Source organism: Pleurodeles waltl, chromosome 2_2 (assembly GCF_031143425.1).
Source record: "Pleurodeles waltl isolate 20211129_DDA chromosome 2_2, aPleWal1.hap1.20221129, whole genome shotgun sequence".
Taxonomy (NCBI): domain Eukaryota; kingdom Metazoa; phylum Chordata; class Amphibia; order Caudata; family Salamandridae; genus Pleurodeles; species Pleurodeles waltl.
Genome location: NC_090439.1, coordinates 842,788,100 through 842,860,188, shown reverse-complemented (window position 1 = coordinate 842,860,188; position 72,089 = coordinate 842,788,100).

Sequence of the window (72,089 nt, the reverse complement as noted above, 5' to 3'; positions counted from 1 at the left end):
TGTGGGGCTCTGACCAGGTTCTGTTACCCAGAATCCTTGGCAAACCTCAAAATTGGGCTAATAAAATACATTTTCCTCACATTTCGGTGACAGAAAGTTCTGGAATCTGAGAGGAGCCACAAATTTCCTTCCACCCAGCGCTCCCCCAAGTCTCCCGATAAAAATGGTACCTCACTTGTGTCGGTAGGCCTAGCGCCCGCGACAGGATATGCCCCAAAACACAACGTGGACACATCACAGAAAACAGAGCTGTTTTTTGCAAAGTGCCTACCTGTAGATTTTGGCCTCTAGCTCAGCCGGCACCTAGGGAAACCTACCAAACCTGTGCATTTTTGAAAACTAGAGACCTAGGGGAATCCAAGATGGGGTGACTTGTGGGGCTCTGACCAGGTTCTGTTACCCAGAATCCTTTGCAAACCTCAAATTTTGGCTAAAAAAACACATTTTCCTCACATTTCGGTGACAGAAAGTTCTGGAATCTGAGAGGAGCCACAAATTTCCTTCCACCCAGCGTTCCCCCAAGTCTCCCGATAAAAATGATACCTCACTTGTGTGGGTAGGCCTAGCGGCCGCGACAAGTGACGCCCCAAAACACAACGTGGACACATCCCATTTTTTGAAAGAAAACAGAGCTGTTTTTTGCAAAGTGCCTACCTGTAGATTTTGGCCTCTAGCTCAGCCGGCACCTAGGGAAACCTACCAAACCTGTGCATTTTTGAAAACTAGAGACCTAGTGGAATCCAAGATGGGGTGACTTGTGGGGCTCTGACCAGGTTCTGTTACCCAGAATCCTTTGCAAACCTCAAAAATTGGCTAAAAAAATAGATTTTCCTCACATTTCTGTGACAGAAAGTTCTGGAATCTGAGAGGAGCCACAAATTTCCTTCCACACAGCGCTCCCCCAAGTCTCCTGATAAAAATGGTACCTCACTTGTGTGGGTAGGCCTAGCGCCCGCTACAGGATATGCCCCAAAACACAACGTGGACACATCACAGAAAACAGAGCTGTTTTTTTGCAAAGTGCCTACCTGTAGATTTTGGCCTCTAGCTCAGCCGGCACCTAGGGAAACCTACCAAACCTGTGCATTTTAGAAAACTAGAGACCTAGGGGAATCCAAGATGGGGTGACTTGTGGGGCTCTTACCAGGTTCTGTTACCCAGAATCCTTTGCAAACCTCAAATGTTGTCTAAAAAAACAAATTTTCCTCACATTTCGGTGACAGAAAGTTCTGGAATCTGAGAGGAGCCACAAATTTCCTTCCACCCAGCGTTCCCCCAAGTCTTCCGATAAAAATGATACCTCACTTGTGTGGGTAGGCCTAGCGGCCGCGACAACTCACACCCCAAAACACAACGTGGACACATCCCATTTTTTGAAAGAAAACAGAGCTGTTTTTTCCAAAGTGCCTACCTGTAGATTTTGGCCTCTAGCTCAGCCGGCACCTAGGGAAACCTACCAAACCTGTGCATTTTTGAAAACTAGAGACCTAGTGGAATCCAAGATGGGGTGACTTGTGGGGCTCTGACCAGGTTCTGTTACCCAGAATCCTTGGCAAATCTCAAAATTTGGCTAAAAGAACGCATTTTCCTCACATTTCGGTGACAGAAATTCCTGGAATCTGAGAGGAGCCACAAATTTCCTTCCACCCAGCGTTCCCCCAAGTCTCCCGATAAAAATGATACCTCACTTGTGTGGGTAGGCCTAGCGGCCACGACAGGTGGCACCCCAAAACACAACGTGGATACATCCCATTTTTTTAAAGAAAACAGAGCTGTTTTTTGCAAAGTGCCTACCTGTAGATTTTGGCCTCTAGCTCAGCCGGCACCTAGGGAAACCTTCCAAACCTGTGCATTTTTGAAAACTAGAGACCTCTTGGAATCCAAGATGGGGTGACTTGTGGAGCTCTGACCAGGTTCTGTTACCCAGAATCCTTTGCAAACCTCAAAATTTGGCTAAAAAACACATTTTCCTCACTTTTCGGTGACAGAAAGTTCTGGAATCTGAGAGGAGCCACAAATTTCCTTCCACCCAGCGCTCCCCCGAGTCTCCCAATAAAAATGGTACCTTACTTGTGTGGGTAGGCCTAGCGCCCGCGACAGGATATGCCCCAAAACACAACGTGGACACATCACAGAAAACACAGCTCTTTTTTGCAAAGTGCCTACCTGTAGATTTTGGCCTCTAGCTCAGCCGGCACCTAGGGAAACCTACCAAACCTGTGCATTTTTTAAAACTAGAGATCTAGGGGAATCCAAGATGGGGTGACTTGTGGGGCTCTGACCAGGTTCTGTTACCCAGAATCCTTTGCAAACCTCAAAATTTGGCTAAAAAAACACATTTTCCTCACATTTCGGTGACAGAAAGTTCTGGAATCTGAGAGGAGCCACAAATTTCCTTCCAACAGCGCTCCCCCAAGTCTCCCGATAAAAATGGTACCTCACTTGTGTGGGTAGGCCTAGCGCCCGCGACAGGATACGCCCCAAAACACAACGTGGACACATCCAATTTTTTGAAAGAAAACATGGGTGTTTTTTGCAAAGTGCCTACCTGTAGATTTTGGCCTCTAGCTCAGCCGGCACCTAGGGAAACCTACCAAACCTGTGCATTTTTTAAAACTAGAGACCTAGGGGAATCCAAGATGGGGTGACTTGTGGGGCTCTTACCATGTTCTGTTACCCAGAATCCTTTGCAAACCTCAAATTTTGGCTAAAAAAACACATTTTCCTCACATTTCGGTGACAGAAAGTTCTGGAATATGAGAGGAGCCACAAATTTCCTTCCACCCAGCGTTCCCCCAAGTCTCCCGATAAAAATGATACCTCACTTGTGTGGGTAGGCCTAGCGGCCGCGACAAGTAACGCCCCAAAACACAACGTGGACACATCCCATTTTTTGAAAGAAAACAGAGCTGTTTTTTGCAAAGTGCCTACCTGTAGATTTTGGCCTCTAGCTCAGTCGGCACCTAGGGAAACCTACCAAACCTGTGCATTTTTTAAAACTAGAGACCTAGGGGAATCCAAGATGGGGTGACTTGTGGGGTTCTTACCAGGTTCTGTTACCCAGAATCCTTTGCAAACCTCAAATTTTGGCTAAAAAAACACATTTTCCTTACATTTCGGTGACAGAAAGTTCTGGAATATGAGAGGAGCCACAAATTTCCTTCCACCCAGCGTTCCCCCAAGTCTCCCGATAAAAATGATACCTCACTTGTGTGGGTAGGCCTAGCGGCCGCGACAAGTGACGCCCCAAAACACAACGTGGACACATCCCATTTTTTGAAAGAAAACAGAGCTGTTTTTTGCAAAGTGCCTACCTGTAGATTTTGGCCTCTAGCTCAGCCGGCACCTAGGGAAACCTACCAAACCTGTGCATTTTTGAAAACTAGAGACCTAGTGGAATCCAAGATGGGGTGACTTGTGGGGCTCTGACCAGGTTCTGTTACCCAGAATCCTTTGCAAACCTCAAAAATTGGCTAAAAAAATAGATTTTCCTCACATTTCTGTGACAGAAAGTTCTGGAATCTGAGAGGAGCCACAAATTTCCTTCCACACAGCGCTCCCCCAAGTCTCCTGATAAAAATGGTACCTCACTTGTGTGGGTAGGCCTAGCGCCCGCTACAGGATATGCCCCAAAACACAACGTGGACACATCACAGAAAACAGAGCTGTTTTTTTGCAAAGTGCCTACCTGTAGATTTTGGCCTCTAGCTCAGCCGGCACCTAGGGAAACCTACCAAACCTGTGCATTTTAGAAAACTAGAGACCTAGGGGAATCCAAGATGGGGTGACTTGTGGGGCTCTTACCAGGTTCTGTTACCCAGAATCCTTTGCAAACCTCAAATGTTGTCTAAAAAAACAAATTTTCCTCACATTTCGGTGACAGAAAGTTCTGGAATCTGAGAGGAGCCACAAATTTCCTTCCACCCAGCGTTCCCCCAAGTCTTCCGATAAAAATGATACCTCACTTGTGTGGGTAGGCCTAGCGGCCGCGACAACTCACACCCCAAAACACAACGTGGACACATCCCATTTTTTGAAAGAAAACAGAGCTGTTTTTTCCAAAGTGCCTACCTGTAGATTTTGGCCTCTAGCTCAGCCGGCACCTAGGGAAACCTACCAAACCTGTGCATTTTTGAAAACTAGAGACCTAGTGGAATCCAAGATGGGGTGACTTGTGGGGCTCTGACCAGGTTCTGTTACCCAGAATCCTTGGCAAATCTCAAAATTTGGCTAAAAGAACGCATTTTCCTCACATTTCGGTGACAGAAATTCCTGGAATCTGAGAGGAGCCACAAATTTCCTTCCACCCAGCGTTCCCCCAAGTCTCCCGATAAAAATGATACCTCACTTGTGTGGGTAGGCCTAGCGGCCACGACAGGTGGCACCCCAAAACACAACGTGGATACATCCCATTTTTTTAAAGAAAACAGAGCTGTTTTTTGCAAAGTGCCTACCTGTAGATTTTGGCCTCTAGCTCAGCCGGCACCTAGGGAAACCTTCCAAACCTGTGCATTTTTGAAAACTAGAGACCTCTTGGAATCCAAGATGGGGTGACTTGTGGAGCTCTGACCAGGTTCTGTTACCCAGAATCCTTTGCAAACCTCAAAATTTGGCTAAAAAACACATTTTCCTCACTTTTCGGTGACAGAAAGTTCTGGAATCTGAGAGGAGCCACAAATTTCCTTCCACCCAGCGCTCCCCCGAGTCTCCCAATAAAAATGGTACCTTACTTGTGTGGGTAGGCCTAGCGCCCGCGACAGGATATGCCCCAAAACACAACGTGGACACATCACAGAAAACACAGCTCTTTTTTGCAAAGTGCCTACCTGTAGATTTTGGCCTCTAGCTCAGCCGGCACCTAGGGAAACCTACCAAACCTGTGCATTTTTTAAAACTAGAGATCTAGGGGAATCCAAGATGGGGTGACTTGTGGGGCTCTGACCAGGTTCTGTTACCCAGAATCCTTTGCAAACCTCAAAATTTGGCTAAAAAAACACATTTTCCTCACATTTCGGTGACAGAAAGTTCTGGAATCTGAGAGGAGCCACAAATTTCCTTCCAACAGCGCTCCCCCAAGTCTCCCGATAAAAATGGTACCTCACTTGTGTGGGTAGGCCTAGCGCCCGCGACAGGATACGCCCCAAAACACAACGTGGACACATCCAATTTTTTGAAAGAAAACATGGGTGTTTTTTGCAAAGTGCCTACCTGTAGATTTTGGCCTCTAGCTCAGCCGGCACCTAGGGAAACCTACCAAACCTGTGCATTTTTTAAAACTAGAGACCTAGGGGAATCCAAGATGGGGTGACTTGTGGGGCTCTTACCATGTTCTGTTACCCAGAATCCTTTGCAAACCTCAAATTTTGGCTAAAAAAACACATTTTCCTCACATTTCGGTGACAGAAAGTTCTGGAATATGAGAGGAGCCACAAATTTCCTTCCACCCAGCGTTCCCCCAAGTCTCCCGATAAAAATGATACCTCACTTGTGTGGGTAGGCCTAGCGGCCGCGACAAGTAACGCCCCAAAACACAACGTGGACACATCCCATTTTTTGAAAGAAAACAGAGCTGTTTTTTGCAAAGTGCCTACCTGTAGATTTTGGCCTCTAGCTCAGTCGGCACCTAGGGAAACCTACCAAACCTGTGCATTTTTTAAAACTAGAGACCTAGGGGAATCCAAGATGGGGTGACTTGTGGGGTTCTTACCAGGTTCTGTTACCCAGAATCCTTTGCAAACCTCAAATTTTGGCTAAAAAAACACATTTTCCTTACATTTCGGTGACAGAAAGTCCTGGAATCTGAGAGGAGCCACAAATTTCCTTCCACCCAGCGTTCCCCCAAGTCTCCCGATAAAAATGGTACCTCACTTGTGTGGGTAGGCCTAGCGGCCGCGACAAGTCACGCCCCAAAACACAACGTGGACACATCCCATTTTTTGAAAGAAAACAGAGCTGTTTTTTGCAAAGTGCCTACCTGTAGATTTTGGCCTCTAGCTCAGCCGGCACCTAGGGAAACCTACCAAACCTGTGCATTTTTAAAAACTAGAGACCTAGGGGAATCCAAGATGGGGTGACTTGTGGGGCTCTTACCAGGTTCTGTTACCCAGAATCCTTTGCAAACCTCACATTTTGGCTAAAACAACGCATTTTCCTCACATTTCGGTGACAGAAAGTCCTGGAATCTGAGAGGAGCCACAAATTTCCTTCCACCCAGCATTCCCCCAAGTCTCCCGATAAAAATGGTACCTCACTTGTGTGGGTAGGCCTAGCGGCCACGACAGGTGACACCCCAAAACACAACGTGGATACATCCCATTTTTTTAAAGAAAACAGAGCTGTTTTTTTGCAAAGTGCCTACCTGTAGATTTTGGCCTCTAGCTCAGCCGGCACCTAGGGAAACCTACCAAACCTGTGCATTTCTGAAAACTAGAGACCTAGTGGAATCCAAGATGGGGTGACTTGTGGGGCTCTGACCAGGTTCTGTTACCCAGAATCCTTTGCAAACCTCAAAAATTGGCTAAAAAAATAAATTTTCCTCACATTTCTGTGACAGAAAGTTCTGGAATCTGAGAGGAGCCACAAATTTCCTTCCACACAGCGCTCCCCCAAGTCTCCTGTTAAAAATGGTACCTCACTTGTGTGGGTAGGCCTAGCGCCCGCTACAGGATATGCCCCAAAACACAACGTGGACACATCACAGAAAACAGAGCTGTTTTTTGCAAAGTGCCTACATGTAGATTTTGGCCTCTAGCTCAGCCGGCACCTAGGGAAACCTACCAAACCTGTGCATTTTAGAAAACTAGAGACCTAGGGGAATCCAAGATGGGGTGACTTGTGGGGCTCTTACCAGGTTCTGTTACCCAGAATCCTTTGCAAACCTCAAATGTTGTCTAAAAAAACAAATTTTCCTCACATTTCGGTGACAGTAAGTTCTGGAATCTGAGAGGAGCCACAAATTTCCTTCCACCCAGCGTTCCCCCAAGTCTCCCGATAAAAATGATACCTCACTTGTGTGGGTAGGCCTAGCGGCCGCGACAAGTCACACCCCAAAACACAACGTGGACACATCCCATTTTTTGAAAGAAAACAGAGCTGTTTTTTCCAAAGTGCCTACCTGTAGATTTTGGCCTCTAGCTCAGCCGGCACCTAGGGAAACGTACCAAACCTGTGCATTTTTGAAAACTAGAGACCTAGTGGAATCCAAGATGGGGTGACTTGTGGGACTCTGACCAGGTTCTGTTACCCAGAATCCTTTGCAAACCTCAAAATTTGGCTAAAAGAACGCATTTTCCTCACATTTCGGTGACAGAAAGTCCTGGAATCTGAGAGGAGCCACAAATTTCCTTCCACCCAGCGTTCCCCCAAGTCTCCCGATAAAAATGATACCTCACTTGTGTGGGTAGGCCTAGCGGCCACGACAGGTGACACCCCAAAACACAACGTGGATACATCCCATTTTTTTAAAGAAAACAGAGCTGTTTTTTGCAAAGTGCCTACCTGTAGATTTTGGCCTCTAGCTCAGCCGGCACCTAGGGAAACCTTCCAAACCTGTGCATTTTTGAAAACTAGAGACCTCTTGGAATCCAAGATGGGGTGACTTGTGGGGCTCTGACCAGGTTCTGTTACCCAGAATCCTTTGCAAACCTCAAACTTTGGCTAAAAAAACACATTTTCCTCACTTTTCGGTGACAGAAAGTTCTGGAATCTGAGAGGAGCCACAAATTTCCTTCCACCCAGCGCTCCCCCGAGTCTCCCGATAAAAATGGTACCTTACTTGTGTGGGTAGGCCTAGCGCCCGCGACAGGATATGCCCCAAAACACAACGTGGACACATCACAGAAAACAGAGCTCTTTTTTGCAAAGTGCCTACCTGTAGATTTTGGCCTCTAGCTCAGCCGGCACCTAGGGAAACCTACCAAACCTGTGCATTTTTTAAAACTAGAGATCTAGGGGAATCCAAGATGGGGTGACTTGTGGGGCTCTGACCAGGTTCTGTTACCCAGAATCCTTTGCAAACCTCAAAATTGGCTAAAAAAACACATTTTCCTCACATTTCGGTGACAGAAAGTTCTGGAATCTGAGAGGAGCCACAAATTTCCTTCCAACAGCGCTCCCCCAAGTCTCCCGATAAAAATGGTAACTCACTTGTGTGGGTAGGCCTAGCGCCCGCGACAGGATACGCCCCAAAACACAACGTGGACACATCCAATTTTTTGAAAGAAAACATGGGTGTTTTTTGCAAAGTGCCTACCTGTAGATTTTGGCCTCTAGCTCAGCCGGCACCTAGGGAAACCTACCAAACCTGTGCATTTTTTAAAACTAGAGACCTAGCGGAATCCAAGATGGGGTGACTTGTGGGGCTCTTACCATGTTCTGTTACCCAGAATCCTTTGCAAACCTCAAATTTTGGCTAAAAAAACACATTTTCCTCACATTTCGGTGACAGAAAGTTCTGGAATATGAGAGGAGCCACAAATTTCCTTCCACCCAGCGTTCCCCCAAGTCTCCCGATAAAAATGATACCTCACTTGTGTGGGTAGGCCTAACGGCCGCGACAAATAACGCCCCAAAACACAACGTGGACACATCCCATTTTTTGAAAGAAAACAGAGCTGTTTTTTGCAAAGTGCCTACCTGTAGATTTTGGCCTCTAGCTCAGTCGGCACCTAGGGAAACCTACCAAACCTGTGCATTTTTTAAAACTAGAGACCTAGGGGAATCCAAGATGGGGTGACTTGTGGGGTTCTTACCAGGTTCTGTTACCCAGAATCCTTTGCAAACCTCAAATTTTGGCTAAAAAAACACATTTTCCTTACATTTCGGTGACAGAAAGTCCTGGAATCTGAGAGGAGCCACAAATTTCCTTCCACCCAGCGTTCCCCCAAGTCTCCCGATAAAAATGGTACCTCACTTGTGTGGGTAGGCCTAGCAGCCGCGACAAGTCACGCCCCAAAACACAACGTGGACACATCCCATTTTTTGAAAGAAAACAGAGCTGTTTTTTGCAAAGTGCCTACCTGTAGATTTTGGCCTCTAGCTCAGTCGGCACCTGGGGAAACCTACCAAACCTGTGCATTTTTTAAAACTAGAGACCTAGGGGAATCCAAGATGGGGTGACTTGTGGGGCTCTGACCAGGTTCTGTTACCCAGAATCCTTTGCAAACCTCAAATTTTGGCTAAAAAAACACATTTTCCTCACAATTCGGTGACAGAAAGTTCTGGAATCTGAGAGGAGCCACAAATTTCCTTCCACCCAGCGTTCCCCCAAGTCTCCCGATAAAAATGATACCTCACTTGTGTGGGTAGGCCTAGCGGCCGCGACAAGTGACGCCCCAAAACACAACGTGGACACATCCCATTTTTTGAAAGAAAACAGAGCTGTTTTTTGCAAAGTGCCTACCTGTAGATTTTGGCCTCTAGCTCAGCCGGCACCTAGGGAAACCTACCAAACCTGTGCATTTTTTTAAACTAGAGACCTAGGGGAATCCAAGATGGGGTGACTTGTGGGGCTCTTACCAGGTTCTGTTACCCAGAATCCTTTGCAAACCTCACATTTTGGCTAAAACAACGCATTTTCCTCACATTTCGGTGACAGAAAGTCCTGGAATCTGAGAGGAGCCACAAATTTCCTTCCACCCAGCATTCCCCCAAGTCTCCCGATAAAAATGGTACCTCACTTGTGTGGGTAGGCCTACCGGCCACGACAGGTGACACCCCAAAACACAACGTGGATACATCCCATTTTTTGAAAGAAAACAGAGCTGTTTTTTTGCAAAGTGCCTACCTGTAGATTTTGGCCTCTAGCTCAGCCGGCACCTAGGGAAACCTACCAAACCTGTGCATTTTTGAAAACTAGAGACCTAGTGGAATCCAAGATGGGGTGACTTGTGGGGCTCTGACCAGGTTCTGTTACCCAGAATCCTTTGCAAACCTCAAAAATTGCCTAAAAAAATAGATTTTCCTCACATTTCTGTGACAGAAAGTTCTGGAATCTGAGAGGAGCCACAAATTTCCTTCCACACAGCGCTCCCCCAAGTCTCCTGATAAAAATGGTACCTCACTTGTGTGGGTAGGCCTAGCGCCCGCTACAGGATATGCCCCAAAACACAACGTGGACACATCACAGAAAACAGAGCTGTTTTTTTGCAAAGTGCCTACCTGTAGATTTTGGCCTCTAGCTCAGCCGGCACCTAGGGAAACCTACCAAACCTGTGCATTTTAGAAAACTAGAGACCTAGGGGAATCCAAGATTGGGTGACTTGTGGGGCTCTGACCAGGTTCTCTTACCCAGAATCCTTTGCAAACCTCAAATTTTGGCTAAAAAAACACATTTTCCTCACATTTCGGTGACAGAAAGTTCTGGAATATGAGAGGAGCCACAAATTTCCTTCCACCCAGCGTTCCCCCAAGTCTCCCGATAAAAATGATACCTCACTTGTGTGGGTAGGCCTAGCGGCCGCGACAAGTGACGCCCCAAAACACAACGTGGACACATCCCATTTTTTGAAAGAAAACAGAGCTGTTTTTTGCAAAGTGCCTACCTGTAGATTTTGGCCTCTAGCTCAGCCGGCACCTAGGGAAACCTACCAAACCTGTGCATTTTTTTAAACTAGAGACCTAGGGGAATCCAAGATGGGGTGACTTGTGGGGCTCTTACCAGGTTCTGTTACCCAGAATCCTTTGCAAACCTCACATTTTGGCTAAAACAACGCATTTTCCTCACATTTCGGTGACAGAAAGTCCTGGAATCTGAGAGGAGCCACAAATTTCCTTCCACCCAGCATTCCCCCAACTCTCCCGATAAAAATGGTACCTCACTTGTGTGGGTAGGCCTAGCGGCCACGACAGGTGACACCCCAAAACACAACGTGGATACATCCCATTTTTTTAAAGAAAACAGAGCTGTTTTTTTGCAAAGTGCCTACCTGTAGATTTTGGCCTCTAGCTCAGCCGGCACCTAGGGAAACCTACCAAACCTGTGCATTTTTGAAAACTAGAGACCTAGTGGAATCCAAGATGGGGTGACTTGTGGGGCTCTGACCAGGTTCTGTTACCCAGAATCCTTTGCAAACCTCAAAAATTGGCTAAAAAAATAGATTTTCCTCACATTTCTGTGACAGAAAGTTCTGGAATCTGAGAGGAGCCACAAATTTCCTTCCACACAGCGCTCCCCCAAGTCTCCTGATAAAAATGGTACCTCACTTGTGTGGGTAGGCCTAGCGCCCGCTACAGGATATGCCCCAAAACACAACGTGGACACATCACAGAAAACAGAGCTGTTTTTTTGCAAAGTGCCTACCTGTAGATTTTGGCCTCTAGCTCAGCCGGCACCTAGGGAAACCTACCAAACCTGTGCATTTTAGAAAACTAGAGACCTAGGGGAATCCAAGATGGTGTGACTTGTGGGGCTCTGACCAGGTTCTGTTACCCAGAATCCTTGGCAAACCTCAAAATTGGGCTAATAAAATACATTTTCCTCACATTTCGGTGACAGAAAGTTCTGGAATCTGAGCGGAGCCACAAATTTCCTTCCACCCAGCGCTCCCCCAAGTCTCCCGATAAAAATGGTACCTCACTTGTGTCGGTAGGCCTAGCGCCCGCGACAGGATATGCCCCAAAACACAACGTGGACACATCACAGAAAACAGAGCTGTTTTTTGCAAAGTGCCTACCTGTAGATTTTGGCCTCTAGCTCAGCCGGCACCTAGGGAAACCTACCAAACCTGTGCATTTTTGAAAACTAGAGACCTAGGGGAATCCAAGATGGGGTGACTTGTGGGGCTCTGACCAGGTTCTGTTACCCAGAATCCTTTGCAAACCTCAAATTTTGGCTAAAAAAACACATTTTCCTCACATTTCGGTGACAGAAAGTTCTGGAATCTGAGAGGAGCCACAAATTTCCTTCCACCCAGCGTTCCCCCAAGTCTCCCGATAAAAATGATACCTCACTTGTGTGGGTAGGCCTAGCGGCCGCGACAAGTGACGCCCCAAAACACAACGTGGACACATCCCATTTTTTGAAAGAAAACAGAGCTGTTTTTTGCAAAGTGCCTACCTGTAGATTTTGGCCTCTAGCTCAGCCGGCACCTAGGGAAACCTACCAAACCTGTGCATTTTTGAAAACTAGAGACCTAGTGGAATCCAAGATGGGGTGACTTGTGGGGCTCTGACCAGGTTCTGTTACCCAGAATCCTTTGCAAACCTCAAAAATTGGCTAAAAAAATAGATTTTCCTCACATTTCTGTGACAGAAAGTTCTGGAATCTGAGAGGAGCCACAAATTTCCTTCCACACAGCGCTCCCCCAAGTCTCCTGATAAAAATGGTACCTCACTTGTGTGGGTAGGCCTAGCGCCCGCTACAGGATATGCCCCAAAACACAACGTGGACACATCACAGAAAACAGAGCTGTTTTTTTGCAAAGTGCCTACCTGTAGATTTTGGCCTCTAGCTCAGCCGGCACCTAGGGAAACCTACCAAACCTGTGCATTTTAGAAAACTAGAGACCTAGGGGAATCCAAGATGGGGTGACTTGTGGGGCTCTTACCAGGTTCTGTTACCCAGAATCCTTTGCAAACCTCAAATGTTGTCTAAAAAAACAAATTTTCCTCACATTTCGGTGACAGAAAGTTCTGGAATCTGAGAGGAGCCACAAATTTCCTTCCACCCAGCGTTCCCCCAAGTCTTCCGATAAAAATGATACCTCACTTGTGTGGGTAGGCCTAGCGGCCGCGACAAGTCACACCCCAAAACACAACGTGGACACATCCCATTTTTTGAAAGAAAACAGAGCTGTTTTTTCCAAAGTGCCTACCTGTAGATTTTGGCCTCTAGCTCAGCCGGCACCTAGGGAAACCTACCAAACCTGTGCATTTTTGAAAACTAGAGACCTAGTGGAATCCAAGATGGGGTGACTTGTGGGGCTCTGACCAGGTTCTGTTACCCAGAATCCTTGGCAAATCTAAAAATTTGGCTAAAAGAACGCATTTTCCTCACATTTCGGTGACAGAAAGTCCTGGAATCTGAGAGGAGCCACAAATTTCCTTCCACCCAGCGTTCCCCCAAGTCTCCCGATAAAAATGATACCTCACTTGTGTGGGTAGGCCTAGCGGCCACGACAGGTGACACCCCAAAACACAACGTGGATACATCCCATTTTTTTAAAGAAAACAGAGCTGTTTTTTGCAAAGTGCCTACCTGTAGATTTTGGCCTCTAGCTCAGCCGGCACCTAGGGAAACCTTCCAAACCTGTGCATTTTTGAAAACTAGAGACCTCTTGGAATCCAAGATGGGGTGACTTGTGGAGCTCTGACCAGGTTCTGTTACCCAGAATCCTTTGCAAACCTCAAAATTTGGCTAAAAAACACATTTTCCTCACTTTTCGGTGACAGAAAGTTCTGGAATCTGAGAGGAGCCACAAATTTCCTTCCACCCAGCGCTCCCCCGAGTCTCCCGATAAAAATGGTACCTTACTTGTGTGGGTAGGCCTAGCGCCCGCGACAGGATATGCCCCAAAACACAACGTGGACACATCACAGAAAACAGAGCTCTTTTTTGCAAAGTGCCTACCTGTAGATTTTGGCCTCTAGCTCAGCCGGCACCTAGGGAAACCTACCAAACCTGTGCATTTTTTAAAACTAGAGATCTAGGGGAATCCAAGATGGGGTGACTTGTGGGGCTCTGACCAGGTTCTGTTACCCAGAATCCTTTGCAAACCTCAAAATTTGGCTAAAAAAACACATTTTCCTCACATTTCGGTGACAGAAAGTTCTGGAATCTGAGAGGAGCCACAAATTTCCTTCCAACAGCGCTCCCCCAAGTCTCCCGATAAAAATGGTACCTCACTTGTGTGGGTAGGCCTAGCGCCCGCGACAGGATACGCCCCAAAACACAACGTGGACACATCCAATTTTTTGAAAGAAAACATGGGTGTTTTTTGCAAAGTGCCTACCTGTAGATTTTGGCCTCTAGCTCAGCCGGCACCTAGGGAAACCTACCAAACCTGTGCATTTTTTAAAACTAGAGACCTAGCGGAATCCAAGATGGGGTGACTTGTGGGGCTCTTACCATGTTCTGTTACCCAGAATCCTTTGCAAACCTCAAATTTTGGCTAAAAAAACACATTTTCCTCACATTTCGGTGACAGAAAGTTCTGGAATATGAGAGGAGCCACAAATTTCCTTCCACCCAGCGTTCCCCCAAGTCTCCCGATAAAAATGATACCTCACTTGTGTGGGTAGGCCTAACGGCCGCGACAAATAACGCCCCAAAACACAACGTGGACACATCCCATTTTTTGAAAGAAAACAGAGCTGTTTTTTGCAAAGTGCCTACCTGTAGATTTTGGCCTCTAGCTCAGTCGGCACCTAGGGAAACCTACCAAACCTGTGCATTTTTTAAAACTAGAGACCTAGGGGAATCCAAGATGGGGTGACTTGTGGGGTTCTTACCAGGTTCTGTTACCCAGAATCCTTTGCAAACCTCAAATTTTGGCTAAAAAAACACATTTTCCTTACATTTCGGTGACAGAAAGTCCTGGAATCTGAGAGGAGCCACAAATTTCCTTCCACCCAGCGTTCCCCCAAGTCTCCCGATAAAAATGGTACCTCACTTGTGTGGGTAGGCCTAGCAGCCGCGACAAGTCACGCCCCAAAACACAACGTGGACACATCCCATTTTTTGAAAGAAAACAGAGCTGTTTTTTGCAAAGTGCCTACCTGTAGATTTTGGCCTCTAGCTCAGTCGGCACCTGGGGAAACCTACCAAACCTGTGCATTTTTTAAAACTAGAGACCTAGGGGAATCCAAGATGGGGTGACTTGTGGGGCTCTGACCAGGTTCTGTTACCCAGAATCCTTTGCAAACCTCAAATTTTGGCTAAAAAAACACATTTTCCTCACAATTCGGTGACAGAAAGTTCTGGAATCTGAGAGGAGCCACAAATTTCCTTCCACCCAGCGTTCCCCCAAGTCTCCCGATAAAAATGATACCTCACTTGTGTGGGTAGGCCTAGCGGCCGCGACAAGTGACGCCCCAAAACACAACGTGGACACATCCCATTTTTTGAAAGAAAACAGAGCTGTTTTTTGCAAAGTGCCTACCTGTAGATTTTGGCCTCTAGCTCAGCCGGCACCTAGGGAAACCTACCAAACCTGTGCATTTTTTTAAACTAGAGACCTAGGGGAATCCAAGATGGGGTGACTTGTGGGGCTCTTACCAGGTTCTGTTACCCAGAATCCTTTGCAAACCTCACATTTTGGCTAAAACAACGCATTTTCCTCACATTTCGGTGACAGAAAGTCCTGGAATCTGAGAGGAGCCACAAATTTCCTTCCACCCAGCATTCCCCCAAGTCTCCCGATAAAAATGGTACCTCACTTGTGTGGGTAGGCCTACCGGCCACGACAGGTGACACCCCAAAACACAACGTGGATACATCCCATTTTTTTAAAGAAAACAGAGCTGTTTTTTTGCAAAGTGCCTACCTGTAGATTTTGGCCTCTAGCTCAGCCGGCACCTAGGGAAACCTACCAAACCTGTGCATTTTTGAAAACTAGAGACCTAGTGGAATCCAAGATGGGGTGACTTGTGGGGCTCTGACCAGGTTCTGTTACCCAGAATCCTTTGCAAACCTCAAAAATTGCCTAAAAAAATAGATTTTCCTCACATTTCTGTGACAGAAAGTTCTGGAATCTGAGAGGAGCCACAAATTTCCTTCCACACAGCGCTCCCCCAAGTCTCCTGATAAAAATGGTACCTCACTTGTGTGGGTAGGCCTAGCGCCCGCTACAGGATATGCCCCAAAACACAACGTGGACACATCACAGAAAACAGAGCTGTTTTTTTGCAAAGTGCCTACCTGTAGATTTTGGCCTCTAGCTCAGCCGGCACCTAGGGAAACCTACCAAAGCTGTGCATTTTTGAAAACTAGAGACCTAGGGGAATCCAAGATGGGGTGACTTGTGGGGCTCTGACCAGGTTCTGTTACCCAGAATCCTTTGCAAACCTCAAATTTTGGCTAAAAAAACACATTTTCCTCACATTTCGGTGACAGAAAGTTCTGGAATCTGAGAGGAGCCACAAATTTCCTTCCACCCAGCGTTCCCCCAAGTCTCCCGATAAAAATGATACCTCACTTGTGTGGGTAGGCCTAGCGGCCACGACAGGTGACACCCCAAAACACAACGTGGATACATCCCATTTTTTGAAAGAAAACAGAGCTGTTTTTTTGCAAAGTGCCTACCTGTAGATTTTGGCCTCTAGCTCAGCCGGCACCTAGGGAAACCTACCAAACCTGTGCATTTTTGAAAACTAGAGACCTAGTGGAATCCAAGATGGGGTGACTTGTGGGGCTCTGGCCAGGTTCTGTTACCCAGAATCCTTTGCAAACCTCAAAATTTGGCTAAAAAAACACATTTTCCTCACTTTTCGGTGACAGAAAGTTCTGGAATCTGAGAGGAGCCACAAATTTCCTTCCACACAGCGCTCCCCCGAGTCTCCCGATAAAAATGGTACCTCACTTGTGTGGGTAGGCCTAGCGCCCGCGACAGGATATGCCCCAAAACACAACGTGGACACATCACAGAAAACAGAGCTGTTTTTTGCAAAGTGCCTACCTGTAGATTTTGGCCTCTAGCTCAGCCGGCACCTAGGGAAACCTACCAAACCTGTGCATTTTTTAAAACTAGAGACCTAGGGGAATCCAAGATGGGGTGACTTGTGGGGCTCTTACCAGGTTCTGTTACCCAGAATCCTTTGCAAACCTCAAACTTTGGCTAAAAAAACACATTTTCCTCACTTTTCGGTGACAGAAAGTTCTGGAATCTGAGAGGAGCCACAAATTACCTTCCACCCAGCGCTCCCCCGAGTCTCCCGATAAAAATGGTACCTCACTTGTGTGGGTGGGCCTAGCGCGCGCGACAGGATATGCCCCAAAACACAACGTGAACACATCACAGAAAACAGAGCTGTTTTTTGCAAAGTGCCTACCTGTAGGTTTTGGCCTCTAGCTCAGCCGGCACCTAGGGAAACCTACCAAACCTGTGCATTTTTTAAAACTAGAGAACTAGGGGAATCCAAGATGGGGTGACTTGTGGGGCTCTGACCAGGTTCTGTTACACAGAATCCTTTTCAAACCTCAAAATTTGGCTAAAAAAACACATTTTCCTCACATTTCGGTGACAGAAAGTTCTGGAATCTGAGAGGAGCCACAGATTTCCTTACACCCAGCGTTCCCCCAAGTCTCCCGATAAAAATGATACCTCACTTGTGTGGGTAGCCCTAGGGGCCGCGACAGTTGACGCCCCAAAAAACAACGTGGATACATCCCATTTTTTTTAAAGAAAACAGAGCTGTTTTTTGCAAAGGGCCTACCTGTAGATTTTGGCCTCTAGCTCAGCCGGCACCTAGGGAAACGTACCAAACCAGTGCATTTTTTAAAACTAGAGACCTAGGGGAATCCAAGATGGGGTGACTTGTGGGGCTCTGGCCAGGTTCTGTTACCCAGAATCCTTTGCAAACCTCAAAATTTGGCTAAAAAAACACATTTTCCTCACATTTCGGTGACATAAAGTTCTGGAATCTGAGAGGAGCCACAAATTTCCTTCCACCCAGCGCTCCCCCAAGTCTCCCGATAAAAATGGTACCTCACTTGTGTGGGTAGGCCTAGCACCCGCGACAGGATACGCCCCAAAACACAACGTGGACACATCACAGAAAACAGAGGTGTTTTTTGCAAAGTGCCTACCTGTAGATTTTGGCCTCTAACTCAGCCGGCACCTAGGGAAACCTACCAAACCTGTGCATTTTTTAAAACTAGAGATCTAGGGGAATCCAAGATGGTGTGACTTGTGGGGCTCTGACCAGGTTCTGTTACCCAGAATCCTTTGCAAACCTCAAAAATTGGCTAAAAAAATAAATTTTCCTCACATTTCTGTGACAGAAAGTTCTGGAATCTGAGAGGAGCCACAAATTTCCTTCCACACAGCGCTCCCCCAAGTCTGATAAAAATGGTACCTCACTTGTGTGGGTAGGCCTAGCGCCCGCGACAGGATATGCCCCAAAACACAACGTGGACACATCACAGAAAACAGAGCTGTTTTTTGCAAAGTGCCTACCTGTAGATTTTGGCCTCTAGCTCAGCCGGCACCTAGGGAAACCTACCAAACCTGTGCATTTTAGAAAACTAGAGACCTAGGGGAATCCAAGATGGGGTGACTTGTGGGGCTCTGACCAGGTTCTGTTACCCAGAATCCTTTGCAAACCTCAAATGTTGTCTAAAAAAACAAATTTTCCTCACATTTCGGTGACAGAAAGTTCTGGAATCTGAGAGGAGCCACAAATTTCCTTCCACCCAGCGTTCCCCCAAGTCTCCCGATAAAAATGATACCTCACTTGTGTGGGTAGGCCTAGCGGCCGCGACAAGTCACACCCCAAAACACAACGTGGACACATCCCATTTTTTGAAAGAAAACAGAGCTGTTTTTTCCAAAGTGCCTACCTGTAGATTTTGGCCTCTAGCTCAGCCGGCACCTAGGGAAACCTACCAAACCTGTGCATTTTTGAAAACTAGAGACCTAGTGGAATCCAAGATGGGGTGACTTGTGGGGCTCTGACCAGGTTCTGTTACCCAGAATCCTTTGCAAACCTCAAAATTTGGCTAAAAGAACGCATTTTCCTCACATTTCGGTGACAGAAAGTCCTGGAATCTGAGAGGAGCCACAAATTTCCTTCCACCCAGCGTTCCCCCAAGTCTCCCGATAAAAATGATACCTCACTTGTGTGGGTAGGCCTAGCGGCCACGACAGGTGACACCCCAAAACACAACGTGGATACATCCCATTTTTTTAAAGAAAACAGAGCTGTTTTTTGCAAAGTGCCTACCTGTAGATTTTGGCCTCTAGCTCAGCCGGCACCTAGGGAAACCTTCCAAACCTGTGCATTTTTGAAAACTAGAGACCTCTTGGAATCCAAGATGGAGTGACTTGTGGGGCTCTGACCAGGTTCTGTTACCCAGAATCCTTTGCAAATCTCAAAATTTGGCTAAAAACACACATTTTCCTCACTTTTCGGTGACAGAAAGTTCTGGAATCTGAGAGGAGCCACAAATTTCCTTCCACCCAGCGCTCCCCCAAGTCTCCCGATAAAAATGGTACCTTACTTGTGTGGGTAGGCCTAGCGCCCGCGACAGGATATGCCCCAAAACACAACGTGGACACATCACAGAAAACAGAGCTGTTTTTTGCAAAGTGCCTACCTGTAGATTTTGGCCTCTAGCTCAGCCGGCACCTAGGGAAACCTACCAAACCTGTGCATTTATGAAAACTAGAGATCTAGGGGAATCCAAGATGGGGTGACTTGTGGGGCTCTGACCAGGTTCTGTTACCCAGAATCCTTTGCAAACCTCAAAATTTGGCTAAAAAAACACATTTTCCTCACATTTCGGTGACAGAAAGTTCTGGAATCTGAGAGGAGCCACAAATTTCCTTCCACCCAGCGTTCCCCCAAGTCTCCCGATAAAAATGATACCTCACTTGTGTGGGTAGGCCTAGCGGCCGCGACACAAAGCACCCCAAGACACAACGTGGACACACCCAATTTTTTGAAAGAAAAAATGGGTGTTTTTTGCAAAGTGCCAACCTGTAGATTTTGGCCTCTAGCTCAGCCGGCACCTAGGGAAACCTACCAAACCTGTGCATTTTTTAAAACTAGAGACCTAGGGGAATCCAAGATGGGGTGACTTGTGGGGCTCTTACCATGTTCTGTTACCCAGAATCCTTTGCAAACCTCAAATTTTGGCTAAAAAAACACATTTTCCTCACATTTCGGTGACAGAAAGTTCTGGAATATGAGAGGAGCCACAAATTTCCTTCCACCCAGCGTTCCCCCAAGTCTCCCGATAAAAATGATACCTCACTTGTGTGGGTAGGCCTAGCGGCCGCGACAAGTAACGCCCCAAAACACAACGTGGACACATCCCATTTTTTTAAAGAAAACAGAGCTGTTTTTTGCAAAGTGCCTACCTGTAGATTTTGGCCTCTAGCTCAGTCGGCACCTAGGGAAACCTACCAAACCTGTGCATTTTTGAAAACTAGAGACCTAGGGGAATCCAAGATGGGGTGACTTGTGGGGTTCTTACCAGGTTCTGTTACCCAGAATCCTTTGCAAACCTCAAATTTTGGCTAAAAAACCAAATTTTCCTTACATTTCGGTGACAGAAAGTCCTGGAATCTGAGAGGAGCCACAAATTTCCTTCCACCCAGCGTTCCCCCAAGTCTCCCGATAAAAATGGTACCTCACTTGTGTGGGTAGGCCTAGCGGCCACAACAGGTGACGCCCCAAAACACAACGTGGATACATCCCATTTTTGGAAAGAAAACAGAGCTGTTTTTTGCAAAGGGCCTACCTGTAGATTTTGGCCTCTAGCTCAGCCGGCACCTCGGGAAACCTACCAAACCTGTGCATTTTTGAAAACTAGAGATCTAGGGGAATCCAAGATGGTGTGACTTGTGGGGCTCTGACCAGGTTCTGTTACCCAGAATCCTTGGCAAACCTCAAAATTGGGCTAATAAAATACATTTTCCTCACATTTTGGTGACAGAAAGTTCTGGAATCTGAGAGGAGCCACAAATTTCCTTCCACCCAGCGCTCCCCGAAGTCTCCCGATAAAAATGGTACCTCACTTGTGTCGGTAGGCCTAGCGCCCGCGACAGGATATGCCCCAAAACACAACGTGGACACATCACAGAAAACAGAGCTGTTTTTTGCAAAGTGCCTACCTGTAGATTTTGGCCTCTAGCTCAGCCGGCACCTAGGGAAACCTACCAAACCTGTGCATTTTTGAAAACTAGAGACCTAGGGGAATCCAAGATGGGGTGACTTGTGGGGCTCTGACCAGGTTCTGTTACCCAGAATCCTTTGCAAACCTCAAATTTTGGCTAAAAAAACACATTTTCCTCACAATTCGGTGACAGAAAGTTCTGGAATCTGAGAGGAGCCACAAATTTCCTTCCACCCAGCGTTCCCCCAAGTCTCCCGATAAAAATGATACCTCACTTGTGTGGGTAGGCCTAGCGGCCGCGACAAGTGACGCCCCAAAACACAACGTGGACACATCCCATTTTTTGAAAGAAAACAGAGCTGTTTTTTGCAAAGTGCCTACCTGTAGATTTTGGCCTCTAGCTCAGCCGGCACCTAGGGAAACCTACCAAACCTGTGCATTTTTTTAAACTAGAGACCTAGGGGAATCCAAGATGGGGTGACTTGTGGGGCTCTTACCAGGTTCTGTTACCCAGAATCCTTTGCAAACCTCACATTTTGGCTAAAACAACGCATTTTCCTCACATTTCGGTGACAGAAAGTCCTGGAATCTGAGAGGAGCCACAAATTTCCTTCCACCCAGCATTCCCCCAAGTCTCCCGATAAAAATGGTACCTCACTTGTGTGGGTAGGCCTACCGGCCACGACAGGTGACACCCCAAAACACAACGTGGATACATCCCATTTTTTGAAAGAAAACAGAGCTGTTTTTTTGCAAAGTGCCTACCTGTAGATTTTGGCCTCTAGCTCAGCCGGCACCTAGGGAAACCTACCAAACCTGTGCATTTTTGAAAACTAGAGACCTAGTGGAATCCAAGATGGGGTGACTTGTGGGGCTCTGACCAGGTTCTGTTACCCAGAATCCTTTGCAAACCTCAAAAATTGCCTAAAAAAATAGATTTTCCTCACATTTCTGTGACAGAAAGTTCTGGAATCTGAGAGGAGCCACAAATTTCCTTCCACACAGCGCTCCCCCAAGTCTCCTGATAAAAATGGTACCTCACTTGTGTGGGTAGGCCTAGCGCCCGCTACAGGATATGCCCCAAAACACAACGTGGACACATCACAGAAAACAGAGCTGTTTTTTTGCAAAGTGCCTACCTGTAGATTTTGGCCTCTAGCTCAGCCGGCACCTAGGGAAACCTACCAAACCTGTGCATTTTAGAAAACTAGAGACCTAGGGGAATCCAAGATTGGGTGACTTGTGGGGCTCTGACCAGGTTCTCTTACCCAGAATCCTTTGCAAACCTCAAATTTTGGCTAAAAAAACACATTTTCCTCACATTTCGGTGACAGAAAGTTCTGGAATATGAGAGGAGCCACAAATTTCCTTCCACCCAGCGTTCCCCCAAGTCTCCCGATAAAAATGATACCTCACTTGTGTGGGTAGGCCTAGCGGCCGCGACAAGTGACGCCCCAAAACACAACGTGGACACATCCCATTTTTTGAAAGAAAACAGAGCTGTTTTTTGCAAAGTGCCTACCTGTAGATTTTGGCCTCTAGCTCAGCCGGCACCTAGGGAAACCTACCAAACCTGTGCATTTTTTTAAACTAGAGACCTAGGGGAATCCAAGATGGGGTGACTTGTGGGGCTCTTACCAGGTTCTGTTACCCAGAATCCTTTGCAAACCTCACATTTTGGCTAAAACAACGCATTTTCCTCACATTTCGGTGACAGAAAGTCCTGGAATCTGAGAGGAGCCACAAATTTCCTTCCACCCAGCATTCCCCCAACTCTCCCGATAAAAATGGTACCTCACTTGTGTGGGTAGGCCTAGCGGCCACGACAGGTGACACCCCAAAACACAACGTGGATACATCCCATTTTTTTAAAGAAAACAGAGCTGTTTTTTTGCAAAGTGCCTACCTGTAGATTTTGGCCTCTAGCTCAGCCGGCACCTAGGGAAACCTACCAAACCTGTGCATTTTTGAAAACTAGAGACCTAGTGGAATCCAAGATGGGGTGACTTGTGGGGCTCTGACCAGGTTCTGTTACCCAGAATCCTTTGCAAACCTCAAAAATTGGCTAAAAAAATAGATTTTCCTCACATTTCTGTGACAGAAAGTTCTGGAATCTGAGAGGAGCCACAAATTTCCTTCCACACAGCGCTCCCCCAAGTCTCCTGATAAAAATGGTACCTCACTTGTGTGGGTAGGCCTAGCGCCCGCTACAGGATATGCCCCAAAACACAACGTGGACACATCACAGAAAACAGAGCTGTTTTTTTGCAAAGTGCCTACCTGTAGATTTTGGCCTCTAGCTCAGCCGGCACCTAGGGAAACCTACCAAACCTGTGCATTTTAGAAAACTAGAGACCTAGGGGAATCCAAGATGGTGTGACTTGTGGGGCTCTGACCAGGTTCTGTTACCCAGAATCCTTGGCAAACCTCAAAATTGGGCTAATAAAATACATTTTCCTCACATTTCGGTGACAGAAAGTTCTGGAATCTGAGAGGAGCCACAAATTTCCTTCCACCCAGCGCTCCCCCAAGTCTCCCGATAAAAATGGTACCTCACTTGTGTCGGTAGGCCTAGCGCCCGCGACAGGATATGCCCCAAAACACAACGTGGACACATCACAGAAAACAGAGCTGTTTTTTGCAAAGTGCCTACCTGTAGATTTTGGCCTCTAGCTCAGCCGGCACCTAGGGAAACCTACCAAACCTGTGCATTTTTGAAAACTAGAGACCTAGGGGAATCCAAGATGGGGTGACTTGTGGGGCTCTGACCAGGTTCTGTTACCCAGAATCCTTTGCAAACCTCAAATTTTGGCTAAAAAAACACATTTTCCTCACATTTCGGTGACAGAAAGTTCTGGAATCTGAGAGGAGCCACAAATTTCCTTCCACCCAGCGTTCCCCCAAGTCTCCCGATAAAAATGATACCTCACTTGTGTGGGTAGGCCTAGCGGCCGCGACAAGTGACGCCCCAAAACACAACGTGGACACATCCCATTTTTTGAAAGAAAACAGAGCTGTTTTTTGCAAAGTGCCTACCTGTAGATTTTGGCCTCTAGCTCAGCCGGCACCTAGGGAAACCTACCAAACCTGTGCATTTTTGAAAACTAGAGACCTAGTGGAATCCAAGATGGGGTGACTTGTGGGGCTCTGACCAGGTTCTGTTACCCAGAATCCTTTGCAAACCTCAAAAATTGGCTAAAAAAATAGATTTTCCTCACATTTCTGTGACAGAAAGTTCTGGAATCTGAGAGGAGCCACAAATTTCCTTCCACACAGCGCTCCCCCAAGTCTCCTGATAAAAATGGTACCTCACTTGTGTGGGTAGGCCTAGCGCCCGCTACAGGATATGCCCCAAAACACAACGTGGACACATCACAGAAAACAGAGCTGTTTTTTTGCAAAGTGCCTACCTGTAGATTTTGGCCTCTAGCTCAGCCGGCACCTAGGGAAACCTACCAAACCTGTGCATTTTAGAAAACTAGAGACCTAGGGGAATCCAAGATGGGGTGACTTGTGGGGCTCTTACCAGGTTCTGTTACCCAGAATCCTTTGCAAACCTCAAATGTTGTCTAAAAAAACAAATTTTCCTCACATTTCGGTGACAGAAAGTTCTGGAATCTGAGAGGAGCCACAAATTTCCTTCCACCCAGCGTTCCCCCAAGTCTTCCGATAAAAATGATACCTCACTTGTGTGGGTAGGCCTAGCGGCCGCGACAACTCACACCCCAAAACACAACGTGGACACATCCCATTTTTTGAAAGAAAACAGAGCTGTTTTTTCCAAAGTGCCTACCTGTAGATTTTGGCCTCTAGCTCAGCCGGCACCTAGGGAAACCTACCAAACCTGTGCATTTTTGAAAACTAGAGACCTAGTGGAATCCAAGATGGGGTGACTTGTGGGGCTCTGACCAGGTTCTGTTACCCAGAATCCTTGGCAAATCTCAAAATTTGGCTAAAAGAACGCATTTTCCTCACATTTCGGTGACAGAAATTCCTGGAATCTGAGAGGAGCCACAAATTTCCTTCCACCCAGCGTTCCCCCAAGTCTCCCGATAAAAATGATACCTCACTTGTGTGGGTAGGCCTAGCGGCCACGACAGGTGGCACCCCAAAACACAACGTGGATACATCCCATTTTTTTAAAGAAAACAGAGCTGTTTTTTGCAAAGTGCCTACCTGTAGATTTTGGCCTCTAGCTCAGCCGGCACCTAGGGAAACCTTCCAAACCTGTGCATTTTTGAAAACTAGAGACCTCTTGGAATCCAAGATGGGGTGACTTGTGGAGCTCTGACCAGGTTCTGTTACCCAGAATCCTTTGCAAACCTCAAAATTTGGCTAAAAAACACATTTTCCTCACTTTTCGGTGACAGAAAGTTCTGGAATCTGAGAGGAGCCACAAATTTCCTTCCACCCAGCGCTCCCCCGAGTCTCCCGATAAAAATGGTACCTTACTTGTGTGGGTAGGCCTAGCGCCCGCGACAGGATATGCCCCAAAACACAACGTGGACACATCACAGAAAACACAGCTCTTTTTTGCAAAGTGCCTACCTGTAGATTTTGGCCTCTAGCTCAGCCGGCACCTAGGGAAACCTACCAAACCTGTGCATTTTTTAAAACTAGAGATCTAGGGGAATCCAAGATGGGGTGACTTGTGGGGCTCTGACCAGGTTCTGTTACCCAGAATCCTTTGCAAACCTCAAAATTTGGCTAAAAAAACACATTTTCCTCACATTTCGGTGACAGAAAGTTCTGGAATCTGAGAGGAGCCACAAATTTCCTTCCAACAGCGCTCCCCCAAGTCTCCCGATAAAAATGGTACCTCACTTGTGTGGGTAGGCCTAGCGCCCGCGACAGGATACGCCCCAAAACACAACGTGAACACATCACAGAAAACAGAGCTGTTTTTTGCAAAGTGCCTACCTGTAGGTTTTGGCCTCTAGCTCAGCCGGCACCTAGGGAAACCTACCAAACCTGTGCATTTTTTAAAACTAGAGAACTAGGGGAATCCAAGATGGGGTGACTTGTGGGGCTCTGACCAGGTTCTGTTACACAGAATCCTTTTCAAACCTCAAAATTTGGCTAAAAAAACACATTTTCCTCACATTTCGGTGACAGAAAGTTCTGGAATCTGAGAGGAGCCACAGATTTCCTTACACCCAGCGTTCCCCCAAGTCTCCCGATAAAAATGATACCTCACTTGTGTGGGTAGCCCTAGGGGCCGCGACAGTTGACGCCCCAAAAAACAACGTGGATACATCCCATTTTTTTTAAAGAAAACAGAGCTGTTTTTTGCAAAGGGCCTACCTGTAGATTTTGGCCTCTAGCTCAGCCGGCACCTAGGGAAACGTACCAAACCAGTGCATTTTTTAAAACTAGAGACCTAGGGGAATCCAAGATGGGGTGACTTGTGGGGCTCTGGCCAGGTTCTGTTACCCAGAATCCTTTGCAAACCTCAAAATTTGGCTAAAAAAACACATTTTCCTCACATTTCGGTGACATAAAGTTCTGGAATCTGAGAGGAGCCACAAATTTCCTTCCACCCAGCGCTCCCCCAAGTCTCCCGATAAAAATGGTACCTCACTTGTGTGGGTAGGCCTAGCACCCGCGACAGGATACGCCCCAAAACACAACGTGGACACATCACAGAAAACAGAGGTGTTTTTTGCAAAGTGCCTACCTGTAGATTTTGGCCTCTAACTCAGCCGGCACCTAGGGAAACCTACCAAACCTGTGCATTTTTTAAAACTAGAGATCTAGGGGAATCCAAGATGGTGTGACTTGTGGGGCTCTGACCAGGTTCTGTTACCCAGAATCCTTTGCAAACCTCAAAAATTGGCTAAAAAAATAAATTTTCCTCACATTTCTGTGACAGAAAGTTCTGGAATCTGAGAGGAGCCACAAATTTCCTTCCACACAGCGCTCCCCCAAGTCTGATAAAAATGGTACCTCACTTGTGTGGGTAGGCCTAGCGCCCGCGACAGGATATGCCCCAAAACACAACGTGGACACATCACAGAAAACAGAGCTGTTTTTTGCAAAGTGCCTACCTGTAGATTTTGGCCTCTAGCTCAGCCGGCACCTAGGGAAACCTACCAAACCTGTGCATTTTAGAAAACTAGAGACCTAGGGGAATCCAAGATGGGGTGACTTGTGGGGCTCTGACCAGGTTCTGTTACCCAGAATCCTTTGCAAACCTCAAATGTTGTCTAAAAAAACAAATTTTCCTCACATTTCGGTGACAGAAAGTTCTGGAATCTGAGAGGAGCCACAAATTTCCTTCCACCCAGCGTTCCCCCAAGTCTCCCGATAAAAATGATACCTCACTTGTGTGGGTAGGCCTAGCGGCCGCGACAAGTCACACCCCAAAACACAACGTGGACACATCCCATTTTTTGAAAGAAAACAGAGCTGTTTTTTCCAAAGTGCCTACCTGTAGATTTTGGCCTCTAGCTCAGCCGGCACCTAGGGAAACCTACCAAACCTGTGCATTTTTGAAAACTAGAGACCTAGTGGAATCCAAGATGGGGTGACTTGTGGGGCTCTGACCAGGTTCTGTTACCCAGAATCCTTTGCAAACCTCAAAATTTGGCTAAAAGAACGCATTTTCCTCACATTTCGGTGACAGAAAGTCCTGGAATCTGAGAGGAGCCACAAATTTCCTTCCACCCAGCGTTCCCCCAAGTCTCCCGATAAAAATGATACCTCACTTGTGTGGGTAGGCCTAGCGGCCACGACAGGTGACACCCCAAAACACAACGTGGATACATCCCATTTTTTTAAAGAAAACAGAGCTGTTTTTTGCAAAGTGCCTACCTGTAGATTTTGGCCTCTAGCTCAGCCGGCACCTAGGGAAACCTTCCAAACCTGTGCATTTTTGAAAACTAGAGACCTCTTGGAATCCAAGATGGAGTGACTTGTGGGGCTCTGACCAGGTTCTGTTACCCAGAATCCTTTGCAAATCTCAAAATTTGGCTAAAAACACACATTTTCCTCACTTTTCGGTGACAGAAAGTTCTGGAATCTGAGAGGAGCCACAAATTTCCTTCCACCCAGCGCTCCCCCAAGTCTCCCGATAAAAATGGTACCTTACTTGTGTGGGTAGGCCTAGCGCCCGCGACAGGATATGCCCCAAAACACAACGTGGACACATCACAGAAAACAGAGCTGTTTTTTGCAAAGTGCCTACCTGTAGATTTTGGCCTCTAGCTCAGCCGGCACCTAGGGAAACCTACCAAACCTGTGCATTTATGAAAACTAGAGATCTAGGGGAATCCAAGATGGGGTGACTTGTGGGGCTCTGACCAGGTTCTGTTACCCAGAATCCTTTGCAAACCTCAAAATTTGGCTAAAAAAACACATTTTCCTCACATTTCGGTGACAGAAAGTTCTGGAATCTGAGAGGAGCCACAAATTTCCTTCCACCCAGCGTTCCCCCAAGTCTCCCGATAAAAATGATACCTCACTTGTGTGGGTAGGCCTAGCGGCCGCGACACAAAGCACCCCAAGACACAACGTGGACACACCCAATTTTTTGAAAGAAAAAATGGGTGTTTTTTGCAAAGTGCCAACCTGTAGATTTTGGCCTCTAGCTCAGCCGGCACCTAGGGAAACCTACCAAACCTGTGCATTTTTTAAAACTAGAGACCTAGGGGAATCCAAGATGGGGTGACTTGTGGGGCTCTTACCATGTTCTGTTACCCAGAATCCTTTGCAAACCTCAAATTTTGGCTAAAAAAACACATTTTCCTCACATTTCGGTGACAGAAAGTTCTGGAATATGAGAGGAGCCACAAATTTCCTTCCACCCAGCGTTCCCCCAAGTCTCCCGATAAAAATGATACCTCACTTGTGTGGGTAGGCCTAGCGGCCGCGACAAGTAACGCCCCAAAACACAACGTGGACACATCCCATTTTTTTAAAGAAAACAGAGCTGTTTTTTGCAAAGTGCCTACCTGTAGATTTTGGCCTCTAGCTCAGTCGGCACCTAGGGAAACCTACCAAACCTGTGCATTTTTGAAAACTAGAGACCTAGGGGAATCCAAGATGGGGTGACTTGTGGGGTTCTTACCAGGTTCTGTTACCCAGAATCCTTTGCAAACCTCAAATTTTGGCTAAAAAACCAAATTTTCCTTACATTTCGGTGACAGAAAGTCCTGGAATCTGAGAGGAGCCACAAATTTCCTTCCACCCAGCGTTCCCCCAAGTCTCCCGATAAAAATGGTACCTCACTTGTGTGGGTAGGCCTAGCGGCCACAACAGGTGACGCCCCAAAACACAACGTGGATACATCCCATTTTTGGAAAGAAAACAGAGCTGTTTTTTGCAAAGGGCCTACCTGTAGATTTTGGCCTCTAGCTCAGCCGGCACCTCGGGAAACCTACCAAACCTGTGCATTTTTGAAAACTAGAGATCTAGGGGAATCCAAGATGGTGTGACTTGTGGGGCTCTGACCAGGTTCTGTTACCCAGAATCCTTGGCAAACCTCAAAATTGGGCTAATAAAATACATTTTCCTCACATTTTGGTGACAGAAAGTTCTGGAATCTGAGAGGAGCCACAAATTTCCTTCCACCCAGCGCTCCCCCAAGTCTCCCGATAAAAATGGTACCTCACTTGTGTCGGTAGGCCTAGCGCCCGCGACAGGATATGCCCCAAAACACAACGTGGACACATCACAGAAAACAGAGCTGTTTTTTGCAAAGTGCCTACCTGTAGATTTTGGCCTCTAGCTCAGCCGGCACCTAGGGAAACCTACCAAACCTGTGCATTTTTGAAAACTAGAGACCTAGGGGAATCCAAGATGGGGTGACTTGTGGGGCTCTGACCAGGTTCTGTTACCCAGAATCCTTTGCAAACCTCAAATTTTGGCTAAAAAAACACATTTTCCTCACAATTCGGTGACAGAAAGTTCTGGAATCTGAGAGGAGCCACAAATTTCCTTCCACCCAGCGTTCCCCCAAGTCTCCCGATAAAAATGATACCTCACTTGTGTGGGTAGGCCTAGCGGCCGCGACAAGTGACGCCCCAAAACACAACGTGGACACATCCCATTTTTTGAAAGAAAACAGAGCTGTTTTTTGCAAAGTGCCTACCTGTAGATTTTGGCCTCTAGCTCAGCCGGCACCTAGGGAAACCTACCAAACCTGTGCATTTTTTTAAACTAGAGACCTAGGGGAATCCAAGATGGGGTGACTTGTGGGGCTCTTACCAGGTTCTGTTACCCAGAATCCTTTGCAAACCTCACATTTTGGCTAAAACAACGCATTTTCCTCACATTTCGGTGACAGAAAGTCCTGGAATCTGAGAGGAGCCACAAATTTCCTTCCACCCAGCATTCCCCCAAGTCTCCCGATAAAAATGGTACCTCACTTGTGTGGGTAGGCCTACCGGCCACGACAGGTGACACCCCAAAACACAACGTGGATACTTCCCATTTTTTGAAAGAAAACAGAGCTGTTTTTTTGCAAAGTGCCTACCTGTAGATTTTGGCCTCTAGCTCAGCCGGCACCTAGGGAAACCTACCAAACCTGTGCATTTTTGAAAACTAGAGACCTAGTGGAATCCAAGATGGGGTGACTTGTGGGGCTCTGACCAGGTTCTGTTACCCAGAATCCTTTGCAAACCTCAAAAATTGCCTAAAAAAATAGATTTTCCTCACATTTCTGTGACAGAAAGTTCTGGAATCTGAGAGGAGCCACAAATTTCCTTCCACACAGCGCTCCCCCAAGTCTCCTGATAAAAATGGTACCTCACTTGTGTGGGTAGGCCTAGCGCCCGCTACAGGATATGCCCCAAAACACAACGTGGACACATCACAGAAAACAGAGCTGTTTTTTTGCAAAGTGCCTACCTGTAGATTTTGGCCTCTAGCTCAGCCGGCACCTAGGGAAACCTACCAAACCTGTGCATTTTAGAAAACTAGAGACCTAGGGGAATCCAAGATTGGGTGACTTGTGGGGCTCTGACCAGGTTCTCTTACCCAGAATCCTTTGCAAACCTCAAATTTTGGCTAAAAAAACACATTTTCCTCACATTTCGGTGACAGAAAGTTCTGGAATATGAGAGGAGCCACAAATTTCCTTCCACCCAGCGTTCCCCCAAGTCTCCCGATAAAAATGATACCTCACTTGTGTGGGTAGGCCTAGCGGCCGCGACAAGTGACGCCCCAAAACACAACGTGGACACATCCCATTTTTTGAAAGAAAACAGAGCTGTTTTTTGCAAAGTGCCTACCTGTAGATTTTGGCCTCTAGCTCAGCCGGCACCTAGGGAAACCTACCAAACCTGTGCATTTTTTTAAACTAGAGACCTAGGGGAATCCAAGATGGGGTGACTTGTGGGGCTCTTACCAGGTTCTGTTACCCAGAATCCTTTGCAAACCTCACATTTTGGCTAAAACAACGCATTTTCCTCACATTTCGGTGACAGAAAGTCCTGGAATCTGAGAGGAGCCACAAATTTCCTTCCACCCAGCATTCCCCCAACTCTCCCGATAAAAATGGTACCTCACTTGTGTGGGTAGGCCTAGCGGCCACGACAGGTGACACCCCAAAACACAACGTGGATACATCCCATTTTTTTAAAGAAAACAGAGCTGTTTTTTTGCAAAGTGCCTACCTGTAGATTTTGGCCTCTAGCTCAGCCGGCACCTAGGGAAACCTACCAAACCTGTGCATTTTTGAAAACTAGAGACCTAGTGGAATCCAAGATGGGGTGACTTGTGGGGCTCTGACCAGGTTCTGTTACCCAGAATCCTTTGCAAACCTCAAAAATTGGCTAAAAAAATAGATTTTCCTCACATTTCTGTGACAGAAAGTTCTGGAATCTGAGAGGAGCCACAAATTTCCTTCCACACAGCGCTCCCCCAAGTCTCCTGATAAAAATGGTACCTCACTTGTGTGGGTAGGCCTAGCGCCCGCTACAGGATATGCCCCAAAACACAACGTGGACACATCACAGAAAACAGAGCTGTTTTTTTGCAAAGTGCCTACCTGTAGATTTTGGCCTCTAGCTCAGCCGGCACCTAGGGAAACCTACCAAACCTGTGCATTTTAGAAAACTAGAGACCTAGGGGAATCCAAGATGGTGTGACTTGTGGGGCTCTGACCAGGTTCTGTTACCCAGAATCCTTGGCAAACCTCAAAATTGGGCTAATAAAATACATTTTCCTCACATTTCGGTGACAGAAAGTTCTGGAATCTGAGAGGAGCCACAAATTTCCTTCCACCCAGCGCTCCCCCAAGTCTCCCGATAAAAATGGTACCTCACTTGTGTCGGTAGGCCTAGCGCCCGCGACAGGATATGCCCCAAAACACAACGTGGACACATCACAGAAAACAGAGCTGTTTTTTGCAAAGTGCCTACCTGTAGATTTTGGCCTCTAGCTCAGCCGGCACCTAGGGAAACCTACCAAACCTGTGCATTTTTGAAAACTAGAGACCTAGGGGAATCCAAGATGGGGTGACTTGTGGGGCTCTGACCAGGTTCTGTTACCCAGAATCCTTTGCAAACCTCAAATTTTGGCTAAAAAAACACATTTTCCTCACATTTCGGTGACAGAAAGTTCTGGAATCTGAGAGGAGCCACAAATTTCCTTCCACCCAGCGTTCCCCAAGTCTCCCGATAAAAATGATACCTCACTTGTGTGGGTAGGCCTAGCGGCCGCGACAAGTGACGCCCCAAAACACAACGTGGACACATCCCATTTTTTGAAAGAAAACAGAGCTGTTTTTTGCAAAGTGCCTACCTGTAGATTTTGGCCTCTAGCTCAGCCGGCACCTAGGGAAACCTACCAAACCTGTGCATTTTTGAAAACTAGAGACCTAGTGGAATCCAAGATGGGGTGACTTGTGGGGCTCTGACCAGGTTCTGTTACCCAGAATCCTTTGCAAACCTCAAAAATTGGCTAAAAAAATAGATTTTCCTCACATTTCTGTGACAGAAAGTTCTGGAATCTGAGAGGAGCCACAAATTTCCTTCCACACAGCGCTCCCCCAAGTCTCCTGATAAAAATGGTACCTCACTTGTGTGGGTAGGCCTAGCGCCCGCTACAGGATATGCCCCAAAACACAACGTGGACACATCACAGAAAACAGAGCTGTTTTTTTGCAAAGTGCCTACCTGTAGATTTTGGCCTCTAGCTCAGCCGGCACCTAGGGAAACCTACCAAACCTGTGCATTTTAGAAAACTAGAGACCTAGGGGAATCCAAGATGGGGTGACTTGTGGGGCTCTTACCAGGTTCTGTTACCCAGAATCCTTTGCAAACCTCAAATGTTGTCTAAAAAAACAAATTTTCCTCACATTTCGGTGACAGAAAGTTCTGGAATCTGAGAGGAGCCACAAATTTCCTTCCACCCAGCGTTCCCCCAAGTCTTCCGATAAAAATGATACCTCACTTGTGTGGGTAGGCCTAGCGGCCGCGACAACTCACACCCCAAAACACAACGTGGACACATCCCATTTTTTGAAAGAAAACAGAGCTGTTTTTTCCAAAGTGCCTACCTGTAGATTTTGGCCTCTAGCTCAGCCGGCACCTAGGGAAACCTACCAAACCTGTGCATTTTTGAAAACTAGAGACCTAGTGGAATCCAAGATGGGGTGACTTGTGGGGCTCTGACCAGGTTCTGTTACCCAGAATCCTTGGCAAATCTCAAAATTTGGCTAAAAGAACGCATTTTCCTCACATTTCGGTGACAGAAATTCCTGGAATCTGAGAGGAGCCACAAATTTCCTTCCACCCAGCGTTCCCCCAAGTCTCCCGATAAAAATGATACCTCACTTGTGTGGGTAGGCCTAGCGGCCACGACAGGTGGCACCCCAAAACACAACGTGGATACATCCCATTTTTTTAAAGAAAACAGAGCTGTTTTTTGCAAAGTGCCTACCTGTAGATTTTGGCCTCTAGCTCAGCCGGCACCTAGGGAAACCTTCCAAACCTGTGCATTTTTGAAAACTAGAGACCTCTTGGAATCCAAGATGGGGTGACTTGTGGAGCTCTGACCAGGTTCTGTTACCCAGAATCCTTTGCAAACCTCAAAATTTGGCTAAAAAACACATTTTCCTCACTTTTCGGTGACAGAAAGTTCTGGAATCTGAGAGGAGCCACAAATTTCCTTCCACCCAGCGCTCCCCCGAGTCTCCCGATAAAAATGGTACCTTACTTGTGTGGGTAGGCCTAGCGCCCGCGACAGGATATGCCCCAAAACACAACGTGGACACATCACAGAAAACACAGCTCTTTTTTGCAAAGTGCCTACCTGTAGATTTTGGCCTCTAGCTCAGCCGGCACCTAGGGAAACCTACCAAACCTGTGCATTTTTTAAAACTAGAGATCTAGGGGAATCCAAGATGGGGTGACTTGTGGGGCTCTGACCAGGTTCTGTTACCCAGAATCCTTTGCAAACCTCAAAATTTGGCTAAAAAAACACATTTTCCTCACATTTCGGTGACAGAAAGTTCTGGAATCTGAGAGGAGCCACAAATTTCCTTCCAACAGCGCTCCCCCAAGTCTCCCGATAAAAATGGTACCTCACTTGTGTGGGTAGGCCTAGCGCCCGCGACAGGATACGCCCCAAAACACAACGTGGACACATCCAATTTTTTGAAAGAAAACATGGGTGTTTTTTGCAAAGTGCCTACCTGTAGATTTTGGCCTCTAGCTCAGCCGGCACCTAGGGAAACCTACCAAACCTGTGCATTTTTTAAAACTAGAGACCTAGGGGAATCCAAGATGGGGTGACTTGTGGGGCTCTTACCATGTTCTGTTACCCAGAATCCTTTGCAAACCTCAAATTTTGGCTAAAAAAACACATTTTCCTCACATTTCGGTGACAGAAAGTTCTGGAATATGAGAGGAGCCACAAATTTCCTTCCACCCAGCGTTCCCCCAAGTCTCCCGATAAAAATGATACCTCACTTGTGTGGGTAGGCCTAGCGGCCGCGACAAGTAACGCCCCAAAACACAACGTGGACACATCCCATTTTTTGAAAGAAAACAGAGCTGTTTTTTGCAAAGTGCCTACCTGTAGATTTTGGCCTCTAGCTCAGTCGGCACCTAGGGAAACCTACCAAACCTGTGCATTTTTGAAAACTAGAGACCTAGGGGAATCCAAGATGGGGTGACTTGTGGGGTTCTTACCAGGTTCTGTTACCCAGAATCCTTTGCAAACCTCAAATTTTGGCTAAAAAAACACATTTTCCTTACATTTCGGTGACAGAAAGTCCTGGAATCTGAGAGGAGCCACAAATTTCCTTCCACCCAGCGTTCCCCCAAGTCTCCCGATAAAAATGGTACCTCACTTGTGTGGGTAGGCCTAGCGGCCGCGACAAGTCACGCCCCAAAACACAACGTGGACACATCCCATTTTTTGAAAGAAAACAGAGCTGTTTTTTGCAAAGTGCCTACCTGTAGATTTTGGCCTCTAGCTCAGCCGGCACCTAGGGAAACCTACCAAACCTGTGCATTTTTAAAAACTAGAGACCTAGGGGAATCCAAGATGGGGTGACTTGTGGGGCTCTTACCAGGTTCTGTTACCCAGAATCCTTTGCAAACCTCACATTTTGGCTAAAACAACGCATTTTCCTCACATTTCGGTGACAGAAAGTCCTGGAATCTGAGAGGAGCCACAAATTTCCTTCCACCCAGCATTCCCCCAAGTCTCCCGATAAAAATGGTACCTCACTTGTGTGGGTAGGCCTAGCGGCCACGACAGGTGACACCCCAAAACACAACGTGGATACATCCCATTTTTTTAAACAAAACAGAGCTGTTTTTTTGCAAAGTGCCTACCTGTAGATTTTGGCCTCTAGCTCAGCCGGCACCTAGGGAAACCTACCAAACCTGTGCAGTTCTGAAAACTAGAGACCTAGTGGAATCCAAGATGGGGTGACTTGTGGGGCTCTGACCAGGTTCTGTTACCCAGAATCCTTTGCAAACCTCAAAAATTGGCTAAAAAAATAAATTTTCCTCACATTTCTGTGACACAAAGTTCTGGAATCTGAGAGGAGCCACAAATTTCCTTCCACACAGCGCTCCCCCAAGTCTCCTGATAAAAATGGTACCTCACTTGTGTGGGTAGGCCTAGCGCCCGCTACAGGATATGCCCCAAAACACAACGTGGACACATCACAGAAAACAGAGCTGTTTTTTGCAAAGTGCCTACCTGTAGATTTTGGCCTCTAGCTCAGCCGGCACCTAGGGAAACCTACCAAACCTGTGCATTTTAGAAAACTAGAGACCTAGGGGAATCCAAGATGGGGTGACTTGTGGGGCTCTTACCAGGTTCTGTTACCCAGAATCCTTTGCAAACCTCAAATGTTGTCTAAAAAAACAAATTTTCCTCACATTTCGGTGACAGAAAGTTCTGGAATCTGAGAGGAGCCACAAATTTCCTTCCACCCAGCGTTCCCCCAAGTCTCCCGATAAAAATGATACCTCACTTGTGTGGGTAGGCCTAGCGGCCGCGACAAGTCACACCCCAAAACACAACGTGGACACATCCCATTTTTTTAAAGAAAACAGAGCTGTTTTTTCCAAAGTGCCTACCTGTAGATTTTGGCCTCTAGCTCAGCCGGCACCTAGGGAAACCTACCAAACCTGTGCATTTTTGAAAACTAGAGACCTAGTGGAATCCAAGATGGGGTGACTTGTGGGGCTCTGACCAGGTTCTGTTACCCAGAATCCTTTGCAAACCTCAAAATTTGGCTAAAAGAACGCATTTTCCTCACATTTCGGTGACAGAAAGTCCTGGAATCTGAGAGGAGCCACAAATTTCCTTCCACCCAGCGTTCCCCCAAGTCTCCCGATAAAAATGATACCTCACTTGTGTGGGTAGGCCTAGCGGCCACGACAGGTGACACCCCAAAACACAACGTGGATACATCCCATTTTTTTAAAGAAAACAGAGCTGTTTTTTGCAAAGTGCCTACCTGTAGATTTTGGCCTCTAGCTCAGCCGGCACCTAGGGAAACCTTCCAAACCTGTGCATTTTTGAAAACTAGAGACCTCTTGGAATCCAAGATGGGGTGACTTGTGGGGCTCTGACCAGGTTCTGTTACCCAGAATCCTTTGCAAACCTCAAACTTTGGCTAAAAAAACACATTTTCCTCACTTTTCGGTGACAGAAAGTTCTGGAATCTGAGAGGAGCCACAAATTTCCCTCCACCCAGCGCTCCCCCGAGTCTCCCGATAAAAATGGTACCTTACTTGTGTGGGTAGGCCTAGCGCCCGCGACAGGATATGCCCCAAAACACAACGTGGACACATCACAGAAAACAGAGCTCTTTTTTGCAAAGTGCCTACCTGTAGATTTTGGCCTCTAGCTCAGCCGGCACCTAGGGAAACCTACCAAACCTGTGCATTTTTGAAAACTAGAGACCTAGTGGAATCCAAGATGGGGTGACTTGTGGGGCTCTGACCAGGTTCTGTTACCCAGAATCCTTTGCAAACCTCAAAAATTGGCTAAAAAAATAGATTTTCCTCACATTTCTGTGACAGAAAGTTCTGGAATCTGAGAGGAGCCACAAATTTCCTTCCACACAGCGCTCCCCCAAGTCTCCTGATAAAAATGGTACCTCACTTGTGTGGGTAGGCCTAGCGCCCGCTACAGGATATGCCCCAAAACACAACGTGGACACATCACAGAAAACAGAGCTGTTTTTTTGCAAAGTGCCTACCTGTAGATTTTGGCCTCTAGCTCAGCCGGCACCTAGGGAAACCTACCAAACCTGTGCATTTTAGAAAACTAGAGACCTAGGGGAATCCAAGATGGGGTGACTTGTGGGGCTCTTACCAGGTTCTGTTACCCAGAATCCTTTGCAAACCTCAAATGTTGTCTAAAAAAACAAATTTTCCTCACATTTCGGTGACAGAAAGTTCTGGAATCTGAGAGGAGCCACAAATTTCCTTCCACCCAGCGTTCCCCCAAGTCTTCCGATAAAAATGATACCTCACTTGTGTGGGTAGGCCTAGCGGCCGCGACAACTCACACCCCAAAACACAACGTGGACACATCCCATTTTTTGAAAGAAAACAGAGCTGTTTTTTCCAAAGTGCCTACCTGTAGATTTTGGCCTCTAGCTCAGCCGGCACCTAGGGAAACCTACCAAACCTGTGCATTTTTGAAAACTAGAGACCTAGTGGAATCCAAGATGGGGTGACTTGTGGGGCTCTGACCAGGTTCTGTTACCCAGAATCCTTGGCAAATCTCAAAATTTGGCTAAAAGAACGCATTTTCCTCACATTTCGGTGACAGAAATTCCTGGAATCTGAGAGGAGCCACAAATTTCCTTCCACCCAGCGTTCCCCCAAGTCTCCCGATAAAAATGATACCTCACTTGTGTGGGTAGGCCTAGCGGCCACGACAGGTGGCACCCCAAAACACAACGTGGATACATCCCATTTTTTTAAAGAAAACAGAGCTGTTTTTTGCAAAGTGCCTACCTGTAGATTTTGGCCTCTAGCTCAGCCGGCACCTAGGGAAACCTTCCAAACCTGTGCATTTTTGAAAACTAGAGACCTCTTGGAATCCAAGATGGGGTGACTTGTGGAGCTCTGACCAGGTTCTGTTACCCAGAATCCTTTGCAAACCTCAAAATTTGGCTAAAAAACACATTTTCCTCACTTTTCGGTGACAGAAAGTTCTGGAATCTGAGAGGAGCCACAAATTTCCTTCCACCCAGCGCTCCCCCGAGTCTCCCGATAAAAATGGTACCTTACTTGTGTGGGTAGGCCTAGCGCCCGCGACAGGATATGCCCCAAAACACAACGTGGACACATCACAGAAAACACAGCTCTTTTTTGCAAAGTGCCTACCTGTAGATTTTGGCCTCTAGCTCAGCCGGCACCTAGGGAAACCTACCAAACCTGTGCATTTTTTAAAACTAGAGATCTAGGGGAATCCAAGATGGGGTGACTTGTGGGGCTCTGACCAGGTTCTGTTACCCAGAATCCTTTGCAAACCTCAAAATTTGGCTAAAAAAACACATTTTCCTCACATTTCGGTGACAGAAAGTTCTGGAATCTGAGAGGAGCCACAAATTTCCTTCCAACAGCGCTCCCCCAAGTCTCCCGATAAAAATGGTACCTCACTTGTGTGGGTAGGCCTAGCGCCCGCGACAGGATACGCCCCAAAACACAACGTGGACACATCCAATTTTTTGAAAGAAAACATGGGTGTTTTTTGCAAAGTGCCTACCTGTAGATTTTGGCCTCTAGCTCAGCCGGCACCTAGGGAAACCTACCAAACCTGTGCATTTTTTAAAACTAGAGACCTAGGGGAATCCAAGATGGGGTGACTTGTGGGGCTCTTACCATGTTCTGTTACCCAGAATCCTTTGCAAACCTCAAATTTTGGCTAAAAAAACACATTTTCCTCACATTTCGGTGACAGAAAGTTCTGGAATATGAGAGGAGCCACAAATTTCCTTCCACCCAGCGTTCCCCCAAGTCTCCCGATAAAAATGATACCTCACTTGTGTGGGTAGGCCTAGCGGCCGCGACAAGTAACGCCCCAAAACACAACGTGGACACATCCCATTTTTTGAAAGAAAACAGAGCTGTTTTTTGCAAAGTGCCTACCTGTAGATTTTGGCCTCTAGCTCAGTCGGCACCTAGGGAAACCTACCAAACCTGTGCATTTTTTAAAACTAGAGACCTAGGGGAATCCAAGATGGGGTGACTTGTGGGGTTCTTACCAGGTTCTGTTACCCAGAATCCTTTGCAAACCTCAAATTTTGGCTAAAAAAACAAATTTTCCTTACATTTCGGTGACAGAAAGTCCTGGAATCTGAGAGGAGCCACAAATTTCCTTCCACCCAGCGTTCCCCCAAGTCTCCCGATAAAAATGGTACCTCACTTGTGTGGGTAGGCCTAGCGGCCGCGACAAGTCACGCCCCAAAACACAACGTGGACACATCCCATTTTTTGAAAGAAAACAGAGCTGTTTTTTGCAAAGTGCCTACCTGTAGATTTTGGCCTCTAGCTCAGCCGGCACCTAGGGAAACCTACCAAACCTGTGCATTTTTAAAAACTAGAGACCTAGGGGAATCCAAGATGGGGTGACTTGTGGGGCTCTTACCAGGTTCTGTTACCCAGAATCCTTTGCAAACCTCACATTTTGGCTAAAACAACGCATTTTCCTCACATTTCGGTGACAGAAAGTCCTGGAATCTGAGAGGAGCCACAAATTTCCTTCCACCAGCATTCCCCCAAGTCTCCCGATAAAAATGGTACCTCACTTGTGTGGGTAGGCCTAGCGGCCACGACAGGTGACACCCCAAAACACAACGTGGATACATCCCATTTTTTTAAACAAAACAGAGCTGGTTTTTTGCAAAGTGCCTACCTGTAGATTTTGGCCTCTAGCTCAGCCGGCACCTAGGGAAACCTACCAAACCTGTGCAGTTCTGAAAACTAGAGACCTAGTGGAATCCAAGATGGGGTGACTTGTGGGGCTCTGACCAGGTTCTGTTACCCAGAATCCTTTGCAAACCTCAAAAATTGGCTAAAAAAATAAATTTTCCTCACATTTCTGTGACACAAAGTTCTGGAATCTGAGAGGAGCCACAAATTTCCTTCCACACAGCGCTCCCCCAAGTCTCCTGATAAAAATGGTACCTCACTTGTGTGGGTAGGCCTAGCGCCCGCTACAGGATATGCCCCAAAACACAACGTGGACACATCACAGAAAACAGAGCTGTTTTTTGCAAAGTGCCTACCTGTAGATTTTGGCCTCTAGCTCAGCCGGCACCTAGGGAAACCTACCAAACCTGTGCATTTTAGAAAACTAGAGACCTAGGGGAATCCAAGATGGGGTGACTTGTGGGGCTCTTACCAGGTTCTGTTACCCAGAATCCTTTGCAAACCTCAAATGTTGTCTAAAAAAACAAATTTTCCTCACATTTCGGTGACAGAAAGTTCTGGAATCTGAGAGGAGCCACAAATTTCCTTCCACCCAGCGTTCCCCCAAGTCTCCCGATAAAAATGATACCTCACTTGTGTGGGTAGGCCTAGCGGCCGCGACAAGTCACACCCCAAAACACAACGTGGACACATCCCATTTTTTTAAAGAAAACAGAGCTGTTTTTTCCAAAGTGCCTACCTGTAGATTTTGGCCTCTAGCTCAGCCGGCACCTAGGGAAACCTACCAAACCTGTGCATTTTTGAAAACTAGAGACCTAGTGGAATCCAAGATGGGGTGACTTGTGGGGCTCTGACCAGGTTCTGTTACCCAGAATCCTTTGCAAACCTCAAAATTTGGCTAAAAGAACGCATTTTCCTCACATTTCGGTGACAGAAAGTCCTGGAATCTGAGAGGAGCCACAAATTTCCTTCCACCCAGCGTTCCCCCAAGTCTCCCGATAAAAATGATACCTCACTTGTGTGGGTAGGCCTAGCGGCCACGACAGGTGACACCCCAAAACACAACGTGGATACATCCCATTTTTTGAAAGAAAACAGAGGTGTTTTTTGCAAAGTGCCTACCTGTAGATTTTGGCCTCTAGCTCAGCCGGCACCTAGGGAAACCTACCAAACCTGTGCATTTTTGAAAACTAGAGATCTAGGGGAATCCAAGATGGGGTGACTTGTGGGGCTCTGACCAGGTTCTGTTACCCAGAATCCTTTGCAAACCTCAAAATTGGCTAAAAAAACACATTTTCCTCACATTTCGGTGACAGAAAGTTCTGGAATCTGAGAGGAGCCACAAATTTCCTTCCAACAGCGCTCCCCCAAGTCTCCCGATAAAAATGGTAACTCACTTGTGTGGGTAGGCCTAGCGCCCGCGACATGATACGCCCCAAAACACAACGTGGACACATCCAATTTTTTGAAAGAAAACATGGGTGTTTTTTGCAAAGTGCCTACCTGTAGATTTTGGCCTCTAGCTCAGCCGGCACCTAGGGAAACCTACCAAACCTGTGCATTTTTTAAAACTAGAGACCTAGCGGAATCCAAGATGGGGTGACTTGTGGGGCTCTTACCATGTTCTGTTACCCAGAATCCTTTGCAAACCTCAAATTTTGGCTAAAAAAACACATTTTCCTCACATTTCGGTGACAGAAAGTTCTGGAATATGAGAGGAGCCACAAATTTCCTTCCACCCAGCGTTCCCCCAAGTCTCCCGATAAAAATGATACCTCACTTGTGTGGGTAGGCCTAACGGCCGCGACAAATAACGCCCCAAAACACAACGTGGACACATCCCATTTTTTGAAAGAAAACAGAGGTGTTTTTGGCAAAGTGCCTACCTGTAGATTTTGGCCTCTAGCTCAGTCGGCACCTAGGGAAACCTACCAAACCTGTGCATTTTTTAAAACTAGAGACCTAGGGGAATCCAAGATGGGGTGACTTGTGGGGTTCTTACCAGGTTCTGTTACCCAGAATCCTTTGCAAACCTCAAATTTTGGCTAAAAAAACACATTTTCCTTACATTTCGGTGACAGAAAGTCCTGGAATCTGAGAGGAGCCACAAATTTCCTTCCACCCAGCGTTCCCCCAAGTCTCCCGATAAAAATGGTACCTCACTTGTGTGGGTAGGCCTAGCAGCCGCGACAAGTCATCCCCCAAAACACAACGTGGACACATCCCATTTTTTGAAAGAAAACAGAGCTGTTTTTTGCAAAGTGCCTACCTGTAGATTTTGGCCTCTAGCTCAGCCGTCACCTAGGGAAACCTTCCAAACCTGTGCATTTTTGAAAACTAGAGACCTCTTGGAATCCAAGATGGGGTGACTTGTGGGGCTCTGACCAGGTTCTGTTACCCAGAATCCTTTGCAAACCTCAAACTTTGGCTAAAAAAACACATTTTCCTCACTTTTCGGTGACAGAAAGTTCTGGAATCTGAGAGGAGCCACAAATTTCCTTCCACCCAGCGCTCCCCCGAGTCTCCCGATAAAAATGGTACCTTACTTGTGTGGGTAGGCCTAGCGCCCGCGACAGGATACGCCCCAAAACACAACGTGGACACATCCAATTTTTTGAAAGAAAACATGGGTGTTTTTTGCAAAGTGCCTACCTGTAGATTTTGGCCTCTAGCTCAGCCGGCACCTAGGGAAACCTACCAAACCTGTGCATTTTTTAAAACTAGAGACCTAGCGGAATCCAAGATGGGGTGACTTGTGGGGCTCTTACCATGTTCTGTTACCCAGAATCCTTTGCAAACCTCAAATTTTGGCTAAAAAAACACATTTTCCTCACATTTCGGTGACAGAAAGTTCTGGAATATGAGAGGAGCCACAAATTTCCTTCCACCCAGCGTTCCCCCAAGTCTCCCGATAAAAATGATACCTCACTTGTGTGGGTAGGCCTAACGGCCGCGACAAATAACGCCCCAAAACACAACGTGGACACATCCCATTTTTTGAAAGAAAACAGAGGTGTTTTTGGCAAAGTGCCTACCTGTAGATTTTGGCCTCTAGCTCAGTCGGCACCTAGGGAAACCTACCAAACCTGTGCATTTTTTAAAACTAGAGACCTAGGGGAATCCAAGATGGGGTGACTTGTGGGGTTCTTACCAGGTTCTGTTACCCAGAATCCTTTGCAAACCTCAAATTTTGGCTAAAAAAACACATTTTCCTTACATTTCGGTGACAGAAAGTCCTGGAATCTGAGAGGAGCCACAAATTTCCTTCCACCCAGCGTTCCCCCAAGTCTCCCGATAAAAATGGTACCTCACTTGTGTGGGTAGGCCTAGCAGCCGCGACAAGTCATCCCCCAAAACACAACGTGGACACATCCCATTTTTTGAAAGAAAACAGAGCTGTTTTTTGCAAAGTGCCTACCTGTAGATTTTGGCCTCTAGCTCAGCCGTCACCTAGGGAAACCTTCCAAACCTGTGCATTTTTTAAAACTAGAGACCTCTTGGAATCCAAGATGGGGTGACTTGTGGGGCTCTGACCAGGTTCTGTTACCCAGAATCCTTTGCAAACCTCAAACTTTGGCTAAAAAAACACATTTTCCTCACTTTTCGGTGACAGAAAGTTCTGGAATCTGAGAGGAGCCACAAATTTCCTTCCACCCAGCGCTCCCCCGAGTCTCCCGATAAAAATGGTACCTTACTTGTGTGGGTAGGCCTAGCGCCCGCGACAGGATACACCCCAAAACACAACGTGGACACATCCAATTTTTTGAAAGAAAACATGGGTGTTTTTTGCAAAGTGCCTACCTGTAGATTTTGGCCTCTAGCTCAGCCGGCACCTAGGGAAACCTACCAAACCTGTGCATTTTTTAAAACTAGAGACCTAGCGGAATCCAAGATGGGGTGACTTGTGGGGCTCTTACCATGTTCTGTTACCCAGAATCCTTTGCAAACCTCAAATTTTGGCTAAAAAAACACATTTTCCTCACATTTCGGTGACAGAAAGTTCTGGAATATGAGAGGAGCCACAAATTTCCTTCCACCCAGCGTTCCCCCAAGTCTCCCGATAAAAATGATACCTCACTTGTGTGGGTAGGCCTAACGGCCGCGACAAATAACGCCCCAAAACACAACGTGGACACATCCCATTTTTTGAAAGAAAACAGAGCTGTTTTTTGCAAAGTGCCTACCTGTAGATTTTGGCCTCTAGCTCAGTCGGCACCTAGGGAAACCTACCAAACCTGTGCATTTTTTAAAACTAGAGACCTAGGGGAATCCAAGATGGGGTGACTTGTGGGGTTCTTACCAGGTTCTGTTACCCAGAATCCTTTGCAAACCTCAAATTGTGGCTAAAAAAACACATTTTCCTTACATTTCGGTGACAGAAAGTCCTGGAATCTGAGAGGAGCCACAAATTTCCTTCCACCCAGCGTTCCCCCAAGTCTCCTGATAAAAATGGTACCTCACTTGTGTGGGTAGGCCTAGCGGCCACAACAGGTGACGCCCCAAAACACAACGTGGATACATCCCATTTTTGGAAAGAAAACAGAGCTGTTTTTTGCAAAGGGCCTACCTGTAGATTTTGGCCTCTAGCTCAGCCGGCACCTAGGGAAACCTACCAAACCTGTGCATTTTTGAAAACTAGAGATCTAGGGGAATCCAAGATGGTGTGACTTGTGGGGCTCTGACTAGGTTCTGTTATCCAGAATCCTTTGCAAACCTCAAATTTGGGTTAAAAAAACGCATTTTCCTCACATTTCGGTGACAGAAAGTTATGGAATCTGAGAGGAGCCTCAAATTTCCTTCCACCCAGCGTTCCCCCAAGTCTCCCGATAAAAATGGTACCTCACTTGTGTGGATAGGCCTAGCGGCCACGACAGATGACACCCCAAAACACAACGTAGATACATCCCATTTTTTGAAAGAAAACAGAGCTGTTTTTTGCAAAGTGCCCACCTGTAGATTTTGGCCTCTAGCTCAGCCGGCACCTAGGGAAACCTACCAAACCTGTGCATTTTTGAAAACTAGAGATCTAGGGGAATCCAAGATGGTGTGACTTGTGGGGCTCTGACCAGGTTCTGTTACCCAGAATCCTTGGCAAACCTCAAAATTGGGCTAATAAAATACATTTTCCTCACATTTCTGTGACAGAAAGTTCTGGAATCTGAGAGGAGCCACAAATTTCCTTCCACCCAGCGCTCCCTCAAGTCTCCCGATAAAAATGGTACCTCACTTGTGTCGGTAGGCCTAGCGCCTGCAACAGGATATGCCCCAAAAGACAACGTGGACACATCACAGAAAACAGAGCTGTTTTTTGCAAAGTGCCTACCTGTAGATTTTGGCCTCTAGCTTAGCCGGCACATAGGGAAACCTACCAAACCTGTGCATTTTTTAAAACTAGAGACGTAGGGGAATCCAAGATGGGGTGACTTGTGGGGCTCTGGCCAGGTTCTGTTACCCAGAATCCTTTGCAAACCTCAAATTTTGGCTAAAAAACCACATTTTCCTTACATTTCGGTGACAGAAAGTCCTGGAATCTGAGAGGAGCCACAAATTTCCTTCCACCCAGCGTTCCCCCAAGTCTCCTGATAAAAATGGTACCTCACTTGTGTGGGTAGGCCTAGCGCCCGCTACAGGATATGCCCCAAAACACAACGTGGACACATCACAGAAAACAGAGCTGTTTTTTGCAAAGTGCCTACCTGTAGATTTTGGCCTCTAGCTCAGCCGGCACCTAGGGAAACCTACCAAACCTGTGCATTTTAGAAAACTAGAGACCTAGGGGAATCCAAGATGGGGTGACTTGTGGGGCTCTTACCAGGTTCTGTTACCCAGAATCCTTTGCAAACCTCAAATGTTGTCTAAAAAACAAATTTTCCTCACATTTCGGTGACAGAAAGTTCTGGAATCTGAGAGGAGCCACAAATTTCCTTCCACCCAGCGTTCCCCCAAGTCTCCCGATAAAAATGATACCTCACTTGTGTGGGTAGGCCTAGCGGCCGCGACAAGTCACACCCCAAAACACAACGTGGACACATCCCATTTTTTGAAAGAAAACAGAGCTGTTTTTTCCAAAGTGCCTACCTGTAGATTTTGGCCTCTAGCTCAGCCGGCACCTAGGGAAACCTACCAAACCTGTGCATTTTAGAAAACTAGAGACCTAGGGGAATCCAAGATGGGGTGACTTGTGGGGCTCTTACCAGGTTCTGTTACCCAGAATCCTTTGCAAACCTCAAATGTTGTCTAAAAAAACAAATTTTCCTCACATTTCGGTGACAGAAAGTTCTGGAATCTGAGAGGAGCCACAAATTTCCTTCCACCCAGCGTTCCCCCAAGTCTCCCGATAAAAATGATACCTCACTTGTGTGGGTAGGCCTAGCGGCCGCGACAAGTCACACCCCAAAACACAACGTGGACACATCCCATTTTTTGAAAGAAAACAGAGCTGTTTTTTCCAAAGTGCCTACCTGTAGATTTTGGCCTCTAGCTCAGCCGGCACCTAGGGAAACCTACCAAACCTGTGCATTTTTGAAAACTAGAGACCTAGTGGAATCCAAGATGGGGTGACTTGTGGGGCTCTGACCAGGTTCTGTTACCCAGAATCCTTTGCAAACCTCAAAATTTGGCTAAAAGAACGCATTTTCCTCACATTTCGGTGACAGAAAGTCCTGGAATCTGAGAGGAGCCACAAATTTCCTTCCACCCAGCGTTCCCCCAAGTCTCCCGATAAAAATGATACCTCACTTGTGTGGGTAGGCCTAGCGGCCACGACAGGTGACACCCCAAAACACAACGTGGATACATCCCATTTTTTTAAAGAAAACAGAGCTGTTTTTTGCAAAGTGCCTACCTGTAGATTTTGGCCTCTAGATCAGCCGGCACCTAGGGAAACCTTCCAAACCTGTGCATTTTTGAAAACTAGAGACCTCTTGGAATCCAAGATGGGGTGACTTGTGGGGCTCTGACCAGGTTCTGTTACCCAGAATCCTTTGCAAACCTCAAACTTTGGCTAAAAAAACACATTTTCCTCACTTTTCGGTGACAGAAAGTTCTGGAATCTGAGAGGAGCCACAAATGTCCTTCCACCCAGCGCTCCCCCGAGTCTCCCGATAAAAATGGTACCTTACTTGTGTGGGTAGGCCTAGCGCCCGCGACAGGATATGCCCCAAAACACAACGTGGACACATCACAGAAAACAGAGCTCTTTTTTGCAAAGTGCCTACCTGTAGATTTTGGCCTCTAGCTCAGCCGGCACCTAGGGAAACCTACCAAACCTGTTCATTTTTTAAAACTAGAGATCTAGGGGAATCCAAGATGGGGTGACTTGTGGGGCTCTGACCAGGTTCTGTTACCCAGAATCCTTTGCAAACCTCAAAATTTGGCTAAAAAAACACATTTTCCTCACATTTCGGTGACAGAAAGTTCTGGAATCGGAGAGGAGCCACAAATTTCCTTCCAACAGCGCTCCCCCAAGTCTCCCGATAAAAATGGTACCTCACTTGTGTGGGTAGGCCTAGCGCCCGCGACAGGATACGCCCTAAAACACAACGTGGACACATCCAATTTTTTGAAAGAAAACATGGGTGTTTTTTGCAAAGTGCCTACCTGTAGATTTTGGCCTCTAGCTCAGCCGGCACCTAGGGAAACCTACCAAACCTGTGCATTTTTTAAAACTAGAGACCTAGCGGAATCCAAGATGGGGTGACTTGTGGGGCTCTTACCATGTTCTGTTACCCAGAATCCTTTGCAAACCTCAAATTTTGGCTTAAAAAACACATTTTCCTCACATTTCGGTGACAGAAAGTTCTGGAATATGAGAGGAGCCACAAATTTCCTTCCACCCAGCGTTCCCCCAAGTCTCCCGATAAAAATGATACCTCACTTGTGTGGGTAGGCCTAACGGCCGCGACAAATAACGCCCCAAAACACAACGTGGACACATCCCATTTTTTGAAAGAAAACAGAGCTGTTTTTTGCAAAGTGCCTACCTGTAGATTTTGGCCTCTAGCTCAGTCGGCACCTAGGGAAAACTACCAAACCTGTGCATTTTTTAAAACTAGAGACCTAGGGGAATCCAAGATGGGGTGACTTGTGGGGTTCTTACCAGGTTCTGTTACCCAGAATCCTTTGCAAACCTCAAATTTTCGCTAAAAAAACACATTTTCCTTACATTTCGGTGACAGAAAGTCCTGGAATCTGAGAGGAGCCACAAATTTCCTTCCACCCAGCGTTCCCCCAAGTCTCCCGATAAAAATGGTACCTCACTTGTGTGGGTAGGCCTAGCGGCCACAACAGGTGACGCCCCAAAACACAACGTGGATACATCCCATTTTTGGAAAGAAAACAGAGCTGTTTTTTGCAAAGGGCCTACCTGTAGATTTTGGCCTCTAGCTCAGCCGGCACCTAGGGAAACCTACCAAACCTGTGCATTTTTGAAAACTAGAGATCTAGGGGAATCCAAGATGGTGTGACTTGTGGGGCTCTGACCAGGTTCTGTTATCCAGAATCCTTTGCAAACCTCAAATTTGGGTTAAAAAAACGCATTTTCCTCACATTTCGGTGACAGAAAGTTATGGAATCTGAGAGGAGCCTCAAATTTCCTTCCACCCAGCGTTCCCCCAAGTCTCCCGATAAAAATGGTACCTCACTTGTGTGGATAGGCATAGCGGCCACGACAGATGACACCCCAAAACACAACGTGGATACATCCCATTTTTTGAAAGAAAACAGAGCTGTTTTTTGCAAAGTGCCCACCTGTAGATTTTGGCCTCTAGCTCAGCCGGCACCTAGGGAAACCTACCAAACCTGTGCATTTTTGAAAACTAGAGATCTAGGGGAATCCAAGATGGTGTGACTTGTGGGGCTCTGACCAGGTTCTGTTACCCAGAATCCTTGGCAAACCTCAAAATTGGGCTAATAAAATACATTTTCCTCACATTTCGGTGACAGAAAGTTCTGGAATCTGAGAGGAGCCACAAATTTCCTTCCACCCAGCGCTCCCTCAAGTCTCCCGATAAAAATGGTACCTCACTTGTGTCGGTAGGCCTAGCGCCTGCAACAGGATATGCCCCAAAAGACAACGTGGACACATCACAGAAAACAGAGCTGTTTTTTGCAAAGTGCCTACCTGTAGATTTTGGCCTCTAGCTTAGCCGGCACATAGGGAAACCTACCAAACCTGTGCATTTTTAAAAACTAGAGACGTAGGGGAATCCAAGATGGGGTGACTTGTGGGGCTCTGGCCAGGTTCTGTTACCCAGAATCCTTTGCAAACCTCAAAATTTGGCTAAAAAAAACACATTTTCCTCACATTTCGGTGACAGAAAGTTCTGGAATCTGAGAGGAGCCACAAATTTCCTTCCAACAGCGCTCCCCCAAGTCTCCCGATAAAAATGGTACCTCACTTGTGTGGGTAGGCCTAGCGCCCGCGACAGGATACGCCCCAAAACACAACGTGGACACATCCCATTTTTTGAAAGAAAACAGAGCTGTTTTTGGCAAAGTGCCTACCTGTAGATTTGGGCCTCTAGCTCAGTCGGCACCTAGGGAAACCTACCAAACCTGTGCATTTTTTTAAAACTAGAGACCTAGGGGAATCCAAGATGGGGTGACTTGTGGGGTTCTTACAAGGTTCTGTTACCCAGAATCCTTTGCAAACCTCAAATTTTGGCTAAGAAAACACATTTTCCTTACATTTCGGTGACAGAAAGTCCTGGAATCTGAGAGGAGCCACAAATTTCCTTCCACCCAGCGTTCCCCCAAGTCTCCCGATAAAAATGGTACCTCACTTGTGTGGATAGGCCTAGCGGCCACGACAGGTGACGCCCCAAAACACAACGTGGATACATCCCATTTTTTGAAAGAAAACAGAGCTGTTTTTTGCAAAGTGCCTACCTGTAGATTTTGGCCTCTAGCTCAGCCGGCACCTAGGGAAACCTACCAAACCTGTGCATTTTTGAAAATTAGAGATCTAGGGGAATCCAAGATGGTGTGACTTGTGGGGCTCTGACCAGGTTCTGTTACCCAGAATCCTTGGCAAACCTCAAAATTGGGCTAATAAAATACATTTTCCTCACATTTCGGTGACAGAAAGTTCTGGAATCTGAGAGGAGCCACAAATTTCCTTCCAGCCAGCGCTCCCCCAAGTCTCCCGATAAAAATGGTACCTCACTTGTGTCGGTAGGCCTAGCGCCCGCGACAGGATATGCCCCAAAACACAACGTGGACACATCACAGAAAACAGAGCTGTTTTTTGCAAAGTGCCTACCTGTAGATTTTGACCTCTAGCTCAGCCGGCACCTAGGGAAACCTACCAAACCTGTGCATTTTTGAAAACTAGAGACCTAGGGGAATCCAAGATGGGGTGACTTGTGGGGCTCTGACCAGGTTCTGTTACCCAGAATCCTTTGCAAACCTCAAATTTTGGCTAAAAAAACACATTTTCCTCACATTTCGGTGACAGAAAGTTCTGGAATCTGAGAGGAGCCACAAATTTCCTTCCACCCAGCGCTCCCCCAAGTCTCCCGATACAAATGGTACCTCACTTGTGTGGGTAGGCCTAGCGCCCGCGACAGGATATGCCCCAAAACACAACGTGGACACATCACAGAAAACAGAGCTGTTTTTTGCAAAGTGCCTACCTGTAGATTTTGGCCTCTAGCTCAGCCGGCACCTAGGGAAACCTACCAAACCTGTGCATTTTTGAAAACTAGAGACCTAGGGGAATCCAAGATGGGGTGACTTGTGGGGCTCTGACCAGGTTCTGTTACCCAGAATCCTTTGCAAACCTCACATTTTGTCTAAAACAACGCATTTTCCTCACATTTCGGTGACAGAAAGTCCTGGAATCTGAGAGGAGCCACAAATTTCCTTCCACCCAACATACCCCCAAGTCTCCCGATAAAAATGGTACCTCACTTGTGTGGGTAGGCCTAGCGGCCACGACAGGTGACACCCCAAAACACAACGTGGATACATCCCATTTTTTGAAAGAAAACAGAGCTGTTTTTTTTGCAAAGTGCCTACCTGTAGATTTTGGCCTCTAGCTCAGCTGGCACCTAGGGAAACCTACGAAACCTGTGCATTTTTGAAAACTAGAGACCTAGGGGAATCAAAGATGGGGTGACTTGTGGGGCTCTGACCAGGTTCTGTTACCCAGAATCCTTTTCAAACCTCAAAATTTGGCTAAAAAAACACATTTTCCTCACATTTCGGTGACAGAAAGTTCTGGAATCTGAGAGGAGCCACAAATTTCCTTCCACCCAGCGTTCCCCCAAGTCTCCCAATAAAAATGATACCTCACTTGTGTGGGTAGGCCTAGCGCCCGCGACAGGATACGCCCCAAAACACAACGTGGACACATCACAGAAAACAGAGCTGTTTTTTGCAAGGTGCCTACCTGTAGATTTTGGCCTCTAGCTCAGCCGGCACCTAGGGAAACCTACCAAACCTGTGCATTTTTGAAAACTAGAGACCTAGGAGAATCCACGATGGGGTGACTTGTGTGGCTCTGACCAGGTTCTGTTACCCAGAATCCTTTGCAAACCTCAAATTTTGGCTAAAAAAACGCATTTTCCTCACATTTCGGTGACAGAAAGTTCTGGAATCTGAGAGGAGCCACAAATTTCCTTCCACCCAGCAATCCCCTAAATCTCCCGATAAAAATGGTACCTCACTTGTGTGGGTAGGCCTGGCGCCCGCCACAGCGTACGCCCCAAAACACAACGTGGACACATCACAGAAAACAGAGCTGTTTTTTGCAAAGTGCCTACCTGTAGATTTTGGCCTCTAACTCAGCCGGCACCTAGGGAAACCTACCAAACCTGTGCATTTTTGAAAACTAGAGATCTAGGGGAATCCAAGATGGTGTGACTTGTGGGGCTCTGACCAGGTTCTGTTACCCAGAATCCTTTGCAAACCTCAAAAGTTGGCTAAAAAAATACATTTTCCTCACATTTCGGTGACAGAAAGTTCTGGAATCTGAGAGGAGCCACAAATTTCCTTCCACCCAGCGCTCCCCCAAGTCTCCCGATAAAAATGGTACCTCACTTGTGTGGGTATGCCTAGCGCCTGCGACAGGATATGTCCCAAAACACAACGTGGACACATCACAGAAAACAGAGCTGTTTTTTGCAAAGTGCCTACCTGTAGATTTTGGCCTCTAGCTCAGCCGGCACCTAGGGAAACCTACCAAACCTGTGCATTTTTGAAAACTAGAGACCTAGGGGAATCCAAGATGGGGTGACTTGTGGGGCTCTGACCAGGTTCTGTTACCCAGAATCCTTTGCAAACCTCAAATTTTGGCTAAAAAAACACATTTTCCTCACATTTCGGTGACAGAAAGTTCTGGAATCTGAGAGGAGCCACAAATTTCATTCCACCCAGCGTTCCCCCAAGTCTCCCTATAAAAATGATACCTCACTTGTGTGGGTAGGCCCAGCGGCCGCGACAAGTCACACCCCAAAACACAACGTGGACACATCCCATTTTTTAAAAGAAAACAGAGCTGTTTTTTGCAAAGTGCCTACCTGTAGATTTTGGCCTCTAGCTCAGCCGGCACCTAGGGAAACCTACCAAACCTGTGGATTTTTGAAAACTAGAGACCTAGGGGAATCCAAGATGGGGTGACTTGTGGGGCTCTTACCAGGTTCTGTTACCCAGAATCCTTTGCAAACCTCAAATTTTGGCTAAAACAACGGATTTTCCTCACATTTCGGTGACAGAAAGTCCTGGAATCTGAGAGAAGCCACAAATTTCCTTCCACCCAGCATTCCCCCAAGTCTCCCGATAAAAATGATACCTCACTTGTGTGGGTAGGCCTAGCGGCCACGACAGGTAACACCCCAAAACACAACGTGGATACATCCCATTTTTTAAAAGAAAACAGAGCTGTTTTTTGCAAAGTGCCTACCTGTAGATTTTGGCCTCTAGCTCAGCCGGCACCTAGGGAAACCTACCAAACCTGTGCATTTTTGAAAACTAGAGACCTAGTGGAATCCAAGATGGGGTGACTTGTGGGGCTCTGACCAGGTTCTGTTACCCAGAATCCTTTGCAAACCTCAAATTTTGGCTAAAAAAACGCATTTTCCTCACATTTCGGTGACAGAAAGTTCTGGAATCTGAGAGGAGCCACAAATTTCCTTCCACCCAGCAATCCCCTAAATCTCCCGATAAAAATGGTACCTCACTTGTGTGGGTAGGCCTGGCGCCCGCGACAGCGTACGCCCCAAAACACAACGTGGACACATCACAGAAAACAGAGCTGTTTTTTGCAAAGTGCCTACCTGTAGATTTTGGCCTCTAACTCAGCCGGCACCTAGGGAAACCTACCAAACCTGTGCATTTTTGAAAACTAGAGATCTAGGGGAATCCAAGATGGTGTGACTTGTGGGGCTCTGACCAGGTTCTGTTACCCAGAATCCTTTGCAAACCTCAAAAGTTGGCTAAAAAAATACATTTTCCTCACATTTCGGTGACAGAAAGTTCTGGAATCTGAGAGGAGCCACAAATTTCCTTCCACCCAGCGCTCCCCCAAGTCTCCCGATAAAAATGGTACCTCACTTGTGTGGGTATGCCTAGCGCCTGCGACAGGATATGTCCCAAAACACAACGTGGACACATCACAGAAAACAGAGCTGTTTTTTGCAAAGTGCCTACCTGTAGATTTTGGCCTCTAGCTCAGCCGGCACCTAGGGAAACCTACCAAACCTGTGCATTTTAGAAAACTAGAGACCTAGGGGAATCCAAGATGGGGTGACTTGTGGGGCTCTGACCAGGTTCTGTTACCCAGAATCCTTTGCAAACCTCAAATTTTGGCTAAAAAAACACATTTTCCTCACATTTCGGTGACAGAAAGTTCTGGAATCTGAGAGGAGCCACAAATTTCATTCCACCCAGCGTTCCCCCAAGTCTCCCTATAAAAATGATACCTCACTTGTGTGGGTAGGCCTAGCGGCCGCGACAAGTCACACCCCAAAACACAACGTGGACACATCCCATTTTTTAAAAGAAAACAGAGCTGTTTTTTGCAAAGTGCCTACCTGTAGATTTTGGCCTCTAGCTCAGCCGGCACCTAGGGAAACCTACCAAACCTGTGGATTTTTGAAAACTAGAGACCTAGGGGAATCCAAGATGGGGTGACTTGTGGGGCTCTTACCAGGTTCTGTTACCCAGAATCCTTTGCAAACCTCAAATTTTGGCTAAAACAACGCATTTTCCTCACATTTCGGTGACAGAAAGTCCTGGAATCTGAGAGAAGCCACAAATTTCCTTCCACCCAGCATTCCCCCAAGTCTCCCGATAAAAATGATACCTCACTTGTGTGGGTAGGCCTAGCGGCCACGACAGGTGACACCCCAAAACACAACGTGGATACATCCCATTTTTTAAAAGAAAACAGAGCTGTTTTTTGCAAAGTGCCTACCTGTAGATTTTGGCCTCTAGCTCAGCCGGCACCTAGGGAAACCTACCAAACCTGTGCATTTTTGAAAACTAGAGACCTAGTGGAATCCAAGATGGGGTGACTTGTGGGGCTCTGACCAGGTTCTGTTACCCAGAATCCTTTGCAAACCTCAAAATTTGGCTATAAAAACACATTTTCCTCACTTTTTGGTGACAGAAAGTTCTGGAATCTGAGAGGAGCCACGAATTTCCTTCCACCCAGCGCTCCCCCGAGTCTCCCGATAAAAATGGTACCTCACTTGTGTGGGTAGGCCTAGCGCCCGCGACAGGATATGCCCCAAAACACAACGTGGACACATCACAGAAAACAGAGCTGTTTTTTGCAAAATGCCTACCTGTAGATTTTGGCCTCTAGCTCAGCCGGCACCTAGGGAAACCTACCAAACCTGTGCATTTTTGAAAACTAGAGATCTAGGGGAATCCAAGATGGTGTGACTTGTGGGGCTCTGACCAGGTTCTGTTACCCAGAATCCTTTGCAAACCTCAAAAGTTGGCTAAAAAAATACATTTTCCTCACATTTCGGTGACAGAAAGTTCTGGAATCTGAGAGGAGCCACAAATTTCCTTCCACCCAGCGCTCCCCCAAGTCTCCCGATAAAAATGGTACCTCACTTGTGTGGGTATGCCTAGCGCCTGCGACAGGATATGTCCCAAAACACAACGTGGACACATCACAGAAAACAGAGCTGTTTTTTGCAAAGTGCCTACCTGTAGATTTTGGCCTCTAGCTCAGCCGGCACCTAGGGAAACCTACCAAACCTGTGCATTTTAGAAAACTAGAGACCTAGGGGAATCCAAGATGGGGTGACTTGTGGGGCTCTGACCAGGTTCTGTTACCCAGAATCCTTTGCAAACCTCAAATTTTGGCTAAAAAAACACATTTTCCTCACATTTCGGTGACAGAAAGTTCTGGAATCTGAGAGGAGCCACAAATTTCATTCCACCCAGCGTTCCCCCAAGTCTCCCTATAAAAATGATACCTCACTTGTGTGGGTAGGCCTAGCGGCCGCGACAAGTCACACCCCAAAACACAACGTGGACACATCCCATTTTTTAAAAGAAAACAGAGCTGTTTTTTGCAAAGTGCCTACCTGTAGATTTTGGCCTCTAGCTCAGCCGGCACCTAGGGAAACCTACCAAACCTGTGGATTTTTGAAAACTAGAGACCTAGGGGAATCCAAGATGGGGTGACTTGTGGGGCTCTTACCAGGTTCTGTTACCCAGAATCCTTTGCAAACCTCAAATTTTGGCTAAAACAACGCATTTTCCTCACATTTCGGTGACAGAAAGTCCTGGAATCTGAGAGAAGCCACAAATTTCCTTCCACCCAGCATTCCCCCAAGTCTCCCGATAAAAATGATACCTCACTTGTGTGGGTAGGCCTAGCGCCCGCGACAGGATATGCCCCAAAACACAACGTGGACACATCACAGAAAACAGAGCTGTTTTTTGCAAAATGCCTACCTGTAGATTTTGGCCTCTAGCTCAGCCGGCACCTAGGGAAACCTACCAAACCTGTGCATTTTTGAAAACTAGAGACCTAGGGGAATCAATGATGGGGTGACTTGTGGGGCTCTGACCAGGTTCTGTTACCCAGAATCCTTTGCAAACCTCAAAATTTGGCAACAAAAAACACATTTTCCTCACATTTCAGTGACAGAAAGTTCTGGAATCTGAGAGGAGCCACAAATTTCCTTCCACCCAGCGTTCCCCCAAGTCTCCCGATAAAAATGATACCTCACTTGTGTGGGTAGGCCTAGCGGCCGCGACAGGTGACGTCCCAAAACACAACGTGGATACATCCCATTTTTTAAAAAGAAAACAGAGCTGTTTTTTGCAAAGGGCCTACCTGTAGATTTTGGCCTCTAGCTCAGCCGGCACCTAGGGAAACCTACCAAACCTGTGCATTTTTTTAAACTAGAGACCTAGGGGAATCCAAGATGGGGTGACTTGTGGGGCTCTGGCCAGGTTCTGTTACCCAGAATCCTTTGCAAACCTCAAAATTTGGCTAAAAAAACACATTTTCCTCACATTTCGGTGACATAAAGTTCTGGAATCTGAGAGGAGCAACAAATTTCCTTCCACCCAGCGCTCCTCCAAGTCTCCCGATAAAAATGGTACCTCACTTGTGTGGGTAGGCCTAGCGGCCGCGACAAATGACACCCCAAAACACAACGTGGACACATCACAGAAAACAGAGCTGTTTTTTGCAAAGTGCCTACCTGTAGATTTTGGCCTCTAGCTCAGCCGGCACCTAGGGAAACCTACCAAACCTGTGCATTTTAGAAAACTAGAGACCTAGGGGAATCCAAGATGTGGTGACTTGTGGGGCTCTGACCAGGTTCTGTTACCCAGAATCCTTTGCAAACCTCAAATTTTGGCTAAAAAAACAAATTTTCCTCACATTTCGGTGACAGAAAGTTCTGGAATCTGAGAGGAGCCACAAATTTCCTTCCACCCAGCGTTCCCCCAAGTCTCCCGATAAAAATGATACCTCACTTGTGTGGGTAGGCCTAGCGGCCGCGACAAATGACACCCCAAAACACAACGTGGACACATCACATTTTTTTAAAGAAAGCAGAGCTGTTTTTTGCAAAGTGCCTACCTGTAGATTTTGGCCTCTAGCTCAGCCGGCACCTAGGGAAACCTACCAAACCTGTGCATTTTTGAAAACTAGAGACCTAGTGGAATCCAAGATGGGGTGACTTGTGGGGCTCTGACCAGGTTCTGTTACCCAGAATCCTTTGCAAACCTCAAAATTTGGCGAAAAAAACACATTTTCCTCACTTTTCGGTGACAGAAAGTTCTGGAATCTGAGAGGAGCCACAAATTTCCTTCCACCCAGCGCTCCCCCGAGTCTCCCGATAAAAATGGTACCTCACTTGTGTGGGTAGGCCTAGCGCCCGCGACAGTATATGCCCCAAAACACAACGTGGACACATCACAGAAAACAGAGCTGTTTTTTGCAAAGTGCCTACCTGTAGATTTTGGCCTCTAGCTCAGCCGGCACCTAGGGAAACCTACCAAACCTGTGCATTTTTGAAAACTAGAGATCTAGGGGAATCCAAGATGGGGGCACTTGTGGGGCTCTGACCAGGTTCTGTTACCCAGAATCCTTTGCAAACCTCAAAATTTGGCTAAAAAAACACATTTTCCTCACATTTCGGTGACAGAAAGTTCTGGAATCTGAGAGGAGCCACAAATTTCCTTCCACCCAGCGTTCCCCCAAGTCTCCCAATAAAAATGATACCTCACTTGTGTGGGTAGGCCTAGCGGCCGCGAAAAATTACACCCCAAAACACAACGTGGACACATCCCATTTTTTTAAAGAAAACAGAGCTGTTTTTTGCAAAGTGCCTACCTGTAGATTTTGGCCTCTAGCTCAGCCGGCACCTAGGGAAACCTACCAAAACTGTGCATTTTTGAAAACTAGAGACCTAGTGGAATCCAAGATGGGGTGACTTGTGGGGCTCTGACCAGGTTCTGTTACCCAGAATCCTTTGCAAACCTCAAAATTTGGCTAAAAAAACACATTTTCCTCACATTTCGGTGACAGAAAGTTCTGGAATCTGAGAGGAGCCACAAATTTCCTTCCACCCAGCGTTCCCCCAAGTCTCCCAATAAAAATGATACCTCACTTGTGTGGGTAGGCCTAGCGGGCGCGAAAAATGACACCCCAAAACACAACGTGGACACATCCCATTTTTTTAAAGAAAACAGAGCTGTTTTTTGCAAAGTGCCTACCTGTAGATTTTGGCCTCTAGCTCAGCCGGCACCTAGGGAAACCTACCAAACCTGTGCATTTCTGAAAACTAGAGACCTAGTGGAATCCAAGATGGGGTGACTTGTGGGGCTCTGACCAGGTTCTGTTACCCAGAATCCTTTGCAAACCTCAAAATTTGGCTAAAAAAACACATTTTCCTCACTTTTCGGTGACAGAAAGTTCTGGAATCTGAGAGGAGCCACAAATTTCCTTCCACCCAGCGCTCCCCCGAGTCTCCCGATAAAAATTGTACCTCACTTGTGTGGGTAGGCCTAGCGCCCGCGACAGGATATGCCCCAAAACACAATGTGGACACATCACAGAAAACAGAGCTGTTTTTTGCAAAGTGCCTACCTGTAGATTTTGGCCTCTAGCTCAGCCGGCACCTAGGGAAACCTACCAAACCTGTGCATTTTTTAAAAACTAGAGATCTAGGGGAATCCAAGTTGGGGTGACTTGTGGGGCTGTGACCAGGTTCTGTTACCCAGAATCCTTTGCAAACCTCAAAATTTGGCAAAAAAAACACTTTTTCCTCACTTTTCGGTGACAGAAAGTTCTGGAATCTGAGAGGAGCCACAAATTTCCTTCCACCCAGCGCTCCCCCGAGTCTCCCGATAAAAATTGTACCTCACTTGTGTGGGTAGGCCTAGCGCCCGCGACAGGATATGCCCCAAAACACAATGTGGACACATCACAGAAAACAGAGCTGTTTTTTGCAAAGTGCCTACCTGTAGATTTTGGCCTCTAGCTCAGCCGGCACCTAGGGAAACCTACCAAACCTGTGCATTTTTTAAAAACTAGAGATCTAGGGGAATCCAAGTTGGGGTGACTTGTGGGGCTGTGACCAGGTTCTGTTACCCAGAATCCTTTGCAAACCTCAAAATTTGGCTAAAAAAACACATTTTCCTCACATTTCGGTGACAGAAAGTTCTGGAATCTGAGAGGAGCCACAAATTTCCTCCCACCCAGCGTTCCCCCAAGTCTCCCGATAAAAATGATACCTCACTTGTGTGGGTAGGCCTAGCGGCCGCGACAGGAAACACCCCAAAACACAACGTGAACACATCCAATTTTTTGAAAGAAAACATAGGTGTTTTTTGCAAAGTGACTACCTGCAGATTTTGGCCTCTAGCTCAGCCGGCACCTAGGGAAACCTACCAAACCTGTGCATTTTTGAAAACTAGAGACCTAGGGGAATCCAAGATGGGGTGACTTGTGGGTCTCTGACCAGGTTCTGTTACCCAGAATCCTTTGCAAACCTCAAAATATGGCTAAAAAAACACATTTTCCTTACATTTTGGTGACAGAAAGTTCTGAAATCTGAGAGGAGCCACAAATTTCCTGCCACCCAGCGTTCCCCCAAGTCTCCCGATGAAAATGATACCTCACTTGTGTGGGGTAGGCCTAGCGGTCACGACAGGAGACATCCCAAAACACAACGTGGACACATCCCATTTTTTTGAAGAAAACAGAGCTGTTTTTTGCAAAGTGCCTACCTGTAGATTTTGGCCTCTAGCTCAGCCGGCACCTAGCGAAACCTACCAAACCTGTGCATTTTTGAAAACTAGAGACCTAGGGGAATCCAAGATGGGGTGACTTTTGGGGCTCTGACCAGGTTCTGTTACCCAGAATCCTTTGCAAACCTCAAAATGTGGCTAAAAAAACACATTTTCCTCACATTTCGGTGACAGAAAGTTCTGGAATCTGAGAGGAGCCACAAATTTCCTTCCACCCAGCGCTCCCCCGAGTCTCCCGATAAAAATGGTACCTCACTTGTGTGGGTAGGCCTAGCGCCCGCGACAGGATATGCCCCAAACACAACGTGGACACATCACAGAAAACAGAGCTGTTTTTTGCAAAGTGCCTACCTGTAGATTTTGGCCTCTAGCTCAGCCGGCACCTAGGGAAACCTACCAAACCTGTGCATTTTTGAAAACTAGAGATCTAGGGGAATCCAAGATGGGGTGACTTGTGGGGCTCTGACCAGGTTCTGTTACCCAGAATCCTTTGCCAACCTCAAAATTTGGCTAAAAAAACACATTTTCCTCACATTTCGGTGACAGAAAGTTCTGGAATCTGAGAGGAGCCACAAATTTCCTTCCACACAGCGCTCCCCCAAGTCTCCTGATAAAAATGGTACCTCACTTGTGTGGGTAGGCCTAGCGCCCGCTACAGGATATGCCTCCAAACACAACGTGGACACATCACAGAAAACAGAGCTGTTTTTTGCAAAGTGCCTACCTGTAGATTTTGGCCTCTAGCTCAGCCGGCACCTAGGGAAACCTACCAAACCTGTGCATTTTAGAAAACTAGAGACCTAGGGGAATCCAAGATGGGGTGACTTGTGGGGCTCTTACCAGGTTCTGTTACCCAGAATCCTTTGCAAACCTCAAATGTTGTCTAAAAAAACAAATTTTCCTCACATTTCGGTGACAGAAAGTTCTGGAATCTGAGAGGAGCCACAAATTTCCTTCCACCCAGCGTTCCCCCAAGTCTCCCGATAAAAATGATACCTCACTTGTGTGGGTAGGCCTAGCGGCCGCGACAAGTCACACCTCAAAACACAACGTGGACACATCCCATTTTTTGAAAGAAAACAGAGCTGTTTTTTCCAAAGTGCCTACCTGTAGATTTTGGCCTCTAGCTCAGCCGGCACCTAGGGAAACCTACCAAACCTGTGCATTTTTGAAAACTAGAGACCTAGTGGAATCCAAGATGGGGTGACTTGTGGGGCTCTGACCAGGTTCTGTTACCCAGAATCCTTTGCAAACCTCAAAATTTGGCTAAAAGAACGCATTTTCCTCACATTTCGGTGACAGAAAGTCCTGGAATCTGAGAGGAGCCACAAATTTCCTTCCACCCAGCGTTCCCCCAAGTCTCCCGATAAAAATGATACCTCACTTGTGTGGGTAGGCCTAGCGGCCACGACAGGTGACACCCCAAAACACAACGTGGATACATCCCATTTTTTTAAAGAAAACAGAGCTGTTTTTTGCAAAGTGCCTACCTGTAGATTTTGGCCTCTAGCTCAGCCGGCACCTAGGGAAACCTTCCAAACCTGTGCATTTTTGAAAACTAGAGACCTCTTGGAATCCAAGATGGGGTGACTTGTGGGGCTCTGACCAGGTTCTGTTACCCAGAATCCTTTGCAAACCTCAAACTTTGGCTAAAAAAACACATTTTCCTCACTTTTCGGTGACAAAAAGTTCTGGAATCTGAGAGGAGCCACAAATTTCCTTCCACCCAGCGCTCCCCCGAGTCTCCCGATAAAAATGGTACCTTACTTGTGTGGGTAGGCCTAGCGCCCGCGACAGGATATGCCCCAAAACACAACGTGGACACATCACAGAAAACAGAGCTCTTTTTTGCAAAGTGCCTACCTGTAGATTTTGGCCTCTAGCTCAGCCGGCACCTAGGGAAACCTACCAAACCTGTGCATTTTTTAAAACTAGAGATCTAGGGGAATCCAAGATGGGGTGACTTGTGGGGCTCTGACCAGGTTCTGTTACCCAGAATCCTTTGCAAACCTCAAAATTTGGCTAAAAAAACACATTTTCCTCACATTTCGGTGACAGAAAGTTCTGGAATCTGAGAGGAGCCACAAATTTCCTTCCAACAGCGCTCCCCCAAGTCTCCCGATAAAAATGGTAACTCACTTGTGTGGGTAGGCCTAGCGCCCGCGACAGGATACGCCCCAAAACACAACGTGGACACATCCAATTTTTTGAAAGAAAACATGGGTGTTTTTTGCAAAGTGCCTACCTGTAGATTTTGGCCTCTAGCTCAGCCGGCACCTAGGGAAACCTACCAAACCTGTGCATTTTTTAAAACTAGAGACCTAGCGGAATCCAAGATGGGGTGACTTGTGGGGCTCTTACCATGTTCTGTTACCCAGAATCCTTTGCAAACCTCAAATTTTGGCTAAAAAAACACATTTTCCTCACATTTCGGTGACAGAAAGTTCTGGAATATGAGAGGAGCCACAAATTTCCTTCCACCCAGCGTTCCCCCAAGTCTCCCGATAAAAATGATACCTCACTTGTGTGGGTAGGCCTAACGGCCGCGACAAATAACGCCCCAAAACACAACGTGGACACATCCCATTTTTTGAAAGAAAACAGAGCTGTTTTTTGCAAAGTGCCTACCTGTAGATTTTGGCCTCTAGCTCAGTCGGCACCTAGGGAAACCTACCAAACCTGTGCATTTTTTAAAACTAGAGACCTAGGGGAATCCAAGATGGGGTGACTTGTGGGGTTCTTACCAGGTTCTGTTACCCAGAATCCTTTGCAAACCTCAAATTGTGGCTAAAAAAACACATTTTCCTTACATTTCGGTGACAGAAAGTCCTGGAATCTGAGAGGAGCCACAAATTTCCTTCCACCCAGCGTTCCCCCAAGTCTCCTGATAAAAATGGTACCTCACTTGTGTGGGTAGGCCTAGCGGCCACAACAGGTGACGCCCCAAAACACAACGTGGATACATCCCATTTTTGGAAAGAAAACAGAGCTGTTTTTTGCAAAGGGCCTACCTGTAGATTTTGGCCTCTAGCTCAGCCGGCACCTAGGGAAACCTACCAAACCTGTGCATTTTTGAAAACTAGAGATCTAGGGGAATCCAAGATGGTGTGACTTGTGGGGCTCTGACTAGGTTCTGTTATCCAGAATCCTTTGCAAACCTCAAATTTGGGTTAAAAAAACGCATTTTCCTCACATTTCGGTGACAGAAAGTTATGGAATCTGAGAGGAGCCTCAAATTTCCTTCCACCCAGCGTTCCCCCAAGTCTCCCGATAAAAATGGTACCTCACTTGTGTGGATAGGCCTAGCGGCCACGACAGATGACACCCCAAAACACAACGTAGATACATCCCATTTTTTGAAAGAAAACAGAGCTGTTTTTTGCAAAGTGCCCACCTGTAGATTTTGGCCTCTAGCTCAGCCGGCACCTAGGGAAACCTACCAAACCTGTGCATTTTTGAAAACTAGAGATCTAGGGGAATCCAAGATGGTGTGACTTGTGGGGCTCTGACCAGGTTCTGTTACCCAGAATCCTTGGCAAACCTCAAAATTGGGCTAATAAAATACATTTTCCTCACATTTCTGTGACAGAAAGTTCTGGAATCTGAGAGGAGCCACAAATTTCCTTCCACCCAGCGCTCCCTCAAGTCTCCCGATAAAAATGGTACCTCACTTGTGTCGGTAGGCCTAGCGCCTGCAACAGGATATGCCCCAAAAGACAACGTGGACACATCACAGAAAACAGAGCTGTTTTTTGCAAAGTGCCTACCTGTAGATTTTGGCCTCTAGCTTAGCCGGCACATAGGGAAACCTACCAAACCTGTGCATTTTTTAAAACTAGAGACGTAGGGGAATCCAAGATGGGGTGACTTGTGGGGCTCTGGCCAGGTTCTGTTACCCAGAATCCTTTGCAAACCTCAAAATTTGGCTAAAAAAAACACATTTTCCTCACATTTCGGTGACAGAAAGTTCTGGAATCTGAGAGGAGCCACAAATTTCCTTCCAACAGCGCTCCCCCAAGTCTCCCGATAAAAATGGTACCTCACTTGTGTGGGTAGGCCTAGCGCCCGCGACAGGATACGCCCCAAAACACAACGTGGACACATCCCATTTTTTGAAAGAAAACAGAGCTGTTTTTTCCAAAGTGCCTACCTGTAGATTTTGGCCTCTAGCTCAGCCGGCACCTAGGGAAACCTACCAAACCTGTGCATTTTAGAAAACTAGAGACCTAGGGGAATCCAAGATGGGGTGACTTGTGGGGCTCTTACCAGGTTCTGTTACCCAGAATCCTTTGCAAACCTCAAATGTTGTCTAAAAAAACAAATTTTCCTCACATTTCCTTGACAGAAAGTTCTGGAATCTGAGAGGAGCCACAAATTTCCTTCCACCCAGCGTTCCCCCAAGTCTCCCGATAAAAATGATACCTCACTTGTGTGGGTAGGCCTAGCGGCCGCGACAAGTCACACCCCAAAACACAACGTGGACACATCCCATTTTTTGAAAGAAAACAGAGCTGTTTTTTCCAAAGTGCCTACCTGTAGATTTTGGCCTCTAGCTCAGCCGGCACCTAGGGAAACCTACCAAACCTGTGCATTTTTGAAAACTAGAGACCTAGTGGAATCCAAGATGGGGTGACTTGTGGGGCTCTGACCAGGTTCTGTTACCCAGAATCCTTTGCAAACCTCAAAATTTGGCTAAAAGAACGCATTTTCCTCACATTTCGGTGACAGAAAGTCCTGGAATCTGAGAGGAGCCACAAATTTCCTTCCACCCAGCGTTCCCCCAAGTCTCCCGATAAAAATGATACCTCACTTGTGTGGGTAGGCCTAGCGGCCACGACAGGTGACACCCCAAAACACAACGTGGATACATCCCATTTTTTTAAAGAAAACAGAGCTGTTTTTTGCAAAGTGCCTACCTGTAGATTTTGGCCTCTAGATCAGCCGGCACCTAGGGAAACCTTCCAAACCTGTGCATTTTTGAAAACTAGAGACCTCTTGGAATCCAAGATGGGGTGACTTGTGGGGCTCTGACCAGGTTCTGTTACCCAGAATCCTTTGCAAACCTCAAACTTTGGCTAAAAAAACACATTTTCCTCACTTTTCGGTGACAGAAAGTTCTGGAATCTGAGAGGAGCCACAAATGTCCTTCCACCCAGCGCTCCCCCGAGTCTCCCGATAAAAATGGTACCTTACTTGTGTGGGTAGGCCTAGCGCCCGCGACAGGATATGCCCCAAAACACAACGTGGACACATCACAGAAAACAGAGCTCTTTTTTGCAAAGTGCCTACCTGTAGATTTTGGCCTCTAGCTCAGCCGGCACCTAGGGAAACCTACCAAACCTGTGCATTTTTTAAAACTAGAGACCTAGGGGAATCCAAGATGGGGTGACTTGTGGGGCTCTGACCAGGTTCTGTTACCCAGAATCCTTTGCAAACCTCAAAATTTGGCTAAAAAAACACATTTTCCTCACATTTCGGTGACAGAAAGTTCTGGAATCTGAGAGGAGCCACAAATTTCCTTCCAACAGCGCTCCCCCAAGTCTCCCGATAAAAATGGTACCTCACTTGTGTGGGTAGGCCTAGCGCCCGCGACAGGATACGCCCTAAAACACAACGTGGACACATCCAATTTTTTGAAAGAAAACATGGGTGTTTTTTGCAAAGTGCCTACCTGTAGATTTTGGCCTCTAGCTCAGCCGGCACCTAGGGAAACCTACCAAACCTGTGCATTTTTTAAAACTAGAGACCTAGCGGAATCCAAGATGGGGTGACTTGTGGGGTTCTTACCAGGTTCTGTTACCCAGAATCCTTTGCAAACCTCAAATTTTCGCTAAAAAAACACATTTTCCTTACATTTCGGTGACAGAAAGTCCTGGAATCTGAGAGGAGCCACAAATTTCCTTCCATCCAGCGTTCCCCCAAGTCTCCCGATAAAAATGGTACCTCACTTGTGTGGGTAGGCCTAGCGGCCACAACAGGTGACGCCCCAAAACACAACGTGGATACATCCCATTTTTGGAAAGAAAACAGAGCTGTTTTTTGCAAAGGGCCTACCTGTAGATTTTGGCCTCTAGCTCAGCCGGCACCTAGGGAAACCTACCAAACCTGTGCATTTTTGAAAACTAGAGATCTAGGGGAATCCAAGATGGTGTGACTTGTGGGGCTCTGACCAGGTTCTGTTATCCAGAATCCTTTGCAAACCTCAAATTTGGGTTAAAAAAACGCATTTTCCTCACATTTCGGTGACAGAAAGTTATGGAATCTGAGAGGAGCCTCAAATTTCCTTCCACCCAGCGTTCCCCCAAGTCTCCCGATAAAAATGGTACCTCACTTGTGTGGATAGGCATAGCGGCCACGACAGATGACACCCCAAAACACAACGTGGATACATCCCATTTTTTGAAAGAAAACAGAGCTGTTTTTTGCAAAGTGCCCACCTGTAGATTTTGGCCTCTAGCTCAGCCGGCACCTAGGGAAACCTACCAAACCTGTGCATTTTTGAAAACTAGAGATCTAGGGGAATCCAAGATGGTGTGACTTGTGGGGCTCTGACCAGGTTCTGTTACCCAGAATCCTTGGCAAACCTCAAAATTGGGCTAATAAAATACATTTTCCTCACATTTCGGTGACAGAAAGTTCTGGAATCTGAGAGGAGCCACAAATTTCCTTCCACCCAGCGCTCCCTCAAGTCTCCCGATAAAAATGGTACCTCACTTGTGTCGGTAGGCCTAGCGCCTGCAACAGGATATGCCCCAAAAGACAACGTGGACACATCACAGAAAACAGAGCTGTTTTTTGCAAAGTGCCTACCTGTAGATTTTGGCCTCTAGCTTAGCCGGCACATAGGGAAACCTACCAAACCTGTGCATTTTTAAAAACTAGAGACGTAGGGGAATCCAAGATGGGGTGACTTGTGGGGCTCTGGCCAGGTTCTGTTACCCAGAATCCTTTGCAAACCTCAAAATTTGGCTAAAAAAAACACATTTTCCTCACATTTCGGTGACAGAAAGTTCTGGAATCTGAGAGGAGCCACAAATTTCCTTCCAACAGCGCTCCCCCAAGTCTCCCGATAAAAATGGTACCTCACTTGTGTGGGTAGGCCTAGCGCCCGCGACAGGATACGCCCCAAAACACAACGTGGACACATCCCATTTTTTGAAAGAAAACAGAGCTGTTTTTGGCAAAGTGCCTACCTGTAGATTTGGGCCTCTAGCTCAGTCGGCACCTAGGGAAACCTACCAAACCTGTGCATTTTTTTAAAACTAGAGACCTAGGGGAATCCAAGATGGGGTGACTTGTGGGGTTCTTACAAGGTTCTGTTACCCAGAATCCTTTGCAAACCTCAAATTTTGGCTAAGAAAACACATTTTCCTTACATTTCGGTGACAGAAAGTCCTGGAATCTGAGAGGAGCCACAAATTTCCTTCCACCCAGCGTTCCCCCAAGTCTCCCGATAAAAATGGTACCTCACTTGTGTGGATAGGCCTAGCGGCCACGACAGGTGACGCCCCAAAACACAACGTGGATACATCCCATTTTTTGAAAGAAAACAGAGCTGTTTTTTGCAAAGTGCCTACCTGTAGATTTTGGCCTCTAGCTCAGCCGGCACCTAGGGAAACCTACCAAACCTGTGCATTTTTGAAAATTAGAGATCTAGGGGAATCCAAGATGGTGTGACTTGTGGGGCTCTGACCAGGTTCTGTTACCCAGAATCCTTGGCAAACCTCAAAATTGGGCTAATAAAATACATTTTCCTCACATTTCGGTGACAGAAAGTTCTGGAATCTGAGAGGAGCCACAAATTTCCTTCCACCCAGCGCTCCCCCAAGTCTCCCGATAAAAATGGTACCTCACTTGTGTCGGTAGGCCTAGCGCCCGCGACAGGATATGCCCCAAAACACAACGTGGACACATCACAGAAAACAGAGCTGTTTTTTGCAAAGTGCCTACCTGTAGATTTTGACCTCTAGCTCAGCCGGCACCTAGGGAAACCTACCAAACCTGTGCATTTTTGAAAACTAGAGACCTAGGGGAATCCAAGATGGGGTGACTTGTGGGGCTCTGACCAGGTTCTGTTACCCAGAATCCTTTGCAAACCTCAAATTTTGGCTAAAAAAACACATTTTCCTCACATTTCGGTGACAGAAAGTTCTGGAATCTGAGAGGAGCCACAAATTTCCTTCCACCCAGCGCTCCCCCAAGTCTCCCGATACAAATGGTACCTCACTTGTGTGGGTAGGCCTAGCGCCCGCGACAGGATATGCCCCAAAACACAACGTGGACACATCACAGAAAACAGAGCTGTTTTTTGCAAAGTGCCTACCTGTAGATTTTGGCCTCTAGCTCAGCCGGCACCTAGGGAAACCTACCAAACCTGTGCATTTTTGAAAACTAGAGACCTAGGGGAATCCAAGATGGGGTGACTTGTGGGGCTCTGACCAGGTTCTGTTACCCAGAATCCTTTGCAAACCTCAAATTTTGGCTAAAAAAACACATTTTCCTCACATTTCGGTGACAGAAAGTTCTGGAATCTGAGAGGAGCCACAAATTTCCTTCCACCCAGCGTTTCCCCAAGTCTCCCAATAAAAATGATACCTCACTTGTGTGGGTAGGCCTAGCGGCCGCGACAAGTCACGCCCCAAAACACAACGTGGACACATCCCATTTTTTGAAAGAAAACAGAGCTGTTTTTTGCAAAGTGCCTACCTGTAGATTTTGGCCTCTAGCTCAGCCGGCACCTAGGGAAACCTACCAAACCTGTGCATTTTTAAAAACTAGAGACCTAGGGGAATCCAAGATGGGGTGACTTGTGGGGCTCTTACCAGGTTCTGTTACCCAGAATCCTTTGCAAACCTCACATTTTGTCTAAAACAACGCATTTTCCTCACATTTCGGTGACAGAAAGTCCTGGAATCTAAGAGGAGCCACAAATTTCCTTCCACCCAACATTCCCCCAAGTCTCCCGATAAAAATGGTACCTCACTTGTGTGGGTAGGCCTAGCGGCCACGACAGGTGACACCCCAAAACACAACGTGGATACATCCCATTTTTTGAAAGAAAACAGAGCTGTTTTTTTTGCAAAGTGCCTACCTGTAGATTTTGGCCTCTAGCTCAGCTGGCACCTAGGGAAACCTACGAAACCTGTGCATTTTTGAAAACTAGAGACCTAGGGGAATCAAAGATGGGGTGACTTGTGGGGCTCTGACCAGGTTCTGTTACCCAGAATCCTTTTCAAACCTCAAAATTTGGCTAAAAAAACACATTTTCCTCACATTTCGGTGACAGAAAGTTCTGGAATCTGAGAGGAGCCACAAATTTCCTTCCACCCAGCAATCCCCTAAATCTCCCGATAAAAATGGTACCTCACTTGTGTGGGTAGGCCTGGCGCCCGCCACAGCGTACGCCCCAAAACACAACGTGGACACATCACAGAAAACAGAGCTGTTTTTTGCAAAGTGCCTACCTGTAGATTTTGGCCTCTAACTCAGCCGGCACCTAGGGAAACCTACCAAACCTGTGCATTTTTGAAAACTAGAGATCTAGGGGAATCCAAGATGGTGTGACTTGTGGGGCTCTGACCAGGTTCTGTTACCCAGAATCCTTTGCAAACCTCAAAAGTTGGCTAAAAAAATACATTTTCCTCACATTTCGGTGACAGAAAGTTCTGGAATCTGAGAGGAGCCACAAATTTCCTTCCACCCAGCGCTCCCCCAAGTCTCCCGATAAAAATGGTACCTCACTTGTGTGGGTATGCCTAGCGCCTGCGACAGGATATGTCCCAAAACACAACGTGGACACATCACAGAAAACAGAGCTGTTTTTTGCAAAGTGCCTACCTGTAGATTTTGGCCTCTAGCTCAGCCGGCACCTAGGGAAACCTACCAAACCTGTGCATTTTAGAAAACTAGAGACCTAGGGGAATCCAAGATGGGGTGACTTGTGGGGCTCTGACCAGGTTCTGTTACCCAGAATCCTTTGCAAACCTCAAATTTTGGCTAAAAAAACACATTTTCCTCACATTTCGGTGACAGAAAGTTCTGGAATCTGAGAGGAGCCACAAATTTCATTCCACCCAGCGTTCCCCCAAGTCTCCCTATAAAAATGATACCTCACTTGTGTGGGTAGGCCCAGCGGCCGCGACAAGTCACACCCCAAAACACAACGTGGACACATCCCATTTTTTAAAAGAAAACAGAGCTGTTTTTTGCAAAGTGCCTACCTGTAGATTTTGGCCTCTAGCTCAGCCGGCACCTAGGGAAACCTACCAAACCTGTGGATTTTTGAAAACTAGAGACCTAGGGGAATCCAAGATGGGGTGACTTGTGGGGCTCTTACCAGGTTCTGTTACCCAGAATCCTTTGCAAACCTCAAATTTTGGCTAAAACAACGCATTTTCCTCACATTTCGGTGACAGAAAGTCCTGGAATCTGAGAGAAGCCACAAATTTCCTTCCACCCAGCATTCCCCCAAGTCTCCCGATAAAAATGATACCTCACTTGTGTGGGTAGGCCTAGCGGCCACGACAGGTAACACCCCAAAACACAACGTGGATACATCCCATTTTTTAAAAGAAAACAGAGCTGTTTTTTGCAAAGTGCCTACCTGTAGATTTTGGCCTCTAGCTCAGCCGGCACCTAGGGAAACCTACCAAACCTGTGCATTTTTGAAAACTAGAGACCTAGTGGAATCCAAGATGGGGTGACTTGTGGGGCTCTGACCAGGTTCTGTTACCCAGAATCCTTTGCAAACCTCAAATTTTGGCTAAAAAAACGCATTTTCCTCACATTTCGGTGACAGAAAGTTCTGGAATCTGAGAGGAGCCACAAATTTCCTTCCACCCAGCAATCCCCTAAATCTCCCGATAAAAATGGTACCTCACCTGTGTGGGTAGGCCTGGCGCCCGCGACAGCGTACGCCCCAAAACACAACGTGGACACATCACAGAAAACAGAGCTGTTTTTTGCAAAGTGCCTACCTGTAGATTTTGGCCTCTAACTCAGCCGGCACCTAGGGAAACCTACCAAACCTGTGCATTTTTGAAAACTAGAGATCTAGGGGAATCCAAGATGGTGTGACTTGTGGGGCTCTGACCAGGTTCTGTTACCCAGAATCCTTTGCAAACCTCAAAAGTTGGCTAAAAAAATACATTTTCCTCACATTTCGGTGACAGAAAGTTCTGGAATCTGAGAGGAGCCACAAATTTCCTTCCACCCAGCGCTCCCCCAAGTCTCCCGATAAAAATGGTACCTCACTTGTGTGGGTATGCCTAGCGCCTGCGACAGGATATGTCCCAAAACACAACGTGGACACATCACAGAAAACAGAGCTGTTTTTTGCAAAGTGCCTACCTGTAGATTTTGGCCTCTAGCTCAGCCGGCACCTAGGGAAACCTACCAAACCTGTGCATTTTAGAAAACTAGAGACCTAGGGGAATCCAAGATGGGGTGACTTGTGGGGCTCTGACCAGGTTCTGTTACCCAGAATCCTTTGCAAACCTCAAATTTTGGCTAAAAAAACACATTTTCCTCACATTTCGGTGACAGAAAGTCCTGGAATCTGAGAGAAGCCACAAATTTCCTTCCACCCAGCATTCCCCCAAGTCTCCCGATAAAAATGATACCTCACTTGTGTGGGTAGGCCTAGCGGCCACGACAGGTAACACCCCAAAACACAACGTGGATACATCCCATTTTTTAAAAGAAAACAGAGCTGTTTTTTGCAAAGTGCCTACCTGTAGATTTTGGCCTCTAGCTCAGCCGGCACCTAGGGAAACCTACCAAACCTGTGCATTTTTGAAAACTAGAGACCTAGTGGAATCCAAGATGGGGTGACTTGTGGGGCTCTGACCAGGTTCTGTTACCCAGAATCCTTTGCAAACCTCAAATTTTGGCTAAAAAAACGCATTTTCCTCACATTTCGGTGACAGAAAGTTCTGGAATCTGAGAGGAGCCACAAATTTCCTTCCACCCAGCAATCCCCTAAATCTCCCGATAAAAATGGTACCTCACCTGTGTGGGTAGGCCTGGCGCCCGCGACAGCGTACGCCCCAAAACACAACGTGGACACATCACAGAAAACAGAGCTGTTTTTTGCAAAGTGCCTACCTGTAGATTTTGGCCTCTAACTCAGCCGGCACCTAGGGAAACCTACCAAACCTGTGCATTTTTGAAAACTAGAGATCTAGGGGAATCCAAGATGGTGTGACTTGTGGGGCTCT